The 70,002-nt window shown below is 42.9% G+C and overlaps 7 protein-coding genes across 7 annotated transcripts in view; 3 read left to right on the forward strand and 4 right to left on the reverse strand.

Annotated features, from left to right (window-relative positions):
* LOC311000588 (estrogen receptor beta-like) overlaps positions 1–7,575 on the reverse strand; it is a gene marked incomplete at both ends in the record, with an annotated part of 9,564 nt that extends 1,989 nt beyond the window's left edge. Inside the window, 4 exons of the mRNA XM_083991326.1 lie at positions 2,486–2,806; positions 3,758–3,874; positions 7,124–7,305; positions 7,475–7,575. Coding sequence (XP_083847452.1) covers positions 2,486–2,806; positions 3,758–3,874; positions 7,124–7,305; positions 7,475–7,575 — 721 coding nt within the window. The remainder of the gene's footprint in view (positions 1–2,485; positions 2,807–3,757; positions 3,875–7,123; positions 7,306–7,474) is intronic.
* Positions 7,576–13,203: 5,628 nt separating this feature from the next.
* imp3 (IMP U3 small nucleolar ribonucleoprotein 3) lies at positions 13,204–16,042 on the forward strand. Its single transcript, XM_083991413.1, has 7 exons — positions 13,204–13,434; positions 13,974–14,081; positions 14,938–15,012; positions 15,098–15,177; positions 15,332–15,383; positions 15,493–15,565; positions 15,760–16,042. Exons 1-7 carry the CDS (start codon positions 13,298–13,300, stop codon positions 15,784–15,786), a joined length of 552 nt encoding a protein of 183 aa, XP_083847539.1. The 5' UTR covers positions 13,204–13,297; the 3' UTR covers positions 15,787–16,042.
* A 649-nt stretch (positions 16,043–16,691) lies between these two features.
* On the reverse strand, positions 16,692–19,145 carry sec22ba (SEC22 homolog B, vesicle trafficking protein a). The gene is made up of 5 exons (XM_083991409.1): positions 18,946–19,145; positions 17,649–17,758; positions 17,320–17,480; positions 17,064–17,210; positions 16,692–16,970 (listed from the first exon to the last, which is right to left on the reverse strand). The coding sequence occupies exons 1-5, from the start codon at positions 19,018–19,020 to the stop codon at positions 16,816–16,818; spliced, it is 648 nt and encodes a 215-aa protein (XP_083847535.1). The 5' UTR covers positions 19,021–19,145; the 3' UTR covers positions 16,692–16,815.
* A 112-nt stretch (positions 19,146–19,257) lies between these two features.
* On the forward strand, positions 19,258–27,299 carry LOC311000667 (uncharacterized protein C1orf21 homolog). Its single transcript, XM_083991415.1, has 6 exons — positions 19,258–19,571; positions 20,708–20,852; positions 22,172–22,251; positions 22,656–22,726; positions 22,874–22,937; positions 26,355–27,299. Exons 2-6 carry the CDS (start codon positions 20,762–20,764, stop codon positions 26,391–26,393), a joined length of 345 nt encoding a protein of 114 aa, XP_083847541.1. The 5' UTR covers positions 19,258–19,571; positions 20,708–20,761; the 3' UTR covers positions 26,394–27,299.
* A 1,362-nt stretch (positions 27,300–28,661) lies between these two features.
* Positions 28,662–30,031, reverse strand: tsen15 (TSEN15 tRNA splicing endonuclease subunit). The gene is made up of 4 exons (XM_083991414.1): positions 29,846–30,031; positions 29,687–29,768; positions 29,227–29,362; positions 28,662–29,139 (listed from the first exon to the last, which is right to left on the reverse strand). Exons 1-4 carry the CDS (start codon positions 29,912–29,914, stop codon positions 28,968–28,970), a joined length of 459 nt encoding a protein of 152 aa, XP_083847540.1. The 5' UTR covers positions 29,915–30,031; the 3' UTR covers positions 28,662–28,967.
* Positions 30,032–30,852: 821 nt separating this feature from the next.
* LOC311000589 (procollagen galactosyltransferase 2-like) lies at positions 30,853–36,902 on the forward strand (the record flags this gene model as incomplete). Its single annotated transcript, XM_083991327.1, has 12 exons — positions 30,853–30,977; positions 31,116–31,226; positions 31,339–31,456; positions 31,559–31,693; positions 31,775–31,979; positions 33,314–33,433; positions 33,698–33,771; positions 33,865–33,971; positions 34,835–34,967; positions 35,078–35,205; positions 35,305–35,511; positions 36,623–36,902. Exons 2-12 carry the CDS (start codon positions 31,153–31,155, stop codon positions 36,900–36,902), a joined length of 1,581 nt encoding a protein of 526 aa, XP_083847453.1. The 5' UTR covers positions 30,853–30,977; positions 31,116–31,152.
* A 2,484-nt stretch (positions 36,903–39,386) lies between these two features.
* On the reverse strand, positions 39,387–44,900 carry LOC311001200 (Krueppel-like factor 9). Its single transcript, XM_083992220.1, has 2 exons — positions 44,119–44,900; positions 39,387–42,311 (listed from the first exon to the last, which is right to left on the reverse strand). The coding sequence occupies exons 1-2, from the start codon at positions 44,630–44,632 to the stop codon at positions 42,067–42,069; spliced, it is 759 nt and encodes a 252-aa protein (XP_083848346.1). The 5' UTR covers positions 44,633–44,900; the 3' UTR covers positions 39,387–42,066.
* Positions 44,901–70,002: the final 25,102 nt, after the last annotated feature.

Here is a 70,002-nt window from a genome sequence, read left to right on the forward strand (position 1 = left end):
GATAAATCTGCAGTATAAAGTTCATGAACCTGAGTAATTTTTCTCCTACACTGAAAAACGTTCATTTTTTCTGAGCGTTTTGTTGTTGGACTTCGTCTTTTTGTCTGGAGATTAGTGATGTACAAAGTGTTTTTCATCATTTCACATCAGACACTTTGAACAAGTGTTAAAGCAGAAGTAAGCGGAATGTTTGTGTTAATAATAAATAATAAGTCTTAAATATATCTTCCGACGGCAATCACTTACATAGAGTGTTTGGTCCGAAACACGGGTCTGTCAGTCACTCTGCTCTGCTGTAAGCCGAGGAGAAAACTTCTTGTATACTTCCTTGTATCTTACAAGCTTTATCCAATGAGGAGAGAGGACGAGGACCAATAGATCCAAGACGAGGGCGGGGGCTGCTAACTAACAAAGTTAGCCAAAATGACCCGATCGCTTACTTCTGCTTTAAGTGTCAGGTTTTATTGGTTTTTATGACTTAATATCCAATAACTGAAATTATATTTATGTAACCTGTTGAAACCAGGTTGATTAGCACCGACCATAGTCGTAATGTTTGTCTGGACCAGCGACGCCGTCTGAATCTGAATCAGCCAGCACGTCGGCTAAACACAGACACAGGCGCTAATTACAGTTCAGCTGCAGTTCATCGTCCACCTCCAGTTTCACAACATTACCTCCAAGTGATGCAGAGACGACAACGTGTCTGGTCCAGATAAAGTCGTTAACAGACCGAGGGAATGTAGCAAATATCCAGGTGCGTCATTAAATCACTTACATTACAGGAGATGTGGAGAGTTCACTGTCCAAACTATAAGATTGGCAGACGAGTACAAGCTGCTCCCATGTGTCTGGATTAGTGTAGAGAAAGTATTTCTATTCTAGTCTATAATAAATGGATGGAGCATGAAAAGGTTAAACACCCCGTATTCCTAAAGATTCTTAGTGCAAAGAGTTGCTCCTAGTGGCCAAATTCTAAGAAAATTCTTAGAATCATGATGTTTTCTTAGAATTTCCCCTAAAAGTTAAGAGTAGATCTTAGTAAAGATAAAAGCTATTCCTAAAGAATCCTAGCTCTTAAGAGAGCTCCTAAGGTGGGATCTGTTAAGAGCAGGGAAGAGGACTTTTAAGTGGCTTAGGAGTTCCCTAAGCAGAGGACAAAATGGTGGACAGAAGAGGCAGGAGAGATATTCTCCAAACTGGATGACAGTGAATTAATTAAACGCTACAGATTGTTCCTGTTCCTCTGTCCAGTTGGGTTTCCTTGTTATTTTCTTCTCCATTGCTGTTCACTGGTTTGTGGTAGATTTCAAAGCCAACCAACACTGCTTCTTATAGGCCGGTCAGCAATCACAGACACTGATGAAAGCTGAGCCATTTTACCCTCGTTAATACCAAATTGAGTTGAAATGTTGAAAGTTGAAAGTGCGAAAATTACCAGCATGGTAGGCTAATTAATATAAGCAAATAAATATAAATTTCACTATGTCAATACTGTGCAAGTTTTCACACATTTTGTAGGATAATTTTAAAGTATAGCTTACTATTCATTTAACAGATATTTTGTTTTATGTGAAATATTTTTTACAATTACACAGTCTTCATAAAATTGGATTCTATGGTTAAATTTATCGATTTGAGGGTCCATCCTTTGCACATTATCACCAAAAGTATATTTTTTATCTAGCTTTTTTTTTTTAAAGGTGTACAGAAATGGCCGTTTGTCCTGTTTGTCGCGCCGAGTTGTCACGAGCTGCAACACGAGTTTACCCGAGTGAGGAAAACGAATTTGATTGGTCGTTATCGAGCGGGCGGGACATTCAAAGCTTGGGGCGAGCCCGAGCTCCGTGTGTGTGTGTCTCAGACGTTTGAATGACGGATGACGGATCCAATATCAGTGGCTGGTGAATCGTGTACAGGCTGACGTATAATCCGTGCGCCTGCATTATCCAATGCGGAAAAAAAAAAACACACTTTCATCCCGGATTTACTCAAAAATAGAATTTTGCACAAAGTTTGGCCTACAACGTCTGAAAGATGAGTTATCACATTAATTTTATGACCCAAAGTGGGCTCAAATTCAATTTTCTTTTCTGTACACCTTTAAGTAGGTTTTTTGGGCGTTTTGGTCTTTAATTGACAGAACAGTTGAGAGAGAGAGACAGGAAATGGGAGGCAGAAAGAAGAGTATAGCCTCAACACATGGGGCGGGTGCTCTACCAACTGAGCTAAACACCGCCCCTTTATCTAACTTTTAGGATCAACCAATCACAGCGTTTGAAATGATGACTCAGGTGTCAACCACACCTCCTCACTAAGATAGGAGTTTCTGTCCACTCCTTGCTCAGAGTTCTCTGAGAGTGTTCTGGAATCACTCCTAAGCTAAGACTCCTTGCTAGGAATTTTTAGGTTAAGTTAGGAGTTCTCTGAGAGGATTCTTAGAATCTTTAGGAATATGGGCCCAGATCTTAATAAGCCAACACACCTGGGATCTCCTTAGTCCACAAGACCATGTGAACCAGCTCCTTGTTGGCCAGGCTGGTGAGCGTCTGGGTCAGCGGGCGGCTCATGTCCGTCCCCAGGCAGATCTCCGGCGGCTCCGCCTCCATCAACCTGTTGATCAGCTGCTCTGAGGACAGCCCGGGTCGCTGCGGCCCGTTCAACAAACCCTCGGCCGCCACTGCTGCTGCTGCCGCTGCCGCTGCTGCTGCCGCCATATTCAAAGCCTTAGCTCTGCTCGGTGACGACAGATGGGTCAGACGCCTCGTCCTCGGGTTCCTGTAGCCTCCCTGCTCCTTAAGCATACCTGAGGTGGAACAGGTAGGAAACCATCATGTCACACTGTCTTGTTTCTAACAGGTGAAACCAAAACCTGATGTGATTTTTATTAAAAAACATTTCTAATATCATAACGCAATTTTCACATTTGAAGAAGTCAAATTAATAGTCAACATATTTATATGAACTCATTTGAATATTCAGTTAATCAAATTATTCTAAGGGATGTTCAAGGCAGAGTTTCCACACCACATCTCCCACATCCTTATTTCTTTTAAAGGGATAGTTCACTCAAAATTGAAATTTCCACTCACCCTCGTGTCAACTAAGGGCTGGGAGAAGTTTCAGAGTCCTCCGTGCCTTCTCTGAGTTACAGCGGAAGCTCCCAGTGTTGCTCTGCCAGAATCTCGCACGATTTGCGGAGCCGTGAACTGGGTGTCAATGCAAATCCTGCGAGATTTGCACAGACACAGGCAAAGCAGTGAACTGAGACACTGGGAGCTTCCGCTACAAACAAGCTTAAAACATAGACTTATTTAATTTTTTTTGGAACAATTTCTCATGTCAGGGCTTCAATACAAGAGGGACATTACAGACGAGCAGTATGGAGGTATTTGGATGTTTTTTTGGTGTGTCTTTTGGAACGATGAATAGTGAGCCCCGTTTGCAACCGTCATATGGACATGCAGTGCTGCACGGAGCCCCGCTGCAACTCAGAGAAGACACGGAGGACTCTGAAACTTCTCCCAGCCCTTAGTCGACATGAGGGTGAGTAGATAATGAGTGAAATTTGAATTTTGAGTGAACTATCCCTTTAAGTAAGTACTCATTAATGAGCAAGAAAACCTGTCAAGAGAGAACAAATAAGTCTAGAGCAGCGTGTCAGTGAAAGGTCATTTGTCTGGTTTCTTGTTTGTTGTGAACAGAAAATGAAAAAGCAGTGACAGTGACTCTAATGAGAGTTTTGAATTACACTGACCACACTTGGTCATGCCGACTTCGTAGCACTTGCGGAGGCGACAGGCCTGGCAGCTCTTCCGCCGGTTCTTGTCTATATTGCATTGATTGGTTGCTGGGCAGATGAAGTCGTTGTGTCCTGATTTGAAACACAGAAGAAGAAGAATAAAAACTGTAGAACCGCAGACTGACCGTTGATCCTGATGGACGACTTCTTGCTGCTGATTTAACTCTGATTTTTACTCTCTGTGCACAAAGGTAGTGGGGTGCAGTTAGTGATGAGGTGCAGCACTGTTAAAATCCCTGCAGGGTTCACTGGGTATTTGTGTCGTCACACGCCACTTTCTGTGTTACACACGCACGCCAAGCCTTACCAGAGTAGCTGCCGGGGTTGGGGAAATCAAAGAAATAAAGGACATGGTATGTAACTTAAAGCAGATATCAGTGGAATGTTTTTGTTAATATAAGTCCTAAATAGTCCTATTTTCCGTCAGCAATCACTTACATGAAGTATTTCAGCCTAAACACGAGTCTCTCCGTCACTCTGCTCTGCTGTAACCCGAGGAGAAAATTTTCCTTGTGGGATACAAGTGTTATCCAATGAGGAGAGAGAACGGCATGAAGGGCTGTGTGTGCAGCCAAGGGATGCGCGTGAATGTGGTGACGTAGCACGAGGACCAATTGATGCCTGACAAGGGCGGGGGCTGCTAACTCATGGTGCGTTCAAAGAAACTCGTACTTTGTGTTTTTCCTTCCTGTGAAGTCATACCAGTTCGATCTGGTACGAGTTCACGGGTCGGAAGTTACGAGTGGCCGTTATAGGGAACTTTCACAGACAACAGGACGGTAAAAACACGAGCTACGGGTTACCTGGAACGCTACCAAGTCGTAGTTGTGACTTGAAGCTGTAACTTACGGTTTCAAAAGCCTGCCTTGAACGCAGCATTAGCCGAAACGGCCGTGAAGCTGATATCTGCTTTAAATACAGTATGTTGATGCAACATCGTTTTCATGCAATTGTGTGCGTAAATGCAACTTTGACTGTGGTGTTTGTTTAGCCACTGCCAGAAGAGATGTGTGTGGAGCGGATACGTTTTGAAGCAAAGAGTTTACGCCCTTGGTAGGCAAAATGAGGTAAATGTTTGTTTGTTTGTTTGTTTATTTGTTTATATGGGTTGACGGCTACAATGAATTGTTTTTATGAATTAAGTGTTGTTAAACCGTATGAATAAGGATGAGGTGCGGGAGTGTGTATTAAATTTATTGTGCAGTATGGTTTTAATATTGGCAATCATGAAATTAAATCCTTTCATGTGTTTTTAGTTTCACGGTGCCAAAGAGGAAATAAAAGTTGTGCACCAGTCGAGCTCCAGCCTATGTGTCATCAATGCCGAGGGACCGTAACAACACCTTCACTCAGAAACACAACCTGCTACACACCTTAAGGTGTTTTACACTTCCGCTGTGTTTTTATTTTTTATTTGATCCATAAGAAGATGTATTTGTAAGATACAGCTCAGTGCAATTATCGAATAGTAGCCTACTTTTGCTTGAAATACCCATCCCTACTAGTAACAACAGGTGGGTGTCAGCCAATCAGAAGAGAGGAGGCGGCTCTAAATCTGTCTTCTAATTGGTCAGCTGATTTCTGAGTGCTCCAATAAAACAGAGCAGATTTCAGGTAAAACACTGAGAGAGTGTGTGAGGGCTGTTCCATTGTCAGATCATCAAGTCAGTGAGTCAGTGAATGAGCAGTGCAGTTTGTGATTATTGATGATGATTTGAGCAGATCTGATCCAGGAACATTTTGTTCTGAGTCCGCCTCCCTCACACACCTTGTGCGTGTTGAAAGTACAGTAAATTATCGGCCCAAGACCGGAGTCAACAACATGTTGTTGTCAAGGTAACGTGTCGTGAGAGTGGGTAAGTGCTGCTCCATTCATGTTTACAGCATCTGGACCCTCACAGACTCTCACACTCTGTCACTTACAGCTGACGTCACTTTAGTCAGTGAGGGTTCAGGGCTCGAGTCTTTAGGGAACGGATTGGAATTGGGCCAAAGTGTTGGTTGGTCGGTCCAGGTGGGCGGGGCTTGGTGACTGCCTTGTTGTGATATCACAAAGATGTGACAGCACTTTTTAAGGCTCAGTTTCTGAATGCAGCCTGTGGTGCATTTCTCTCTGGACTGAGGCTTTGCTAGTTTCACAGTATTAAAGCCTTTGGAAACCTGACTTTAAATAGTAAAAATGCTATATTATATCAAAGTCAAGTGCCTCATTAAGCATCCACAAAAGTCTGAGTGACAATAACTATTCATAACTATTAGAAAACCCAAAGCTTTATGTTGCTTTATACAACATGGGACCTTTAAATGACTTTAAATGGACCTTTAACTCTTTCGCGACCATTGACGAGTAAACTCGTCACAGCCTGCCGAACGTTCACGACCATTGACGAGTAAACTCGTCAAAACCGTTTTTTTACAGATTGCGATAATAGACACTCTGAGGTACCCTGTGTGTGAATATGGTAGTCCTCTGATATGTAAAACTGTTTTAAACTAAAATCAAAACATAATGTTTTTTTATAAACTGTGTGATCTTGGTTTTGTTTGAGTAATCGTTCTCCTTGAATGCTGCTCTGGGGACAGCGTGCAGCGCTGTGCGGCTGTCGGCTACAGTGTTGCAACTTTCTCGCTGAATCTGGCGACTTTCCAAACCCTCTTGGCGACTTTTGACAAAAGCGACCGACGACAAATCTGGCGAGTTTTTCCGGTGCTGTTACAAACGTTTCTGGTTTGGAGACTCGGATCTGAAAGCCCGTTATCTCTGCTGTTTTCACGGTGCAGCGGAGCGGGCGCTCTGCAGCGGGGGCTGTGACCGGCCGCCCCCGCCCCAGAGCACCCACCGCCGGCCAGTCACACAGCAGTGTCACGGAGCTGCTGCGCTGCGGCCAGAGACCCGCACCGCTGCACCGCTGCTCTCCACGCTGCCACACCCCCCAGATTTGCCTACAAATATATTTATTTAGCCGTAGAAATGATTTGGGAGACATGCCACACTGCAGAGTACCGGTAAAATGAGCCGATTGCCACTTGACACAAAAGTGCGTTTTTCTCTGAAACTAGAGCGGGAGCTCCGTTTTTGGAGAAACCCAGCTCTCTTCTTCTACTTCGTACTCACGAACGAAACGGCGGAAAAACTCGCCGTTTTTTCGTGGAGCACGTTGTAAAGTCACTCTTCAACCACGTGAAGACCGTTTGTTTCTAGGTGATGTACAGAGTTCGGTTCGACGTGAGATAAAAGGTAAACAAATTGCCAAAAACATGTGGTCCTGAGCGGATGTGCTGAGGAATTAGTGTGGTCGCGAAAGAGTTAAGTGCTTCATGTCTGTTGTGTCTCACCTTGGTTGTTTCTCTTGAAGAAGGCCTTGCAGCCCTCACATGACCAGACTCCATAGTGGTAGCCTGAGGCGATGTCGTGGCACACGGCACAGTAGTTGAGGTCCGACTTCCCGCCCGACGACACCACACTGTCCTCGCTCTCCTGGGAACGCCTCCTCAAGCTCTTACTAACAGAAAACTTGAGTCATCATCACTTCTTCCTAACACAGACATGTGGAATTAACAGTCTGTTTTTATTAAGACTGAAGCCTAGAGTCCCAATCATCTCAATGAATCAGGAATTAGGCCTACAGATTATTCAGTTTTACTGCAGACACCTGTGTCGTATCGCCCTACCTGGTTGTTGAGACAGTGTGTCTCGGCTCGGGCTGGCCGCGCTGAGAGGACGGGGAAAGGACGCTCGCAGCTCGTTCCCCGTGCAGCCATGACTCCGACATCGTTAAACTGAGATTGGACTCTTGGAGCTGGAGACGAGCGGCAGGCCTGAGCTGCTGGAGGAGAAATAACACTGGTTAAAGCCCTGAAATACTGAATGTGAATTTCAAAACAGAATTTTGTAAAAGACGTGACATTTGAGGTCTCCTTCACACATCACATTCTCTCTCTCTCTTTTTATGCAGTTATTTGAGCACAACCACTTCTTCACCTGTTCTTATCTTTGAAAGAGCAAGTTCTATTTCCTGATCAGGACCATGAGCCACATGCCCAATTCCGATTCTATTTTTCATCCCTACCCCTAGCCCTAGCCCTACCCCTAGCCCTACCCCTACCCCTAGCCCTTAATCCTTAACCCTTGCCCTTGAAACGGAGCTACAAGGAGTAGGGTTGAAAGTCAACCCCTACGAATTGGGACACCACTTCAACAATCACATACGTCATCAGTCGTCTCTGCTGGCTTTCACATAAGCAGACGTGACGAGCTTTTGCCACAAATCCTCTATGCAAAAACACGTTAACTTAATAAAATAAAATAACATTTAATGAAGACTGATCGGTTCATTGTAAAACATTTATTTATTGATGTAAATGTGGTGATTTCTTTATGTAGGCAGAGCCCCCAGGCAGTGCTGCTCCTGTGTCCAAAACACACATGAAGCTTCACTTTTAATTCAAACAAATGAATGCGACTGCCTACATTTCATCAATGAGACCAGCATTTATCTCCTAAAAAGAATGTAACTACCCGGCAAACCGGTAAACCTTTAAAAATCTGCGAGTTAATTAGCGCGTAGCCTACTTGATGTAGCTACTTACATTTACGTTATTTAATTCAACAGCGTTATTTTGCATCGGACTGATGTTTCAGAAACATCTTATTAGAATCTAACTTAAAATTCAAAATCAAAATTCCTTCTCTATATTTAATCACCACCATCTCTCCGTCATATTGTCCACTCCCAGAGCGCAGGAGGAGGAGAGGACGGCGCGGCTGCATGGGATAAAGCATCCGGTCCTATCAGAGTCAATTAAATATCAAAGACTGGGAAAGAGCCACTAATCACAATCGTTACACTCTGTTTATTGTTATCAGTCCTACTTAATGCTGTTCATCACAAAAACCGAGAGAAAATCGGCATAAATAAAAGCGTCATGTTAATTCTGAAGAATATATTTCAGGATGGGATACCACTAACTGACTCAACAAGTTTTATCGATCAGTCTAATTACTGTAAATAGGCCTATATACAGTGGTGAGCCCCCGGAGAATAAGGAGGGAGAGGGTCTTCAGGGACCAACGACTGCCTGGCCCATGATGGTGACTGGTTCATAACTGGTTTCAGATTCACTAGAACTGTTGTCATTGTTGTAACCATGTGCCGAACCGGGTCCAGCATTAGACAGGGCATCGCACCAAAACAACACAGCGTGCGCTCCGTGCCGCTGACGCCGTTAACAGCTGCAGCAACATGTCACGTTGTCACGTTCACACCTGAAGCTAATTCACAACACAGACAGAACAAGGGCACGTCAGGCTCATTTACATGCAGACCGCATTCATGTGGTGGTTTGCACAGGGCCTTTGCTAGGAATTATGGGCCCCCTGAAAGAATACTAAAGTGGGCCCCTGACTTTTCCAATTTTTTTTCTTAGACTAATTATCATTTTTTATTTAGCCTACTTTGTTTTGATGCTAATGCAGCATTGCTATGAGCATAAATCAGGATCTTATGCAGATTTCAAAGGAGGTTAAATCGAAAGCAACTGGACTTAGTTATTTGTCTAGGAAGACGCCTGGCCAATCTATTATGAGCAATTGTTAATATTATTGCAACTTGGAGTGTGCTTAATGATATGATTAAAAAAATCCAGTAAAAGGGATTTTACAGCATATCTGGTAAAACATGACAATTCAGTTATTGAAAATATAGAGGAAATTGCTGATGAGTTTAACAAGTTTCTTGTTAATGTTGGCCCAAATTTGGCTAAAAACATTAATTATAGTATGGATGGTGACAAAAATTTAAGCGGTGTATCTGACAATAAACATTAGATGTTCCTTGGTGGAGTATGTGAAAGTGATGTGTTAGAAGTGGTTAGAAAGTTTAAGAACAAAAAATCTGTTGATTGTAACAACACTGATATGTCACTTGTAAAAGAAGTGATGGATTGTGTCCTTAAGCCATTTACTTATATATGTAACAAATCTGGCATTTTTCCCGACAAAATGAAAATGGCCAAAGTTATTCCGATCTATAAAAATGGGGACAAACATATGGTATCAAATTATAGACCTGTGTCCTTACTACCTCAATTCTCAAAGATTCTTGAGAAATTGTTTGTAAATAGACTTGATAACTTCATTGATAAATATGAGCTACTGAGTGACCATCAGTATGGGTTCAGGAGCAATCCATCAACATCCTTAGCAGTAATGGATTTTGTTGAAAATATAGCTAAAGCAGTAGATAAGAAGCATCACACTGTTGGTGTATTTATTGATTTATGTAAAGCTTTCGACACAATCGATCATTCCTTACTTCTGCAGAAATTGGAACGCTACGGCATAAGAGGTGTCTCACAACAGTGGTTATGTAACAGGTTTCAATATGTGGACATTAATAAGACTAAATCACATTTTAGAAGAGTCACTTGTGGGGTTCCACAAGGCTCGGTAGTTGGGACCTAAGTTATTTATACTTTATTTAAATGATATCTGTACTGTGTCTACTAAGTTGAAATTTGTAATGTTCCAGATTACACTAATGTATATTGTTCAGGGGAGGATTTGAAGGAAGTGCTGAGGACAGTAGAAGTAGAGTTGTTTCAGCTAAAAAAAATGGTTTGATATTAATAAGTTATCATTAAATGAAAAGAAAACAAATGGTGTTTAGCGGTATAGGACCAATTGTGAAGTAAAATTAAAATTAAATCAAGTGGAAATTGATAGAGTATATGTATATGAAACTAAGTTTTTGGGAGTAATTATTGATCATAAATTGTGTTGGAAGCCTCATATAGAATATATCAAGGGGAAAATATCCAAATCCATTGCTATTCTTTATAAAACAAGGGGCATGTTGAATAAGAAATGTCTGCATATTATTCTCTTATATTTCCATATTTGACATACTGCGTTGAAGTTTGGGGAAATGTTTATAAAACAAACATAGACCCTATAATCAAACTTAAAAAAAAGAGTCATTAGAATAATAAACAAGGAGTGCTATTGTGAACCTACCAGCAGCTATTTATAAGATCTAAGGATCTAATGCATTACAATTTTCAGATATTGTGTTTCTAAAGTCAATGGAAATCGTTTTTCGAGTAAAGAACAACAGCCTTCCAGCTTGTATCCTTCAGTTATTTAAATTAAGAAAAGGAAACTATAATTTAAGAGGGTTATTGATTTTTGAAATGTATAAAGTGAGAACTAATATAAAATACAAAAGTGTTTCAGTCTTAGGAGTTAAAATGTGGAATAAGCTCAGTGATGAGTTGAAGACATGTAGTTCTTTGTTGAGTTTTAAGTGAAAATAAATGTAAAGTTGAAATGTAAAATATTTTAATCTTATTATTTTGGACTGCTGACATTCTAGGTAATTTAATTTCATAGAGTGTAAAGGATAGGCAAATATAAGCCTTGGGCTTCAGCCTATTCCCTTTTCGGTCACTGTATGATATTTTCTTTGTGTGTGTGTGTGTGTGTGTGTGTGTGAAAGGGAGAGAGAGAAAGTAGATAAAAGCTGCTAGCTGTTAGTTACCGTAGCTCAGGCGTCGGTCTCCCTCAGGTAAAAGCTTTATTCCTCAAATGAAGCTCATGAAGTCTCTCCGGTACAGTTGTGTTCACCCTGTCATGTTGGATGGGCCAGTTGTACAAGTGGGTGGGCCCAGGCCCGTTAGGCCCACCCCTAACACCGCACCTGATGTACATGATCAAGAGGCAGACATGACTAATGTGCGATAGGTGGAGCTGTCGTTGATGGTGATTTTATTTTGTTTTGGAGGAATGTTCTGTTTGGGCTCCCTGACCTGAAAAAAAACAAGGAAAAAGCTAACATAACCTTTATTATCAACCTTATTATTTTAATGGCAAAATTTCATACTCACAAATGTAAGTTCATTAAAAAAAAACCTTCCTTTACTGCTTTTAACGGTGCAGCTCAAGCAATACATAACCTCCATCAAATTTTCAAACAACCAGAAAGCGATTAAGCGATTATTATAAATTCCCCCTGGCGTATATTATAAATGTGCTTTATTAATTGTATTTTACCATGAAAAACTGTTGTTGTATTGTGAAACAAAGTTTTGAAAAAAAAAAAAAAAGAAAGATAGGTGGTGCTGTCTCCTCTCAGCCTGAGATCCATACTTCACCTACCTGTCTGTAGGGGGCAGCATCACTTCTGTACTTCACCTACCTGTCTGTATAGTAGGGAGGTTAAGCCCAAAAAATAGGCCTTTGACTTCAAGTCATGATGCAAAGGTCCCCTTTGGCATGGAAGTACTTTAGGGTCATACAAATAAATCTGTCCTAAGACACAAGTGAGATCACACTTTATATCCAAAATAAACATGTTTTTAAAATGCCTTTTTTTAATTGAGAAAACGCATGTTAAAAGCACATTACATTTAGAATGTCCATAAAAACTCAGGTAGATCCCCTGATGCCTTCAGCTCCTGGATGTTATCTACAGCTTCTGAGACAACATGGAGCTGCTTGTGTGACAGGATTTGGGGTTTTATTAATGTAAAAACATTAATAAAACTATACTGATACTGATTTATTGAACATCAGAAAGAGTGCAACAAATATAGCCTACAAGTAGTTAAATAAAAAGATGTAATTCATATCACAGTAGTGTCAGGAAAGACCAATTAGCCAAATATTGTGTTGGTCAAAATATAGGCCTACCTATAACTAGTTACTGCTTGTGTATGTTGATTTAAAAAAGTTGAATTTACATGTATGACCCATTCTGGGTCATATTAGAAGTAAACTTAAAGTCAAAGGAAAAATGTTTTTACTGTTCTCAAATGTTAAAATGGGTCACATGACCCTGTACATTAATTAAAGCTTATATAACCTGATACTGAATACATTTTACATTGTGCTCCTAAAGTAAACTAACAAATTTTAGTGTAGAGTGCTCTTAATAAGCAATGTTCAGCTTTTATATACATAGGGAAGTTTAGGTTTGCAGCTCCCACATAAAGCATATGATTAGTCCACCAGATTAAAAGCATTAGATCCCTGTTCATCATTCAAATTGAGAAACAATCCTGAAATATTGCAATCATGTCACAAATAAGCTGTAGATAACATCCAGGAGCTGACGTCATTGTAGTTTATATGGACATTCTAAATGGAATGTTCTTTTAGCATGCGTTTTCTCAATTAAAAAAAGGCATTTTAAAAACGTGTTTATTTCGGATACAAAGTGTGATCTCACTTGTGTCTTAGGATAGATTTATTTGTATGACCCTAAGGTACTTCCATGCCAAAGGGGACCTTTGCATCATGACTTGAAGTCAAAAGTCGCTTAACCTCCCTACTATAGGGGGCAGCATCACTTCTATCATCTCACACTACAGCGGAAAAAGCGACCGCGGAAGAAGAAGCACACGTGTTTCCTGTTGCTCCCTCGCCTCAGCCTCAGCCTGCCGGTGAAGGAAACAGTCCTGTAAATACGTCGGGTTTCACCAGCAAAGAGCGTGACAATGGTTCGTAAATTAAAGCATCATGAGCAGAAGCTGCTGAAGAAAGTGGACTTCATCAACTGGGAGGTGGACAACAACCTGCATGAGGTCAAAGTGTTACGGAAATATCGCATCGAGAAGAGGGAGGACTACACCAAGTGAGTGTCTGTTAGCTGCCAAACAATTTCCCCTGTGCTTTGGACATGTATTGTTTGGCTTCACTGACAATCCATCTTCTAAAGAAAAACAATAGGCCTACTATATCATCAATCTTATTATACAATTAGCCAAATGGCACATTCATAAATGTCGTTACACTAATCAAAAAACACTTTTTCTTATTTTTGAAAATGAAGCCAAACAATACATTAAGTCTATTAAAAAATCCATCAACATGAAAGCTATAAAAACTTTGAATGTATGTACACTTTACAATGTTTTTGTATGAAAGCTTGTCTCTGCATTGTATTGTCTGTATTGTAACCCCCTGGCGATGTTCTGTTGGTGTATTGAATTGTATTGCACCATGATGACTTAATAAAGTTTCTAAAAAAAAAAAAAAAAAAAGCTGCCAAACAATGCTTTAAATGTTGAATGAATGCAGGAAAACAAGTGACTAATGAATTGATACGTAAACACAACGACACGGATACAGTGACACAGTGTTGATGGAGTTGTTTTTCCTCCGGTGTCTCAGGTACAACAAGCTGAGTCGTAACATCAGAGATCTGGCCCAGAAAGTCAGAGACCTGGACGAGAAGGATGGTTTCAGAGCTCAGAGTACACACAGGCTGCTGGAGAAACTGTGAGTGTCACACTGCTCATATCCTGATGGACTCACTGACACACACACACACACACACACACACACACACACACACACACACACACACAGACACGACATAACCACTGAAGTTTGTAGCTTGAACATCTGTCAACACCTGCACTGTTTTAAAGGGATAGTAGCATTTTTTTTTAAAGTGTGGTTGTATGATCTACAAATAGCCCCTAAGTACTTTAATTGCAGTAGAAGACTCTCTGCACTCCTCCCGTTAGCAACGCCAGCCCATAATAGCCCTGCCCAGAGATTTACAACATACAGTGTTGTGAATGGACCCAAAGAAACGGCCTATTTTCACGGCCTAAAAGAGGTTTTACCTGAAAAAAAAATACACAGTTCCATTGTTCGCTATAATATCATTTTTTCCAGCCCCTCAAAGTGCAGTTTTTATGTTTTTATTTGGACCTAACCAACTCACGTATCCCTCCGCCCAGGGTTAGCGCCCGCCGATCAGCATTTGGTTAGTTCCAAATAAAAACTGCATTTTTCCTGCACTTTGAGGGCCTGGAAAAAATTATATTATAGCGAACAATGGAACTGTGTATTTTTTTTTCAGGTAAAACCTCTTTTAGGCCGTGAAAATAGGCCGTTTCTTTGGGTCTGTTCACAACACTGTATGTTGTAAATCTCTGGGCAGGGCTATTATGGGCTGGCGTTGCTAACGGGAGGAGTGCAGAGAGTCTTCTACTGCAATTAAAGTACTTAGGGGCTATTTGTAGATCATACAACCCCACTTTTAAAAAAAATGCTACTATCCCTTTAATGACCGTCCAGTTTTCTTTATAAAGTTGTGATGATTTCTGTTTTCTCCTCGCGTCAGATACAGCATCGGCCTCCTACCCACCAAACAGGACCTCTCCCTCACAGAGAAAGTCACAGCTTCTGCCTTCTGCAGGTGAATAACATCAGTCAGTTCACAGCTGTCAACGTCCACCAGCTGTTTTCCTTCCCTCTCTCATGAAGCTGTGTGTCTCCTGCAGGAGGAGGCTGCCCAGCATCATGCTCAACCTCCGCATGGCTCAGAACCTGAAGACGGCCATCACATTCATTGAACAAGGACGTATCCTTCTGACATTGTGGTGTACTCTTTTTCCTAGGTTATCTATTTTTTTATTGTTTTGTCAAGCTGTATCCTTTAGTACATTTGAATAACTTTTTCCTAAGTCCAGAGGTAGAATTTGTTTTGCAGTTAGTTGACCTTGACTTGGTCTCAGATGTGCGTGTCGGACCAGACATCATCACAGACCCAGCTTTTCTAGTCACAAGGTTGGTTTTCACATTTTCTTTGGACCTGTCAGTCAAAATCATAAAAATATCACAGACAAGTCATCAAATGTTGACACTATAACTGTTTTTTATTGTTTTGTTTTTTTAGAAATATGGAAGATTTCGTGACTTGGGTGGATTCCTCCAAGATCAAACAGCATGTCATGAACTATAATGATGAGGTAAGTGACTTTCTCAGAATCTGATTACACAGATTTTCATGCGGTTTGTTCTTCTTTTTTTTTTTTTAAGGAAAATGACCACTTCTACTTTGATCCTGAGTCATAAAACACACACATTAAAGTTACATTCATGATTATTATGGGGATAAAGCTTTTTTTATTTATTTTGTAAATAATCACTGTTTCTTTTGCAGAGAGACGACTTTGATATGGTGGCATAGGCCCGGTGGCTGACGTCCATTCGTCACACAGGAAGACAGCAAAGGGCAGAAAGACCTCCGTTCTTCTACCTGTGGCACGGATAACTCATCAATTCAGAGTGAAGCTCCCCTCAGCCTGGGAATTGCGGGGAGAAAATAAGTGTTCCCGTCCATTCAGGAGCCATGACTTATTAGAGCAAGGACAAATTAAGTGCACAGCGTTCACTCATTTTTGACATTCTTCATCCAATTATCTTACGTGTGTCTAATTCTGGAAGTGACACGATTCATAGGTGCCTTTTAATTTTATCTTCCGACTCTTTACTCTGAACTTGCTCAGCCTGCGTTGGCACAAAAGTTCAGCATCTCACTTCTATTCCTCTTAATGTTTGCCAGCAGAGCCACTCCCAACATCGACCGTTATCACACTGGTTGTTCAGCGCAGCCTCCAGGGTTGTGTAGGTTTGTCTGTTCTTTGAATGAACATGAGTTGTGTGTGTGCGTGTGTATGAGAGAGAGACCAGGGTAATGTTTTTTTAAAATGCTGTTCATATGTCATACATACAGATGTAAAGTAGAAACAGACAATTTGATAAATATTTAATCATTTCATTAAGACTTTGTTTCAGTGTAAACTTTGAACAATAAACATTTTTTAAGTCACAATATTAAGACTTTTCACCAAACCCACTCTGCATGTTTTTTTTGTTTTTTTTTCAAATGCGGTAACCCTACAGAGCTGTGTAAACATCGGTTTGTCACCACCCTCTCTTAATACTCCAGTCAACAGAGTTACTTGAACTCACCATAAAGCATTTTCTTCAACACACAGAAGTTCCATTACAGATCAATGGCTCAGTTTATACTGAATGTATAGCATCAGTCTAAGCTGGGAGGAAAAAATGAAAAGCAAAGACCATTTACCCCCGACATGGACAGACTGTATATGACCCCTTTAAGGCACCCTGGTCTATACAGTATAGTGGTAATTTAACTGGATCTGTTTAAATGCTTGGTTATCAGAGAGATGTGTCCTGGTTTCAGAGTCCATCAGAGCCACCAGAAGCGCACATAGATGATGAGAGTGAGGAAGAACACCGACACCGCTGCTACCTTGGCGTACGTGGAGCGAGTGTTAAGGTATTTTGCATCGCTGCGGTACTTCTTAGACAAGGAAGTTAGGTTGCTGGCTTTTGTGTCTAGAGCTGCAAGGGAAAGGCAAACATTAAGATAATGTGTTAATAATGTGATAATGTTTAATTAATGTTCCTGTGTCAACAAATAGTTCCTGTACCTACCAGAGAGAGCTTCTCCTCTTTGCAGAACTTCCTCAATATTTGCCACCATGATTCTCTGGACGTCCTGAAGCTCGTTGTTAATACTCCCCAGGTTCCTCCTGCCTCTGCTGTCGACATAGGTCTTCTTTGTTTTCTGGATGTATGTGTCTGGAACAATATGTTGTACGAAACAGTCAAGGCTTTTGTTCTTTCTGCAGATACACTGACTGTACTACAAAGGGATCACACACACACACACACACACACACAGTCTTACCGAACTCGATGAAAGAGTACGGCCTCGTCACTCTGGGCACTTTTCTGCCATACTGGTCGTAGAACTCATTGTGGAGGTGTTCGAGGTAGGCAAAAGCCATCTTTTTGGGAAACGAAGCCTCACACAGGCACAGGTAGCATATACCCTGAGCTATTAAATAACTTCACACAAAAAGAGACACACGAAATCAGAGGTTATTTATAAAGACTTTACAACATGGTGATGCATGACGTGGCAGACAAAATTGTGCAATAATACAGAGGGAACTCTTCATTAAAGTCGGCTTTCCCCTCTGATAACACCAAACAACAGTACTTGTGATAACTTACTGAAAGTTCACATCCCCGGCCTCCAGGGTGCAGCGGTCCGGGCTCTGAGCGTTCAGTTTGCGGCACAGCTGCTTGGCTTGGCTCTGGTACTGCTGGAGGTCTCTTCCTGACTGGCAAAGGTAAGCAAGTCACAGTCAGGACTACGGGGCTTAGGGTTCACAATCGGGGGAATCGATATCATATTGTATCGCAATATTTTGCATAGCAATATTATATCTATGTACAAGCGCCAAGTATCGATCATTCTGAACATAATTTGCAGCTGAAAAAACTAATAAACTGCAATATATGGCAGCATATTGCAATATTGTTGAAAATCGCAATAATATCTTATCGAGACACACAAGTATCGTGATAATATCGTATCTCAGGGCCTCTGGTGATTCCCACCCCTAGTCAGGACCAACATGTGTTCAACTGTACCCCAGCTACAGAGTAATGTATCAAGACCTGTAAAGAATACAAACGATCCAAGTGTAATTATCTCTTTGTTTTGGATGGAAATTAACAGTTTAGCTTAAAGTAATGTTTTCGTTTATTAGCAGATGAAGCCAGGGCCGTTGTATAGGGGAGAAAGGTGATGATAATTCTAGGGGCCCAGCGCCCAGTGGGGCCCATAAAAAACCCCAGTAGTCTAATCTTTATATGACCGATACTTTTAATATGATGTGTCTTATTTTAAGTATAATGAGATTTGTTTTGACTAGAAATTACATTTTGACTAGAAATAAGACAAATATTCTTGCTAAGATACTTGAGTTTTTGCAGTGTAATGCTGCATTAGCATCAAAACAAAGAAGGCTAAATAAAAAACGATAATACATATGGTAGTCTAAGAAAAAAAAAAGGAAAAGTTAGGGGGAGGGGCCCACTTTAGTATTCTTTAAGGGGGCCCAGAATTCCTAGCAACGGCCCTGGATGAAGCTAACGTTACATTGGTTACCTTGAAGACTTTCGTCTACTACTAAAATATACAATATGTAATTGAAATGTACATACATAATAAGCATCATTTTAAGTATAGGCCTAATAATACGTTAATTGATTCCCACAACACTACGTTAACGTTACTTCGTGTACAGAAACGTTAGTTGTTGACTAAGTTAAACTTAAAAAATGAAGCTTTAGTTATTTAGCAAATTACGTTGTGATAAACTTCAGGATAAAAAATAAAACATCCATGATGGGCAGGTCTGTGTTCACCTCCGTACATAAGTCAGCCATTGTCAAATAACACAGTTTTACATGTAGTTTGGTGTGTTTGGTGTGTGAGGGAGCAGCTGTGTCTCATTCATACCTGCTCCTCCTCTTGGATGGACGCGGACAGCGGCAGACCGTCCGCCACACGGGCAATGATGGTCAGCAGGATCATGGTGCCGGAGGTCGGTGTCCGGAGGAGCCTTCAGTCGTCTTTTAAGTCGGAGGAAATGAACTATCGACAACTTCGTGTGTTTTCTTTGCTGTCAACTCTGATGATGCAGAAGGAATGAGCTGGACGGAAGCTCCTGGTGCGTCGCTGAAAAGGGTCCGACTGGGAACTGATGAAAAAAAGCACCTCCGTAGTCAATTTTCCGCTGCATAAAGAGGAGGGACGAGCGTAAAAAAACCCCCGTAGAAACACAACCGGTTGTTTAGTGGTCTGTGAACAAGAGTAATATATTTTTTTAAATATATATCAATATTTGTTTGAGTCACTCCGGTCTTTTGTCACTTTAACACAGCACCGGGCCATGAGCTCCAGCAGTCCGACCAGACAGCTGGCAGACGGACTGACTGCACCTCCACTGCTGATGATGCCCGAGCTGAGCCGAGAGCTGCAGATGCTGCTGTCTCTGCTGCGACTCCTCCGTCTGGAGTAAAAGCCTCCCTGAACTCACACCCCAGAGGAAGGAAGGAGCTCCGAGCCATGGATAAATCACAAAGGTAAATTCGCCGCCTTTTTCTCGACAGTGGCGTTTATTTCGCAGCCTTTTGTTTGTTTATTTGGCTCCGTCTGTGTGACAATCGTCTCGGCGTTTTCCTGCTGGCCGTGCAGCTAGTGGCTGCTCTTTCCGCATCTTTGTGTAATATCAGCGTAATACCAGTATCGATATCCCTCTTCCTCCCACTGTTGTGAAATGAGGCGATGTTGAGCATTTTGCAGCTTTTAGGGGAGGGATGCATTCACCTCTTGCATCGCTTGTTTATTATTTGCTTGCCTCCAGTTGAATGAGGTAGCCCAGTGATGCAGCTGCAGCTCATAGCTACCTATAATGAAAAAAAAAAGTAGCTACACATGAAATATAATAGTGAGGAGGGTGGTGGTGAGTGAGGAGCAGCTGACTCTGCAGCTGGACTCAGCTGTGCGTTAAGGATCAACCAGACCATATGGGGATCAATCACTCAGAGTCTCCCAGAGCACAACACTGAGTCTGCAATCAAGTAATGTGCTGCTCCACCGTGCTGTTATGTGAGCCATATTGCTGCTGCGGGTCCTGCGGGCGGGCAGCACGGTGGAGACGGTGGAGCACTTGTGCGCAGCCACGGTTTTAATCCTCTGAGCGCCGCTGAAAACCCCCTTCATTCACTAATAAAATGCCCCGGCGGCTTGGCACAGTGGCATCGCCAGCAGCTTGAAAGGCCTTATTGTTGCGGTGCAGCTGGCACCGCCGTGCGCACCTTCTGATTGGTGTTTTCTCAGACCGGCGTGTGCGTGACTCATAACCCGGCGACTCCGTCTGCTTTTATTGTCTTATTCAGGAATCGATTGAGATGAGATGAGCCCGTGTGTTTTAATTCAAGGGTGGGGCGCTTCATGACTAATTGATTATGAAAAACGAGTGGTTCACAAGCCGGAGGTCCAGGGGATTTCTTCCTCTGCGTGAGAGGACGGGCTGAGTTCTTCCTCCTCCTCCTCCTCCTCCTGGAGGATGAGAGACCACACCGTCCTCCTCTGATGCTCCTCAGATGATTTCCCCAGAGACCAAACCTTTATCAGGGAGATCTGCTCTGCTCTTCATCCACACAAAAAACTCCCCGTCTCTAACTTCACATTGTTGCTCTGTCGTACCTGTCCTCAGGTGTGCCTGTGGTGCCCAGGAGTGAGGAGGAGAGCAGCTGAGGAGGAGGAGGAGATGGGCTGCACCTCCGCCAAGCAGGTGTCTGCCGTGCCCAACGGTGAGGAGAGCCAGAATAAAGCCCACAGCAACGGGGACCTCCTGTCTGGTCAGTCTGATAACTGAACTCCTTAAACTCACAGTCTGCAGCTCCTGCATTTTTACACAACAGGTCACATTTAAAAACCAACAAGAAGTTAAGATAAGGATAAAAGCAACTGCCAAATGAGTAAATGCAATATGCCTATAAAGTCAAATAATAATATTAATAAACAGTGTATTTTTTATAATTTTTGTCAAGAATTTTAAAAAATATTGAACCTTCGACTCATGTGTTGCTAGATCATGACACAGTGTTTCATCACAGGCAGGTGCACAGGAAAGGTCAAACAGTTCAGAGGCTGTAGTCATGTGAAAATAATCACATAACAGAATATAACTTCATATAAGTTTAAGTTTAATACAGTTTCTCACAACATTTTTTTGTTTTGTCTAGGGCAGAAAAGTAATGAGTCCTAAGTAAATATGTTGCATTTTTTTGACTCAGAATTGCTGATTAACGTCTTCAATATTAACATTAAACAACTAAAGATGTTATAGGTAAATGCATTATTTTCTAATTGAATACAACAAATAAAATAAAGGATGCTCACAACATACTGTAACTTTATCTCTCTTCCTATCTCCGACAATTGTGAGCAAGTTTACTGTGTCGCAGTTCATTTTTTTGAGCCGTTTAGCATCTGAAGACAGTTAAAAGGTGTGAATGAAACAGTGTTGATGGAACCGTCAGCAGTAATGATGGTGTGTTTGACCTCTGGTCTGACAGACCATTAGTTAGTGCTTTGTTAAAGGAAGTTGTGCATGAATCAGTTCCTCAGACACTGTAACACCGTCATCAGACAAATGGAGCAAAAACAAGTGGAGACTAATCAGACCTGTTTGTGCTTTTATAAGAACAGGTTGTTTCCAAAGCACGTCCGCTGCAGTAGTCATATTACACAATATCAGTGTGATGTGTTACAACTGTATGTGTCCATCAGGCAATCATTACTATGCATCGTATCAGTGTTTTCATTTCCTCTTTGGATATGTGGGAGTGAGATGGAGGAGGGGGAGGGGGGTGTGTGCATGTGTGAGAGAAAAGATGGAGAGGCAGAGCAAAGAGGAGAATCAGACTGACAGCTCATGTGTTTGCCGCTTGCCAACCATTGTTAAGAGGGGATTTAGTCTGGAGCGTGAGAATCCAAGCACATAATTACTTTGCCAAGTACTGAACTGTGAGAACTATTAACCCGGAGGATTGTGCTGATCAGAGTGGCTGTGAGTGGGTCGTCCTCTGCGTGCCTGCCCGCCGGCCTGTGCTGCTGCGTATTAATAAGAGGAGATGTGCTCCTCTCTGCTTCTCTGTCTCCCACTCTGTCACAGATGAGTACAAGATGAAAGGAGTGGAGAAAGTCAAGTACATCAGTGGAGAAGAGGGAGGAGTGGACGGCCAGGACAGCACAGTGTGTGATCTGATTGTATTCTCTTTTTTTTAATTGCAATTAATAGGACGTCTACTGTCTTTAACAATGGTTTCTGTTAGTTAAAATAAAAAAGCCTGTTTGTAATCAAACTAAGCCATGACATAAATTTCATGTTCAACACGTCTGATCAGATGTTTGAGCACAACACGGCATACATTTGCATATTAATGAGCAAAAACAGAACAATAATGCTAGAGGATAATGGAGCTTCTATTAATACCAGACATGTGTTACATAAAGTGGAGTGCTTTTACATAGAAATATTTTCCAATAAATCATTTTGTCAAATTTGTTCAGCTCAGATAGACAGCTGTGTTTAAAAATACCACAGTTAGAAAATGATGCAAGTCAACTTCTTGTTTTCCTTGTGTGGTGTCCTGCAGGAGAAAAGTGCGCTCCTGGGTAAAGGTCAACACATGGATGAAACAGGATCAAATGGAAATGAGAAGATACTGTAAGTGTCACCAACTGATGTTGTCTGTTTGTGTGTTGTCTAGATGTCATTAACATACATTTGCATGTTGTGTGTCAGTATCTCTTCACGGTGTCTCAAGTGACATAAGCGAGGCTCTGAGCAGCTGTGCCTTGTTTCCCCCTGCAGGAGCATCCACTCCTCAGAGAGTCAGCAGGAATTCTTCAGGATGCTGGATGAGAAAATTGCAAAGGTGAGGAGAGAGACGAGCCGTCACCGGAGCATCCCTTTCTTTTTTTGGGGATTTTGTGTTCCTCCAAAAAGCCTCTAAATGCTAAGTGACATAATGGAGGTTAATCCCAACACTGCAGCAAAGCTGAAGCAAGCGAGGACACAGCAGATGACATAACAATACCACAAAAGAGCCTCAATCTGTCACGTCCAGTGAATTCCACGAGTGTCATCTTTCCAAGTAGTGGAGCTGAAAACTCACCAAAACAAGTGTTATGTGCATGTCCAGAGTCAGGTTTAGCTTACTCTTCTTATACACGCACATATACATGCGTATAGAAAGTGTTTAGACACTTCAAATTTGTATTACATTGACGTAAGAATGACTGAATTCAGAGGCTGGGATATGATTTGGAAACACACACCTGTTTATGTGAAACAACACACTGATGATGGAAGAGACCACCTTTAAAGGCCCCATGGCATGAAAAATGTGATTTTGGTTATGTTTTCGTGCTTGGGGAGGTCTCCGGGCCACGTATATACTGCCCCATGCATCAAATTGGTCATAAACGGAGAGACACACACCGCCCATTTGTAGGAACATTCTCTTTGAGACGAGCAGATAGCACTTCCTCCTTTCTGTGATGTCACACACAAGGTAACTCCGCCCACCGTGACCAGTTGTTTTTTTTCAATTTGTATGAATGCAGCTTAGGTTTCAGTTACTTGCCTGTGATTGGCCCGACCACATGCAACTCTAAAACAGTCAGCCAATCAGAGGAGAGGTTCTCATTCTCTCTTCTGATTGGCCAAATGACCTGTGCCTGTTAGAACTCCAGAAAGAGGCAACAGAAAGGGGCAATATAAACGATATTAAGCAGATCACAGGTACTCAAAACCAATGATACATTTTGTTAGGGATATCAGCAGGTAAATAAACCCAGAGAAAAGTGCACAGCATGGAGCCTTTAAGTATAATGCGTGGTCATGTCCAGTCCCTGTCACTGAATCCAGGTGGACTCCACTGTAGATGAAGAAATATCTCCGATATGACACTGAGCCTTCAACCACATAGCCTCGTAAACCTCCCGGAAATGCATTTCATTTCATTTCACAGGGAGGGTCTGGCCTCATTCATGGCCTGAAACCCTCAGAATGCCGAGCCAATCAGCGTCGCCGCTCAGATTTCTGTGATTGACACAGCACGTTGGCCAATCAGGGACCGACGTCACTACACTGCGCGACTCTTACCACAGCAAACATGGCGGAGCTATCTAGCAGTAGCAGCCTAAAAGCAGCAATAAGGGAAGTTCTTATTGAAATACCATCCATTACAGCAATTAAACAAGAGCAAGAGTCGGCGCTTGTTGAGTTTCTTGAAGGAAAAGACGTTTTTGCTGTTCTTCCAACTGGATTCGGCAAAAGTTTGATAATACCAACTTGCTGATTGGCTGAATGGGGTTGTCTGTCAATGCTACTACTCCGGCCCAGCTCCCGCCCACCCCATATACGCTTATGGGGGGAATGAGGCCAGACTCTCCCTGTGAAATGAAATGAAATGCATTTCCGGGAGAGGCTGGTTTACGAGGCTACAATCATCATAGTAAAATGTCTGAATAGTTACAGTATGTCAGTGTTATATCTAGTTTTACTCTTTATGCCTCCACAGTGGCAACAGGTCTGGGGAATTTAAGTAGTCCCATTATCATCAATGTGATATCTCAATAATGCCTTGAGGGAATTTCTTCAATCTGGTACAAACATTCATGTAAACTGATTCAATTGTGTTTGCTCAAAGGTGACAGTGAACTCACAAACTTGTTTTTGGCCGTAACTCAAGGATTCCTACTTTTTGATTGTGTTACAATTTGACACAATCATTTAATTAGATAAAATGATAAAGTGATGAGAAGCTTATCCAAAAGGTCAAAGGTTAACATCAGTGTGACATCACAATGTTCTACAACCACGCTTGAGGCCTTTATTCAACACTGGAGCTCAGTGGTGGTGCATTGAAACCATACTTCCTGTTTACATGGCTAGTTGGTGAGGGCATACACTTTGTCATTAGGGTTGGTGGATTTGAATGTGGATTACCGTGGTCGAATGAATTTGAACAATTTGAACACAAAGCTGCAGTATAATGTGAAGAGGTGTTTTCACTGAATTCGCTGTGTGAGCCTGGCTGACATATTCCTTCACTTCGTAGAGACCAGACAGTGTGGAGTCGATCCCACATACACCATCCTGCTGCCGGAAATACACACACACTAAATGTGTATTAATCTGCTGCTAAAAATAGTCCCCAACAAATGCTCTGTTTCCTCCTGGTTGAATGATGATTACTAAAAACTACGGTGACCAGCTGATATGGGATTTTTTTTAGATGAATATGCTGATCTATTTTTAAAGGTTTATGTTGTCAGAGGGAAAACCTTTGCAGGAAGAACAGAGACAAAGGCAGTCTAATGCGTTTGTAATGGGATTTGCTTGATATGAAATAATGCCTGTGCCCTTCAACAGCTCCCGTTTACATTCAGTTTCAGTCAATATAATGTACCTTAGGAAGCAATGTTTAAATGACAGAGACTCTTTATTAAAATTAGGGGGAAAAGAGTACATGCATTTATTTTGGTTCTTTAAAGGGATAGTTCAACATTCAAATTGCCATAATCGCTGTAGTCATAGCAGTAGGTTCGTTACCTTTATTTGTCAATGCAAGCTATTTTTAGAACGGCGGAGCAGAGCAGCGAGCTGCTCAGAGCTAAGCTACGGAGGCTAAGGGAATTTCTTGGTTTCCCTCATCAAACTCATTAAATACACAATGCAAAAACTTCAAAACGCTGTCGTGGACAAGTTGTGACCTGCACATTCACCACGCTATGAGATAATAACAGAACGTTACGAGACAGAGTTGTTTTCGAGGCAAATTCATGCAAAACCGCTGATGGGCGTTGCGTTCAGGGACAGTTTTTCAGCAATCAGGTCAGGTCACAACTTGTCCACGAAAGCATTTTGGAGTTGTTGGATTGTGTATTTAATGAGTTTGATGACGGAAACCCAAGAAATTCCATAGCCTCCGTAGCGTAGCTCTGAGCAGCTCGCCACTCCGCTCCGCCGTTCTAAAAATAGCTTGCACCGACAATTAAAGGTAACGAACCTACTGCTATGACTATAGCGATTATGGCAATAGGCCAATTTGCCAAAATGTTGAACTATCCCTTTAAGTTAAATGTTATTGTCCTCTGTGTCTGTATGATGCATCGTACAGAGGGACCCAGTTTATTTCATTCATTATTGATCAGGACATTTACATGTGATATTTAATGCAATTACCTGTTTTCTTTGTAAAGTTTTCATTAATACTGTGGTGCTTTATCCCCAGGAGTAAGGACTACGCAGCAAACGTTAACATGTCTGTGTTGTGTGTACCCAGGGCCGGGACTACTGCTCAGAGGAGGAGGACATGACATAGCACTGTTGTCGTGTATCCGTCTGTCTCAGAATGAGAGGAACTGTCATTGCAGTGTTATGAATGGACCGTACTATGTGATACCATGTCCGGGGTGGAACTGCGTTTTGTTCTCACCGTCCCCTGTACACACCTGAGAAGAATGGATTACAGAGTCGAATCAAGCACCTTTTTACCGTCCTGCTCACTACCTGCTCGTCCGATCAACCCCCCAAGAAAGACTGAAACCAAAATCAAAGAGGGTTCTGTATGTTTAAAGTTCTCAAAGCTCTCCAAAAAGAGAGAGACAACGTTGAGGTTTACTTTCTATATGAAGCCATTGAAATGTTGGGATCTTAAGGAATTCTTGTTTTTCTTTCCCTGCTTGGATAACTCCTGAAAGGTCAAACATGGAAGTCATTGAGATTTCCTGTAGACATTCAAAACAGGGACCGTTTCCAACAAGCGGGGAATGACCAGCGCTGTTGTTGTGGACGCTGAGTCACAGTGAGAACAATGTCTCTGTCTGCATCATTTTTGAGTATTTCATCCTTGAATGCCTCCCTGAAACGTCAACAGGTTGGGAACTTCCTTCATTCCAAGACACAGTATGAACCTCTTTTCTACAGCACGTCGGCCAGTGCAGTGCGTTTCGTCTGTCCATGTCTGTTTCTGTTTCGACGTAGAGTATTTATGTTGAATAAGGCTCAGGGTTGAAGTGTTGTAATCTTTGTCCCATGCAGTCAAGTCCTTCCACATCATTAAGACACTGCTGCACCATTTAAGAAGACACACATGCACTCACACAGCGGGGTCACTGTCGCGCCCCCGCCTCAGCGTCCGCTCCACATCAACCCCCGCGGCGCCGAGCGGACACTGCTACATCACACACACTAGTCCCAGTTATGTACTTCGCTCACCAGTGTTACGTTGTCGTGTTCAGTTTCTATGTTGAATTTTTGTTTTTCTAGAAAAATAAAAAGTGTTTTCGGTAACTTCTCCACACAGCCGGCACTGTTTCAGTTGTTTGAAAAAGAACCAGCAGCACGAGTGAAGCCAGTACAACCTGTGACACAAATCACTTTGTCAACAATGTGCCGAGTGTAGCTCCGACAGGTGTGGTCTTATTGAAAATAAATACCACGTTACTGTAATGATGAACAGTAAGGCTACTTGAGTTCGAGGATAGATCCTCCTGGTCGCTCTTAAGAGGTACTTTTCTTCTTCTTCTACATTGTTGCTCTTTTCCACATTTACAGAACCTACAGGCTGTGAAACAACCCACTGAAATAGATTAATTGCCATAAAACCTGTAAAATCTGCTGCAAAACCTGTAGAAATAAAGTAGAAGTAAATGACTCCCCCCCCCCCCTACTGCACGCTGTTTAAAGCTTTATCTGGTATTTAAAAAGCTCTCTGTTTGTATCGTCGTTCGAAGAGTTCAAACATGGACTAAGGACAGGACAGTATGAGACCATCAGTGTTGTAATGGAGAATTCCCTGCCTCAGCTTTATAACCAGGTTCAAACTGAGCGCTGTAACAGCACAACACGACTGACAGCGTCTGAAGTTGGCTGTGATTGTTTTTCCTTCTCCTGTGTCAAATACAATGTAAAATAAAATAAACTAATTTAACTAAAAAGAACTAAAAGCTTCAAAGTAATGAGAAATTCTGAGCAATGTAGTTAGTCAGAAGTTTCCAAATGATACTCCAATAAATGTACTTTGTTAACTGTCCACACCTGATTAATGGTAGTAAATGTACAAACTTGTACTTAAAGTTCATTAGTGGATCCAGTTTATTACTGTGGGTGATATTCATCAGATGTTTTTAGCTTTTACAAAACTGAATTAACTGGTCTGTTTGTCAGCTGTTGAGGTAACATGTATGTGCAGCACAGAAAAGCTGAATATACTGTTATGTATGTCAGGTGACTTTACAAAAACGGTTGTTGTTAGACGTTTGTCCACCAGGGAGAGCTGATGAGTTTATTTTCCAACTGTAGAATGTGATGGAGGGCACTTCTATGGTATAACTAACCTACACAAAGTTCAGTAACTCAGTGCGTTAAAACATTCCTAACAAAGAAATTAACATATAAAATTTACCCTGTTGTCACTCGTTACTCACCTCAAGTTGCCTTCTCTCTGTTAGCTGTATTTGTAGTTAATCTCCTTGAATTGCTGTAGTTTCCTGCAGTCAGTTTGATAATTGCCCTTTCAAAATAAGGCACTTCTGTTTTTAAAGGAAATTCACAGTGGCCAATGAGTAAACTCAAAGAATCTCCATCAAAACGTTCACATCATTTTATATAATATAAATATAAAACATCAAGATCTGTGTCAGCATCAGTCCAGTAACACTTAGACTCTGCTCAAACCTCCCAAAACCTGCAGCCAAAGAGTCACAAGATAAACCTCAGTCACAATGAGAGATTTTCTTGAATGTCATTGGATCTCACTGACTGGATGAAGTCAGTGATTCCTCACAGAGAGGAAATCACAGTCTGGACTTCAACGCCACCTGCAGCACCGGAGGGTCCAGCTTCACCTGCCTCCATATGGATCTGTTGTTCCTCTTCTTCTCCCTCCAGCTGCTCACCGCTGCTGACGCCTCTTCCGATGCTGCCGGCGCCCCATGTCCTGAAAGGGGCCTAAAGGGGGGTCAGGGGTCACCAGCCCATCAGTCATCCTCTGGTAGACCAGGGTGGAGTCGGTCGCCACCGCGCACAGCAGCATGGGAAAACCTCTGTCCAGCACCTGTCGTATGCTGCGCAGCAGAGACGAGGGTTACTTACGATAACACAAAGTTGTGAGGAAACAGGAAGATGGTGTTTGATGGAAGAAGTGTCATTACCTGCTGTGGCTCAGAGATCTGTGAACAGGCAGAGGAAGGACGGTCTGGGTGGGCGCACCTTCCTTCTCCCGCCCCTCCAACAAAACCAGCTGCAGTTCAGGACTCTTCACACAGGAGACCTCTTTCCACTGACGCACTGTGGACAGCAAGACACAGTGTCCAAGTCAGACTAGAAGCACAGTGGTATCAGTGACTTTGATTCTTTCTTTTATATAGCCTACAATAAGTCAAGTAAATGTGAAATTTAGCTTTTATGGAAGTTCTGTCTTGAAATTTACATAAATCACACACATAGTGCAAAACTATTGTTAAAGCTTTTAAACAGAATTTGCAGTATCACGTTTGCAAAAAGTAAAACTGCTGACTTTAATGGCTGAATATAGTAGAAACCTCCACTTCAGTAACCCTCTGCCTCTAGCTTTACAGTCTATAACAGTAACTTCAACATTGTCACACTCACCCTCAGACAGGTCCATATACGCCAGGAAGGCCGCGTGCAATTGGGCGCTGTCCTCAACCTCCAGACCCTTCATTTGCTGATACTAGTGCAGTAGTACAGAAAGTGTGGTTAGCGCATGACTTCGGACGGGGGCCCTGAACGCAGCACGGAGACACTCACCGCTGGATGCTGCAGGATCCAGTTGTGAGGCGGAGGTTTGTGTGACGCGGCCGCTCGGTCCTCTGACATGTTACCTGCTGCTCAACGTAAAAAGAAAAAAGAAAAACCCTGCTAAACATAAACACAGGTGAAGCACCGACTCAGTGACCGCAGTCTGACGTCAGACACACGGAGGCTGGCGAAGCATGTGTGAGCTGTGTTTTCAGGCTTTGCCGGCGTGTCACAGTGAAAACTGTCCGGGTGGAAAAGTACATTCTTGAGTTCCGCGCAGCCGCAGATTCAACTTGGTGGAAAATAAAAAAATAAAATAAGCGATACTTTGTGATTAATTCATTATAAATACATGAAACATTTTTTAATCTTATATTGTTTTTAGTTAGTTAGTTAGTTAGTTAGACTTTATTATCCCCCTGGTGGGCAATTTTCCAGCAAAACACACAAAATAGGATACAAACAGGGAAAAAACAAAAACCTTAAAACTGTAAAGTGGTCAGACCAGGGCACATATTCACATACAATTTTTGAATCCTCTAAAACAAAAAGATCATGTGGAATGTGCGAAAGCTTGATAACTACTTAATGGACTTTTTTAGGTCAGACTGGTAAGTCAACATCAGATGTCATGTGTGTGTGTGTGTGTGTGTGTGTGTGTGTGTGTGTGTGTGTGTGTGTGTGTGTGTGTGTGTGTGTGTGTGTGTGTGTGTGTGTGTGTGTGTGTGTGTGTGTGTGTGGGCCAAGGCACTGAAACTAACCCCAAGTCCCTCGCCCCCCCCCCTCTCTCTCTCTCTCAGTGTGTGTGTGTGTGTGTGTGTAAGTTTTGTCATGTGTGTGTGAGACCGTCTCTTCCTCAGCTGCACCGGTCTGAGGCTGCAGAGACATAAAGGTGCCCTGCTGGAAATATGCCTTTTGACTTAGTGGGATTCAGGTTGTTTATTGTGATTGCAGCAGGACAGCTGTTCCTGCACAGCAGCACAGAGGAGCTGCCAGACGACCACCTCTCCAAACCAGAGTCCTCGCTGCTCAGACCCACTGTGCTCATCGCCATCCTTGCACGTAACGCCCAGCACAGCCTCCCTCACTTCCTGGGATGCATTGACAGACTGGACTATCCTAAGGACCGAATTGCCATCTGGTAAAGTACATTTTTTATTAACTACACTGATCAGTTCATATAGAATTGATAGTATAGTATCTTTCTGGAAAGAGTAGAACAACATTTGCCAGCATTATAGTTTAGCAAAGAAAGAAGAACCCCTCTCTGTGATCTCAGGGCAGCGTCTGACCACAATGTGGACAACAGCACAGCCATGCTGCAGGAGTGGCTGAGGGGAGTGCAGCACCTGTACCACTCGGTGGAGTGGAGGCCCGTGGAACAGCCAAGGTGAACCCCGGCTGAACCAGCACCTGACCATCCTGATACTGTTCCTCATCACTTTAATGAAGCAGAAGCAAAGCTGACCTCCTCCTTGTATCCCTTCCTCTCTTTCTCTCAGCTCTTATGCAGATGAGCAGGGTCCAAAGCACTGGTCTGACTCTCGCTTCACCCATGTGTTGAAGTTGAGGCAGGCGGCGCTCAGAGCTGCCAGACGACTTTGGACCGACTACATATTGGTGAGACAGTAAAAGACATTAAAACTGATTTAATCTGTCCACTGTCACAGTGTGTGGCATGTCGTCATCTATACCTGTTAATGCTGTTTCTCTGACCCTCAGTTTGTGGACAGCGACAACTTGCTGACAAACCGCCAGGTGCTGTCTGATATGATAGCAGAGAATCTGACTGTAGTGGCGCCCATGTTGGAATCAAAAAGTCTTTATTCCAACTTCTGGTGTGGCATCACTCCCCAGGTATTAACAGACAATAAAGACACGATAAGTCCTAAAACTGTGTTAATGATTGATTTACATCTTATGATAAAACCCACACAGGGCTACTACAGACGGACCCCAGAGTACATCCCCATCTGTAAGTGGAAGAAGCAGGGTTGCTTTGCAGTCCCCATGGTGCACTCCACCTACCTGCTGGACCTGAGGCGGAGAGCCAGCCGGGCGTTGGCCTTCTACCCTCCTCACCCCCTGTACACCTACCACTTGGACGACATCATGGCTTTTGCTTTCTCTGCAAGACAGGCAGGTCAGACCTTTGTCGAAACGTCTCTTTAATTTAAGATTCAACTCACAAGATTGTTTTCCTGCATGGTCGATGGTGAAGTGTTGGTTGTCATCAGTGTCAAACAGTGTTAGGGATCATCTAAATGTGAATGACTCACATTGAAAATCACTTTTGAGTTAAACCAGTCGGACATAAAGTGTTCAGAGAGTTAACCACACTCCCTCCACCTGATGTCTGTCTTTGGTGGTTAACTGACAGAAACCAGACTTAAAATATGATAAAATAATACAGAGAATACACCCAACGGTGCATCAGCGTTTATTTCAATACGCCTACATTATGGAAAATAAACAGGATCATGGTTTAAAGGTATAGTTCAACATTTTGGCAAATTGACCCATTGCCATAATCCCTATAGTCTTAGTAGTAGGTTACCTTTAATTGTCGGTGCAAGCTATTTTTAGAACGGCGGAGCAGAGCCGTGAGCTGCTCAAAGCTACGCTACGGACGCTAATGGGATTTCTTGGTTTCCCTCATCAAACTCATCAAATACACAATCCAACAACTCCAAAACGCTCTGGTGGACAAGTTGTGACCTGCACATTCACCACGCTATGAGATAATAATAGAACGTTACAAGACGGAGTTGTTATCGAGGCAAATGCAGAGACTGCTTGCATGAATTTACCTTGAAAACAACTCCGTCTCGTAACATTCTGTTATTATCTCATAGCGTGGTGAATGTGCAGGTCACAACTTTGGAGTTGTTGGATTGTGTATTTGATGAGTTTGATTAGGGGAACAAGAAATCCCAATAGCCTCCGTAGCTCTGAGCAGCTTGCGGCTTGCCGGCTCCGCCGTTCTCAAAATAGCTTGCACTGACAATTGAAGGTAACAAACCTACTCCTAAAACTACAGGGATTATGGTAATGGGCCAATTTGCCAAAATGTTGAACTATCCCTTTAAAACATAATCATTATTGATGTAGTTGTAGTTACAAAAATATTGTGTCTATACTGTTAATTCTATGCATTGTTAAAACCTTCACTATGACAGTTAACATCTTTATTAAGTAAAGCCTTAATGTTAGATCACTGAAGTCATTGTACTGTGCCATGATAAAATGTAGTCAAATTTTTTTTTATAAAGACAGAGCTATACTGTAGACATTATAATGATTGATGTGCACTGAAATATTTGCTCTTATGTCCTTAATCGTAGAATGATAATTTCCCATTACCTCATGTGGATCAAACATTTTCAACCAATGATATTTTAACAGTTAGTGTTGAAAAGTCAAATGACGGGAAGTTTTTTGCTCTAATACCTGATTTGTTTTGTTTTTCCTCCGCAGGGGTCCAGATGTTCGTGTGCAACAGGGACCATTATGGATATTTACCAGTGCCCCTGAAGCAGGACCAGACCCTGGAGGAGGAGGACGAGAGTTTTAGCCACACACTGACAGAAGCTCTCAGTAAGACACTGACTCTGTTTTATGGGTATACTGCTGTTGACTCTGAGCTTTGAGAGGAGCCTTCAGTTCCTCCATCTTCAGTCTCTGCTCTCTGGTTCCTCAGTGTGTCTCTGAGCATATTTGGTCTTTTTTGCTCTCACAGTCCTGATACATGTCTCAGTCCTCTGTTAAAGCCCCACTGCCTCTCATTTCATCTCCTGACAACACTGACAATTTATCAATGTGAAATGTGAATGAAATGTGTGTGTGGACTTTTCCTTCCAGTTGACTACATCATGGAGCCTTCCCAGTATGTGCACCCTGTTACTAAAGAACAAGGAAAGATGGGATTTGATGAGGTGCGGATGCATTTTCAGTAGCAGTGAACAAATGTTTTCCAGATGTGGAGTGCTGTCTGAGAGAACAGTCGCTTTATTCTGCTCCACCTCCAGATCTTCCTGATCAATCTGAAGCGCCGCTCAGACCGACGGGAGAGGATGTTAAGCTCTCTGGCCGCCCTCGGCATCAACGCCACATTGACAGAGGCCGTGGATGGCAAGTATGACATACAGCAGCAGTCCAAACAGCAGAATGTGCAGTATTATTACATTATTGCTGATATAGCCTAAATGTGTTGTTCGTATTGCAGCTGTGCAACAGATTGCGCTCATTTTACCATCTAGTTTCATGTATCAACTTGCATTGTGTTTGGTTTTCTATGTAGAATTAACTAATGTCCAGTACTGTAACTAAATGCAGCTTTGTGCTAATTTACCTGAGCATATTCCATCTTTTATGTTTCAGACAAAAATGTTTACTGCGCCATATTTGTTTTATAGCAGGATTTCCTGGTTGATTTTCAGAAAACTCCTAAATGTGAAAGTCGGTTTGTACAAACAAATGAGCCACTGTTTAGCTACAGTAGATGTAATATATAATCAAACCAAATAACAGTATGCTGTACATTATTGCACCTGTAATACATTTGAATACTGCAGTGTTTACAGGTGTGAGTTTTTTTTGGTTGTTTTTTTACATGAGGAGATATGTCGATATGTTTGTAACATTTTGCTATTATACTTTCATATGATTTTGAATGCACAGGACTATTATTTATTACAGATTAAACTGACATACCAAAGTAGACTGTGTGTGACAAACATTTGTAATTAAGTAGTTATTTAGTTTGTGTCAGAGCCATTGTACTGTTTCTATGTAATCAATGTGAATTTGGATGTTAATTGTCTGTTTTGGAAAAAAAGAAAACTCTTTGAATTCAAGTATCTCTAATGATAGGGTGTCTCTACCTTTAGGATGCAGGGGCTGATGATGAAAATGAGAAACAAGGCTCCAGATGTCAGGAAACATTTGCCTTGTTTTACTCTGACAATGAGGTAATTACATTTGCTCTATTGTCCACAGAGCACTGAACTCCTCTCAGCTACAGGCCATGGGTATAGACATGCTGCCCGGATACAAAGACCCATACTCAGAGCGCGTGCTGACTCGAGGGGAGATCGGCTGCTTCCTCAGTCACTACAACATCTGGAAGCAGGTACAGTTCAGCACAATGTACAATGTGCAACGCACTGGAGCTGCTGGAGCTTATTGGACTCAGGGACTGTCTGTTCGTGGTAATCATGGCAGTTGTGTGTTGCCCCCTAGGTGGTGAGGGAGGAACTGCAGCAGGTGCTGGTGCTGGAGGACGATGTGAGGTTTGAGTCCATGTTTCGCAGCAGGCTGGTGGCCATTATGGGCAATGTGAAGAAGGTGGGACTGGACTGGGACCTGATGTGAGTGAATCATTGATCATGGCATAATTAACATTATCAAAACACCCCCCAACTCACTCACTCACTCACTCACTCACTCACTTACCTGTGTCCCTGAAGTTATGTGGGTCGAAAGCGGCTGCAGGTGAAGGAGCCGGAGCACTGGGTGAAGGGAGTCAGCAACCTGGTGCACCCAGGTTACTCCTACTGGACCCTGGGTTACGTCATGTCCCTGCAGGGGGCCACCAAGCTCCTGCAGGCAAAGCCCCTGCACAAGATGCTGCCTGTTGATGAGTTCTTACCCGTCATGTTCAACCAGCACCCCAAGTGAGTCCCATCTGCTATTTAAATATTCAAATATCAACCAAAAAAAAAAGCTTCTTTAGGTTCACTCAATTAAAGCAGAAGTAAGCGGAATGTTTGTGTTAATATAAGTCTTAAATAGTTATATCTTCCGACAGCAATCACTTATATAGAGTGTTTGGTCCGAAACACAGGTCTGTCAGTCACTCTGCTCTGCTGTAAGCCGAGGAGAAAACTTCTTGTATACTTCCTCGTATCCTACAAGTTTTATCCAATGAGGGGAGAGAACGGCATGAAGGGCTGTGTGTGCAGCCAAGGGATGCGCGTGAATGTGGTGACGTAGGGACGAGGACCAATAGATCCATGACGAGGGCGGGGGCTGCTAACTCCATCGGCTGACAAAAAGTTAGCCAAAACGACCGGATCGCTTACTTCTGCTTTAACTGTTCGCTTGGAGGTGTGATAATTATACAGATGTTCCTACTTCTCCGTCAAGTGACCAACCACCACCAGGGCCGTTGTGTAGGGGAGAAAGGTAATGATAATTCTAGGGGCCCAGTAGGGCCCACAAAAAACCCCAGTAGTCTAATCTTTGTATGACTGATTTATTCTGCATAAGACCCTGACTAATACTCATAGTAATGCTGCATTAGCATCAAAACAAAGTAGGCTAAATAAAAAATGATAATACATACGTAGTCTAAGAAAAAAAAGTGGAAAAGTTAGGGGCCCACTTTAGTATTCTTTAAGGGGGCCCAGAATTCCTAGCAACGGCCCTGACCACCACACTACATTATTACCATCTTCAAGTGTTACAGACGTACATAATGCAAGAAATATAATATAGAGGCAAGTGACCAACCATACAGAGCTACAAACATACCACATTTTATGGCAGTTGACAACTACACACAATTTCTTTGGCTCCTCCATAGGGTCATACGCTCCTGTGAACACCTGTGAGCACCTGAGTCATATTCTGGCTGTGCAGGGGAATTCTTTATTAATGTTATTCAAATATTAACCTTTGAATAACAGTTTCTGAGAGGTTTTAGTATTCGGTCTAAAATGAAGTGAAACTGCCTTGTTCGTCTTTTTTTCTTCTTCTAACACTCACACTTCCTTGTTCCCTCAGAGACGAGTACATGCAGCACTTTGAGCAGAGGGACCTGAGAGCCTTTTCAGCGGAGCCTCTGTTGCTCTTCCCCACTCACTACACAGGTGAGCCAGGCTACTTCAGCGACACGGAGACGTCCACCATCTGGGACGACGAGGCAGTGGAGACGGACTGGGACAGGGAGGCGGCCAAACACAGGCAGGAGCGGGGAACTGAGGAATTTGGACGCGTGGCTCCTAATTCTGCTCGTGGTGACGTCCCTCCTGTCTCTACTAGTGGGCCGAGAGATGAACTCTGAGGAGGATGTATGGCACAGCGGTTGCACAATGTAGGCTGTTTAAACATCCTGGGGGCAACCTCTGTGCATTGTGTATAGTTTATTTAAAGATGTGACACTTATGGTGACTCTGGTCCCAGGTTTTCTCACTGTTGCATAACATTTCTATCACGAGAATATTCTTTAAGATCCAAATTAAGGCCTATATCATCAGTATATTGGACTTTACTGACACATGGCCATGGCTTTCAGGGTCTAAGTTGGGATCTGGCCGTGCATTCACCAAGACCAACGGTGAAGTGTCTGTTCAGATGTTCTTCTCATACAGTTGTTCAAAATTTAAGAAAGAAAAGCCCAGACATTCATCTGTTTTTTTAACTGCATATGTGCATAACATCTAGTTCAGTAGTCTGTTGCTACATCCATGACAACGACAAAAAAATATATAAAAATCTCTTGTTATATGTTTTAATGACATGTCATTTGGATTTCTATGGACTGTAACTCTATCTGCTGTACCCCAACAAAAAACTTTTTGTTTGAACAAGATTTTTTTTCCAATTATTGGTGAAATAATCTGGTTTATTTTTTATTTTTTTTAGAACATGAACGCTCTCATGTAAAAATCTAATCAGAAACACATCTTACATAAAAATGATCTTGTTATCAAGCACCAACATGGGTCAACATGTTTAACTTCAGCAGTGGCAACATCATGTGTCCACATTATTTTCCCCAATAACTCAATTCTGTTATTTAGTCCAACACCACAAAAATAAAAAAGATGAACACAGCCATCAACTTAGGAATTTTTATTTTTAAAAAAAGCACTGGTATTTTCATGTCAAGCAAACAATGGAACTATTTAATATTAGTACTGTTCCATATCACAAAGTGAGTTATGAAAAGAATAATTAAACCACACAAATGATACGCTTTTTTTTGGTAATAAATTAATCAGCATAACAAAAGAAATAAAACATGCTTGTACTTCGGTGTTGCACAGGATATATTGAAATTCCAATGCTCAAAATTTAAGACACCTGAGAATATAAATATCAAAACAGCTTGTTGCAGCAATTATTTAGTTCCACAGTTCCTCCTATTCACCTTAACTAAAGCTTTGATAAGAGGATTTAAAAAATTACATTAATGTAAAAATTAGGCATCAATTTAAAAAACATCCGTTTCTGTACAATGTGCATATCTGAATTAGTGTGGTGACAAGAGAAATTATCGCTTTTTTCGTTTTTTTTTTTTTCTTCTTTTCTTCTCAGCAAGGCAGCGCAGCAAAAATTAAATCCAAAGTGGATAATGCTCATCTGTCATCAAGCCACATTCAGTGATATGAACAAATAGATTTGGACTGAGCTCTTTCAATCGATATCTGCAGTGAAGTGACAGTCTACAGGTATATTTTTTACATTTTAATAACGCTTTTCATCCTCTGCCCCGGCCAGCAGTGAGTCTTTCCCTTGGTGACCAAAACAGCTGCTGAGCTTTAACGACAGGGACTGTTGGTTCAGGATTTATCCAGTAGATTCGTTTACCACTGTCTATTAACAACAGAAGTTCACTGAGGCAGGGGAAAAGGAAATTCTGTTGCTACACAGGTAGTAGTGATGTTGCATATACAGTCAATAGAAGGACAAGGCTACATAACAGACCATCTAGCTGATTTAAAAACTGAAACCCAAGGCTCAATGGCTTTATAGGAATTTCTGAAAGACAGGTTGGATGGATGCTGTACAGATACCACCAAGGAAAGAAAAAAATCTGTGAGGTATGTTCTTCTTGTGATAGTATAGCTTTGAGGTCCCGGGCAGAGTCCGAGTGAAAAGACACTTCCATCTGTGAGAGGAGATGGAAGGATATATTTCCATTTGACAACGTAGAAAACAGGTATTTGTGTGTGTTTTGTTGAACAGTCCATGCGTCCGAGGTCACTGCCAGCAGTGACCGAAAACTGTCGAGAGATCGAACCTCTGAGGAAATGTGTACAAAATTCCAAAAGCGTTGCGTTCACTACGATGAGTACAGCTCCAGTTAAAATGAACAGATCAACAGTGAAATGGTATACGAAGATGGTTTGATGTAATGAAGGAGGAAGACATGTGTGAAGATGTTCTCTGATCTTAGTGTGGAGGAAACAAAGTCAACAGATCCGGGAGCTACAAATGACGCGTGTCCCATCGAGAAAAATTAAAAAACAAATTCATTTCCGAAAAATTCTAATTCAACAAATTCCACGACGAGGAGATGGCCTGGATGACTACGCAAACCCTAAAAACTAAAAAACAAAAGTAAAAACAAACTACCCAGTTCTTTTATCACGCTTTCTAAAGCACTTGGACAAAAAGGCAGTTTTACAAACCATTGGTTATTAACACATTAGCAAAGTTCCACAGTGCTTGCTTGAAGAAGCATAGTAACAGTGCAAGCCATTACACTATTCAGCCAAATACACCTGTAAGAAAAAAGTGCCATATTGCATAATGAGTTTTCTGTAATGGGCCCACTGGCGGGCAAATATACCTATACAATGATCCAACTGTAAACATGGTGCAAAGTAGTTATGACATAGTTTAAGGCTTTCAGAGTTTCCTGAAGATTTGTTGTTCACTGAGATAAAGGAATATGTACATGAGTAGGACAAACAGTGTGGAAACATTAAAAAAGGAAAATTATTAAAAAAAAAAAAAAAAAAAGATTCAAACTCCCTAGAATCAGTCCTGGACACTGCATGTACTCAGATAGATTTTTAAATATCTACTTTACATGAGGTTTGCTTGATTCTTTTAAACCTGAAAATTATTTTTGTGATATTTCCTAAAATCAGGAGGACCGTTGAATCATTTTGACGGGGAACATTTAGGTTCCAGCTTGCTCAAATGACCTTAACGGATCCTCTTTTTTTTTTTTCTTCTTCTTCTTCTTCAGCATAGCACCCAACCCTTGTAAGAGCGGCCATTTTAATTTATCAAACACACATGTATAATAATGTCATAGCTGCATCCCATTGAGAAGTGTCTTGAGAAGTATGCTGGTTCACTGGCACACCTGCATAGAACAGAGCCGTCGTCATCGTTAAGGTAATTACTTCGCTGCTTTGACAAGTTAAAATGTCCGCCACAACAGAGGTCCACTGGCGCTAGCTGTCTTAAATGGGGACAGACGGACTAACCATCTTTTTATACCAATTTTGATTCCTACACAAGGAGTTATGTTGGGAATCTTTTTTTTTTCTTCCCGTCACTAGGTAAGACCTGGTTTATCAGCTCTGAAACTCAAACCATGTCAAAAAACATCTGGCACGCCTGATCCTGAATAATATCTCCAGCTGCCTGGCTCCACACCCTGGGTGAGTGAGTGGGGTAAATGCTTTTACTTTGAAGACAGCAGGCTGAATATCAAGATCCTCTCATGTCATCTCTTTCCCTCTGAATATTTTTTTGATATTATCACATACACACTATTCCCAGTTCTGTCGCTAACAAAAATGTAAATAATAATAAAAAAAGAAAAACATACACACACCGACACTCACAGGCAATGCCATCCTATCAAGCGTATACTGTTACCCCTAATATAAGGACTACAATTCATCACATGTATTAATTCTGCTGCTAGTAGCTTTACCATGTTTCTACATTAAAAGCTTAAAGCTTATATACATTTGCATCAGTATTAGACATAATACTACTGTGTATTATGTGTCTGCATTTCATGAATGATTTACTGATCAAGACTCAAGGATGGCGTGCAAACAGCTCTTCTACAGTGAATTTTGATCCACTTTCTGGCAAAAATTAATATTGATCTATTGTTAAATTCAATATAAAAAAAAATAGACAAATATCACTTCAATGATGATTACTATAGCAATTGAAAAAAAAAAATCAAGGAATGTGTTACCACTAAAACTTTGAATATGGACTTGGCAAAGCTAAAAACAAAAAGCTAAAAAAGCTTCTAGTCACTGCCTCGCTACCTAACATCACAATATTGTGCTACTCATGGTAAATAAATGGTGCTGAAGAGCACAACAATATCATCAAAGTAACCACAAAAAAAATAAAATAAAAAAACAGGAGTTTTGGCTGATGATGAATGTGCAGATTTGTACAGAAAAGGTGAAGAATCCCTGCAATTTGTGAGAGTGTTTGAGAAGAGGTTATGTTTAGGGTTGGGTTCATTTCATCGACTGAAATCTGCTTCATGATTCCCATTCTTATCGAATCCTGATTCAAAGAGAAAACCAAAATATGTTGAAATCAAAAACCACAATTATTTTCACAAGGTTTCACAAGGACTAAAAGAAACATCTCATGATTTTTATTTTACGTTAAAAAACAAAAATATATTCTGTTAGCCGTGCTAAATTTGAATGGTTTTACATTTTACTATTTTCTGAGGCATTAAAGACTAATAATGTCGTATTATATTGTAATGAGCCTGACAGCTGTATGGCAATTATGGCTTTTTAGAACTTTTGTGTCAGTCTGATGAAGTACCTTGATTTGTCTGGCATTTAATTCAGACGCCAAACCAAAACCTGACATTTCCATCTGGTCATTTGAGCGATAAAAAGTGTCACCCTTCACTCTGTATTAATGGTTATTAAAATGCACTGCATTCTTTTACCATGTGTCATCCTACTTGATGGACCTTCATCCCTCGCATGTATTTTCATACAGTGGTGACATTTCATTGTATTATTACTGTCTTTAGTGAAGCGAAGCTTAGCTCCAGTCTGCCACATTGTAAACATCATACACGTGCATTGACACACGTGTAATCTGTGATGCCCTTGGAAGTGCAGTAAGTCCAGACTTTTTGTTTTTGAGGAAACGATAAGTGGAATCGAAAAGCACATTCCTTGACAAATCCAGCGTTCTTACAGATTTGAAACATTCTCGATACCCAACCCTAGTAATGTTGAGCAGGTGGATAGTGGTCACATGACTCATCTGTGTGGATGGGGAGATGAGGCTACTTCCCCCTCACATCCAGCTGTGTGTGTTCGCTTTGTGTATGCGTGTGTATGTGCACATATTTGAGTACAACACAACAATGATCAATCCTTATCAGTGGATCTGATTGTAGCTGGTTAACTTGAAACCACCGCCATCTCCCGTGCTCCTGCCGACCCCCAGTGCACAGGAAAGCCCCATCCCGGGCCGTCCTAGTGGAGCATAGCAGGGCTGGAAGCAGCGGATGTGCCCTTGTTGCGTCCTAACATGGAAGGCTGGAAGTCGGGATGGCGACGGGCGTGCTTGATCAGGTGGTCGCTACGCATGAAGCGCTTGTCGCACAGTGGGCACATGAAGCGTTTCTCTCCCGTGTGGGTGCGGGTGTGGCGTGCGAGCTCATCGGAGCGGGCAAACTTCTTCTCACAGTCAGGCCAGGTGCATGGGAAGGGTCGCTCGCCTGAAGCATGGGCACAGAAGCAGAGCAAAAATCACCATTGTGAATATGCAAATATGTTTATTTATTCTGCTATTTGTAGTTTCCTCCTTTTTTTTCTTTTTTAACTTATTTATTTAGAAAAAAATCATCTACCTCTTTATCTTCTAAGTCATACAATGTTTAATTTTTCAATTTCTTCATCAGGAGTTTGTTTGTTTGTAACCAAAGAATTTCCGTCCAGGCATCAATAAAGTTATTCTGATTAGGCAATAGGCACCATGTCATTGACCACTTGGAATATAAATTTGAGTCACAGTACACATCATTTGAGTTATAAGATAAGTTTATAAACCTATGATGAGATCTTCAGACAGCTTGTTTTATCTGTCTGACAGTGCTGAATTAAAAATATTCACATTACACAAATAAAAACGGAAAAAAGTGCAATTGAAGTCTATGTAGCAGGTGGGAAGCTGAGTCCATGCATCCAATAACAGCAAAACAAGTTATTTAACTGTTCTTGCATTGATGCAATTAATTGTTTTTATTGTTAGCATATTGTAGCCTGTTTTGTTTTATATTGAGAGCAGAGTGGATTTTGTTTGGTCATTCATTTCATCATTATAAAAAGCAGTGGATGGAAATCTGTGACTGTATCCCAAGGGGAACTAGTTTTGAATCACCACATCAAACACCAGGACTGACCTTTTGTGGAATATTAAAATAATAATAAAAAAATTCTCCAGATTAGTCCACCTAAGCTACTAGTAGCCTTAATCTCTTGCAGGCAACACGAGTCAAGCCGCAATAAGCGAGTAGGATGCTCGGTGCCATTTTCAAGATCACAAAGCCAGGCCACGTTGTTGTTGCAGAAACTGTGAGGGCGTTCCCACCAACCACAGCTCCTCTGAGCCGCTTCCTGCCCCTAATCCGTTTGCGCCTGCTCAGTGACCCCGAACACACCGACTCCCCTCGTTTAGCGGAAAAAGAAAAAGAAAAGAAACCCCCATCGCCTCAAACTTAGGGAGCCTCGTTATCACTCTGACGGGTTGGTCTGTCTCCCACTAAGAGCCCGTTTTAAGCACCGTGGCGTACACGGTTGAGATATGGGTGCATGAAACGGATTGTGAAGCGAGTCGGAACAAAATAGTCAGCCATGTTGCCTCAGCAAAAACACCGAAAAACTAATGAAAAGGTGTAGAGTATCAGACGCGGGGCTGGCGCATCCATTATCGGACGCGCCTCCCTCCGTGGCTCTTCCCTCGCACTTTCTTACAGTATCACGTTATAAAGACGAGTGGGAGGTCGTGGTCGTGGCCCACGCCAAGAGGATGTGCTGTCCACAGAGAGACCGAGGAGCCAGACACCGAACACTTGCTGCTGCTGCTGCAGGAGAGCAGTGTCCGACAATGAACTCTCTAACCCTCGACGTTAAGGTTTCGTCTTACGTTCATTTCATATGCAAATCCAGTGGAGAGGAAGACCTTCGTCACCGGTTTTAACGTCCTGCCCAGTTCTTTTGTTAGTTTACTTCTTTGTCAGAGTCTCTGGAGGGGAGTTTTTCTGACCTTCCCTCTTTGTTTGGCCACGTTATTGAAACAAAGTCGGGCATAAATAAGGGGGGGGGGGGGGGGCTGCCATCACCATGCTGATATAAACTAATCGCATTAAGCACAAAAGAGCCCGACCTGATATAGTAATGGTCATAACAATATGGTGTCACCAGTGGAGCTGGAGTTAGGGACAAAGTTTACATCCAGGGGTTAAAACACACATGTTGTGAGCTGCTGCTGCTGCTCAAGTATCGAAACTGTTGTTGTCTCCGTACCTGTGTGTGTCCGGATGTGTGCCTTCAGGTGGGACGATTTCCCGTAAACTCTGTCACATCCGTCAAAAGTGCACTGATGTCGCTTCACCGGGGACCGCGGGGCCCCCACGCCTCCTCCTCCTCCTCCTCCCCCCCTCAGCTGCTGCTGTCCGGGCACCGGGGTGGCGGAGGGGGTCATGGTAGGAGTGGTGGGGTCGGACAACGTGGTGTAGCCGCTCTCGCCACCACATGACGAGTTGCTGCTCTCCGAGTAGGCCGACATGGGGCGGAACTTACCATGCAGGTCGGTGAGGATGCCGGCCACCGCCATCATGTTGGCCCCCTCCAGCCGCAGCGTCTCCCGCACCTCCCGGTCCTCGCTGGAGCCGTCGGGCTCCCCGGGGGGCAGGCCCACGGTGGCCACCGGCTGGCTGGCGGGGGCAACGACCGGGGTGGGTCTGTGCAGCACAGGACCGCTGGATATCGACACCAGACACTCGGCCGCGAAATAATCAGACGAAGCAGTCAACGACATCGTTATCAGCTTTGTTTTGTTGCCTTAAGATAGAAAAAAAAAACGAAGAGGAAAAAAAAAACCGCCAGGAGGGGCTCACGGTGGTCTGATCCCGACCTCGCTCTCATCAAACTCGTCGAGCGAACCGTTCCGAGCCGAGCCGTGAAACCGCCATACAGCGTGTCAGTAGTTTGGAAATGACGAAATAAATCAAGGGAAAGGCACAGAAAATGATAATAATGTGCTAAAACTGTGCCAGTATCTCCTGCCCAACGTGCGTGCGCCTCTCCGTCCGACGGTTCATTGTGTCTGAGCCTCAGAGAAGCCGGTCAAACCTACGCCCCCCCAAGGATGCGTTCAGAGTCTCCCGTGGAAAACAACACGGAGGTGTTTATGCAAATAAAAGTACGTTAAGGCCATACTACTACTTTAATTATCACCACCATAACTGCAGTGTAGATTGAATAAGTGGTACTTTTAATTTACATAACTAAATTAAGCCACACATTACAGCGTCCAACACAAATGTGGAGAATCTGTCGTCTACGGGCGCTATTTCAGCGTATTTCATAGAGGAATCGTAAATCACAAGAATTAATGTCTCATGTTTTTGTATAGTAGAATATTTCTTGCCACAATCAAATAAATAAACCAAACTTGAATGATTATGTGGCGACCTGAGTGTATGGATGACGGCGTTTCTCAAAGGGAGCTCGTAAGTACAACTGAATGCACGGACTTTGAACGCACCATCTCCAGCAGCACGCACTGACTGACGTCGGAAGCTCGGGCGTGGACCGACAGAGGCGGCGGGTGCATCGTGGAAAGTAGGTGGCAGGCAGCTTGGGTAATGATGGGGGGAAGGAGACTGGGATGAAAGGCTTGCTGGATAATTTAGCTTGAGCTCAGTCAGAGACTGCAGAACGTGGCTGAGCGGCAGAGGGCCTTCCAGTTCACCATGTGGACCAAAATAGTTGTGTAAATAACCGTGATAAGTAACTCCACCAAATCTCTACTTTTCCATTTGTTTTTATCCAGAAGACACACACACACACACACACTAGATGTCGTTCTTCTCTGCCTGTGCTTACTTCTCCCAGCTGCAGTTGTTTGTCTTCTGAAACATCTTAATCAGCTTTTAAGAGATTAGAACCCATATTGGTTGTGTGGTTTATATGGTCAAATTGATTGAGATTGACTGTTGTGGAAGAAGGAGTGGGCCACAATAGCTAAACCACTTTGGTAATTATTTCAGGCTTTGCTTTGTTTTACTTTTTGTTTTTTGTTTTTTTTTATTGTTGCTATATTCCACTGTCCACTCCTCTATATTGCACCCTGTCCTCTGGTCTAATTAGCCTCACTCTAGATATCACACTACCTGCCCATCAACTCTAAATAGTTTAACTGTGCTTCAATAAACTGACTTTTTTTCTCCAAACGAGACTCATGTCTTATGTCTGTCCAACTCAATGGGAGTATAAGAAAACCTCATTTCTTATGAGGCCCGGAGCAGTGTCAAATGATTGGTTCAGTGGATGTTTGTAGCTCCAGTCTGAAAGGTATTTCCTGATTGGTTGCTGTGAGGAGTATGGGTCACTGTGGAAGCCCACGTACAAGTGTGGTCATTCAGTGGCTGTGAACAGTGCTCGGTTTTCATCTCTTACATGTGGAGGCTCAGAGGCAGCCAGACCTGCAGTGACTTGGGGTTGCTATGGCTGTGTCCTTATTATGGCTTCATTATCTATATGTTACACTGATTTTCCTCCTGCTACACGGTGAGTCTTGTGTTTCTTGATATAAAATATGTGAATTTTTGTTGTGCAATTTATACTGGGTCAACCGGTGTCACAGTGACATGACTGCGGGTGTTGTAGGTGTGTAGAAGTTTGACCAGATTTATTTTTTAAATGTCACATTAATTTGTTTGGTCACTCTGATATTTTTGTATCTGGCTCTCTGTGCAGTAGGTGACTGCTTTCAGGTGGAACCAAATCTCTGTGATTCAAGTTGTGCTGGTGAGAATTTACTCTAATAATGCATATTGAATCTGATGAATTCTCATTGAATTCTCATTGACGATTACATCCATAATATGTTTTGTTTCCTGTGTAACAAGTGAAATTTACACATTCAAAGAACAGGAATTTCTTCAATTCTTTTTCTTTTGCTTTCTTTTTTCATTGTATTATTTCATCTCTACAGGGTTTCCTACTGATTTGTCCTTTCAGCGAGGGGTGAGGTATACTTACAGGTATAGCACAACAATCACCACCACCCTTCATGGCTCTAATGCTGGCAGGAATGGACTGGCTTTGGACTGTGTGGTCGATATCGATGTGGTCTCCAAGTGTCACCTAATGATGCAGGTCAGAGTTGTTTAGACTGTGTGTAAAATACTGCAAAAGTCTGTGGTGATATGGTTTAATGTACATGTTTGTCCAACAGATTAGGAATCCGCAGATAAAACGGCTTTCCCCTCAGAAGGAACACTCGGTGCAGCGCTTAAAAAGCCTGAGGTGATACAAAGTAGATTTTAATGCCATAACATGTGTATTAAGCGTAATTTACCATTTTTCTAGCCAGTTATTCGCACATGTGCATGTGGTCTCTGTCTGCAGAGAAAACCCAGATCATTTTGGAATGCTACAACTGTTTTTCCTATGAATGTGATACTCTTTTAGGACGCTCCACTTGTCTGTGTTGTCGGGTCTCAGGGGGGGCTCATCTGGTGTTTTTGTTTCCCAGGGAGTCACTGGAGAGAACGCGCCTCAAGTTCTCCCTCCAGGGGGGAAAGGTCACGGCCCTCTGTCTCCAGGAGGGGGAGCAGGTGTGGGCCCTCAACATTAAAAGGGCCCTACTGAGCATGCTCCAGACCTCCCGCACAGCAGCTAAACAGGAAATAGAGAAGGAGGTGAGGGTTGATGAGGGTCATGGTCTATGTAATACATGTGCAATTTAAAAGAGATTCTGCATAAGCCATGAAGAAAAACCAGTCTTACTGCATATTTCAGATAGAGATATATTTTCAGATAGATAGATAAAAGACCTACCAGAATGTTGTGGATTGGTGTTGTCCACGATGACTTCTTATAATGCCAGTTGGACAAATAACACTACTACTGTTATTATTGATAATAACATCTCTATGCCATAATCTGGTGTATTATCTGACTTTCTTTCAATGCCTTTCTATCAGACAGATGTGTATGGAACGTGCACCAGCAGATATGAGAGACGAGGACCAGTGCTGCTGAAGACCAGGGATTTAAAACAGTGCCAAGAGTCCAGGATGGAAAACTTCTGGCCTCATTCAATAGCTTTAACTGAGGATACAGTAAGTTTACTCTTCTGTCTGTTCAAAAATATTTCTGAATGTGTCATTGAGGTCTTAGACTTTTTCTGCATTTTAGCAATGGCTTGGTGCATACGCTCAACAATTAGAAAGATACAGGCACAGGTTAGATTGCAGGCCCTCCATAGCTGGGGCCTCTTTCCTCCTTCTGTTTTCTGAGTTCAAGAAAAGTGGAAGTTGAAAAAGGGTGATGATGACGCTGGTTGTCACTTGAGATTTCTGTACCACTGAGTAAGAGGAAATCCCTTTCAGGCAAGACTATTATAAAGATAACATCATCTGTTTTCATCGTTTGCTTCTTGTGTGTTTCTGTAAGTCACTGCAGTCAGAACTACACTGTGTACAGCGGCATGGATCTACAGTGATGGAGGAGGTGAACTGTACTGAAGACGTTTCCATGGTAACGTGGTCCAGGCCTGCAGGGTCGGTGAGGACCCGAACGATGTCTACCCTGCTCCTGCTCCGAGCACAGCCGGGGAATCCTTCGGGAGCAGGTCAGCGACGACTACTTTGCAGTCTGCTCTATGAAACCAATGCTGTTAGTCTGAACTGTGTGAGGTATTTTGGATCCTGATCCTGTTCTCCCCTCACTTCCTCTGCAGATTCTTTAAGTCATGGCGTGCTAACTGGTTTGCAGTTTGAGGAGGAGAGAGCTGCACGTCCAGGGAAGTCGAGAGCATTGGCACTGCAGCAAGCCAGTCACACTGTCAGGATGTTATGTAGCCTCACCTCAGACCCACAACTGGTAGGCCTCAGATGCAACAGGTTCTTAAGAGGCTTTTAACTGTATTCATCTGTTAAGTAAAACTCATTGTGGGTGTCACTTTACCTGATTTATGCTTTAGTTGTGACTGCTCCGTCAGCAATGAATATGAATCATTTTAAGTATCCTGTACCCTGCCAGACCACTGTTAGCTTGTTTGTGTTTGTAAGTTGTGGTTTGACTTCCCCTGAGGCGTTGCTGTGTGTATGAGCCAATGATTTTAATGTCTCTCACACACAGAAGGTTAGTCAAACCCAATCTGGCAACCTTCAACATAGTCTATTTACTTGGGAGCTGTTTAAAAGAGGCCTTCAGAGCCTGAGGCTGACACACTCTGTGATATAATTGCTGTTTGGGGATCAGGTGATCAATGAGATGAAAGCATGTATGTTCACAGTTATGTTGGAGGATGTCCATATATATGCATGTGCATTTCATCTGCTCCTAGGTCTCACAAGGGTTCCTTGAACTGGCTTTCCAGCTGAGACATCTCACTCTCTCTCAGCTCAAGATGCTCTGGCAAGAAGCTTCTTTCAAGTGCCGCAATGACTGGTCAGTAGTGCCTTATCATGGAATATCTTCTGGATAGTCATATTCCCAACATGGCTATGCCAGTTGTACATTTCACACACTCTGTGTTAGAGATATGTAAGAAAACATCTTAGCTAACAGTAATGCTGAGAGTATACTCTTCTTTGTGTATTATAATGAGAAAGATACACAGCCCCCGGACCGAGTCAACAAGTAAACAAAGGACAGTCTGTGTGGGACAGTAGCAACTTAATGAGAGACCGCTCTGAGACCCAGATGACCCAGCATGCCACAGGATAATGTCTCCTTCTCACTCCATAGTATCATCTACTGAATATAACAACACCTTCGAGCACATCTTGACTCGCCAAACACAGGTGTAATAACCTAAAGTTGCCCATGCTGCAGTTAGCAGCGACAGTCACTATTGCAGTACTAATGCAGTGCACTCTAGTTCACTGCCTTGGTTTAAGATGACATAGAACATTTTGAGAAAATTGAAAACAGTCTCATATCTGTATATCTTATGTTAGCTGCTAGTGTAGCATTAGCGTAGCAGCTAACTGGAATGTTAGGCCTCTTTGTTTTTTTGCTTGACCTGTTCAAAAAGTGAACTGTAAAATGCTCCATGTTGGTGTGTGGTGGACAGTGCACCCAGGAAAGCATACGTAGGCTACATGTAAAACCACAACATATCAGTCTTACATCTCTGTTTGGATCGAACAAACAAGACACAACATGGTAACTCAAACTTTAGCTCTAGTTTTAGCTGATAGTGAACAGATTTTCCACAATTTGGTGTGACATTTTGAAAAAGCAAATGAAAACAGCCACATCTTCCAAACATAGCGGAGTAACTTTTCACAATAACAATTCAAAGACTTTGTTGCAAGTTTTAAATACGTCTCAAGAGATAGACAAAGAGATAGACCCATATCATATCAAACATATCCGTTTTAGTTTGTTAGAATCGTTGACATTTCCGCTGTCAGAGTGGTTTACAGTGGCCATACTGTTGCACACCTACTACAAAGAACATGTACAACTGTCTCATATGGCTTTGCTTTACATTAACCTTTTCCAACGTATTGCATGACCCATGTTATAGCCATACAATACACCAGAGACTGATGCTGATGTTGATTGACTGTTTGGACAGGCAGCCATTGTTAGATGCATTACCAGCATGCGGGTCTGAAAATTGCATCATATTACTGACTGATCTAATGAGGACCAAGGAGCTGGAGGAGGAGCAGGCTCACTCTTTCCTCACCACCATAGCCCTCATCCCTCATCCATCCTCACAGATCATCGGCTCCATCAATGTAGGAACCTCTGACTGATGTTAACGATGACCTAAATCTCTCACTAAAGCCATATCCTGTGCTCACTCATGACATATAGTCATCCAATTTGTTTTATAGAAGTATCTTATAGATATCCGATGAAACAGTGTGTGTTTACTGCATTGCTTCTCTTTGCGTAGGCCCTACTGGACGTCCCAGAGGTGCGGTCAAAGGCCTTGTTGGCTGGATCATCTTTAGTCTATCAGCTGTGCCGGAGGTCTCAAACCCCCTGCAGTGAACTTCCTCCCGTACAGACCTTCATGCAGACACTAGAGGAAACTCTGAGGGAAGGCTGCGAGGGAGAGGAACCCACCCGAGTGAGAGAAGTAAAGTGCTGACAATGAATCTGGCTAAATCATGGGTGTTTCATAAAAAAACAAAAACGGACATAAATAAAGCTCAGTTTGACTTTTTTATGTCTCCTGGCAGGTCTTTTATGCACTAAAATCAGTGGGGAACACTGGCCTGTCTGCTTTGGCCTTTACACCTCTGCTAAATCGCTGTGTGCTCAGTCACGCAGCGGCACTTGAGCTCAGACTCGCTGCCATCCAAGCCTTCAGACGCTTCTCCTGCTCAGCTGATGTGAGTTAATTTTCTTCTTTTCATATTCTAGTCAGATGTGAAGTAATTGTCAAGTGCTGTCCAGATGCCCCAAACATGTAAATTAACTCTTCGTAACTATTCCTAGTAAGAGGTAACATAAATGGCATAACGTAATTGATTCATGATGAGGTTGAGGTGGAGGTGAAAGGGTGACTGAGAGTCTGACATCAGTGACTGACAGCAGTTTCCTTCCCTTAGAGGTCTGTGCTGTTGCAGCTGTACCGCTCCTCCCAGGAGGATCCCGAGGTCAGAATCGCTGCATACCAGCAGCTCATGCGCTGCCCCGACCAGAGCGTATTCCAAGTGGTGAAGGCAACGCTGAGGAACGAGACCTCCAGCCAAGGTCTGATTAAAAATGCTCATAGAGAAGATGTCCATAAAAATCCCCCAGCAGTTGCAGCTACAGACTAGCTGGACAAATAAAAGGGTATACTCAGTGTTTACCAAATCTAAAAAGAAAAAAAACCCTGTCTTTTTAACCCATCTTTACTTGAAATGTTATTATATTGTTATATTCTTAGTAATAAGCAATGATCTATTAGTTACATGTTTGATTTAGATTTGTGGCATTATAAAAATAATTTTGAGATATTAATACATAATATTATAGGTCTCTGAAATTGACTGAATGGATATTATTGAATGGAAAATATGGATTCATAATAATTAATAATTTATTTTTAGATATTTCCTGTCTTGTCCATTTTGTCTTTGTTCTGTTTAACATTCTGTGTTTCTGTTTTTCTAGTGGGCTCATTTGTGTGGAGCCACCTGACTAATGTCCTGAGGAGCGAGGACCCCATGAAGCAGACCCTAATCGAGTCACTACCTGATGATATAATCAGCAGAGACTTCGAAGCAGAATTTTTAAAATACTCTTCCTATTCAGACAACACTGTTGCCTCAGGTAGTGATGCATTCACATCCCTACAGTAGCTTCAGATTAACAAAGTAGCGATAAGGACTGATGTCTTAATTCTCCATAAATACAAAAACTGGACACTAAAATCCATATGCACAGCAAATTAACTAAGGAAAAGGAATCATTTGTAATACCACCAATTATTCATGTTTATTTTCTTTCAGGCATGGGCATCACAAATTTGGAAACATCTTTGATTTTCTCTCCAACATCGTTTCTACCGAGATCCGCCACTGCCAACCTCACAGTGTATTTCAACGGCAGAGCCACCAACCTGGTGGAGGTGAGTTCTTTCAACTGTTATTACCAGTCGAGTCTCTTTGGAAATATAAAAAAAAAAAAAAAAGTTTAACACGTGTTGTGTTTCTCAACTCAGGTGGACTTACATGTTGAAAACGCTGAACCGTTCTTGAAGAGCATTTTTGGCCAGAGCTTCGACGGAGAGTCCACTGAACCCAATCAAAAACACGAGAGGAGAAGCAGCACAAGGAAAACTGATGACCGCAACAGAGGAGAGAAAGAAAAGTGTTTATCCAGCACCAACAGTTTTCTGAAGCAGGCCAGGGCCATGGTGAGGTCGCTGTGATAGTTGTGAGACAGTCGTCTCCTCTGGGCTGTTATCTAAGGGGGGACGTGAGGGCAGTGGGATTAGTAAGCTTGGTCATGTGGGATAAGACCAAACAAAGACCAGTTGTATGCCAGGTGGGGGGTTTGCAGTGCAACTGTAACCACTTACTTTGCAGTTTCAGGTACCTTAACTAACTGCATTCAAAAAAATACATAGTTACACTATAAAGACTTAGATGGATATACTTATTATTATCTATTTGGTTGACTAGTAAAAATAAGAGTACAACAAATAATTCACATTACAGTTTTCCAGAGCACAAAGAAATGCTTCCAAATTGCTTGCAAAGCGGTCAAAGTAACAATCTTACATTTCCATCAAATGCTTATTCTTTTTGAAAAATAACTTAAGTTTAGTTTCATGAAAATAGCTGATTAATTTTCTTTTTTTTTCTGTTTAGACAATCAACATTTTAACAAACAGCACACCATATTCCACCAATTAATGTTATAGCTAGTGCATTTACTACTACTTCAATATATAAAAGTATACAGTATAGAATGTAGAAGCAGAAAAATATGAGCACTTGCACATCACAGGGATGGTTTTTCAATTAAAGAAAGTAATTTTGTGATAATTATTTAGCATCATTTGTCTGTTCCAGTTGTTTGGGGGAAGGAAAGCGGAGGAGAACAGGCCCAAGTGTTGGGCCGGTGTGAAGGTGTTTGGAAATGAGCTCAATGTGTTTACATGTGAGGATCTGCACAACCGAATCAACCAGCTGTCACTGAGCATGGCGGGGCTGGCTGTCAAACTGCTCAAGGTATAAAGCTGTCTGTTGTCGCAGTCTCTGTCTATTCTGTCTTATATTCATATACTCACATGCTGCTCCCACCCCCCCCAACCCCCACTCCCCTCTTTGTCCTCCAGGGTCACGAGGTTCAGCTGAACCACAGAGCTGTGCTGATGACAGAGGAGCTGCTTCTACCATCACTGTCTGGTCTGCCTGTCAAGCTGGGCATCAACATGACCTCCCTCATTTCACTGCATCTGAAGGGCAACATCAACTACAGAGACACTTCTCACTTCTCTCTGACCGGACACATCAAACCCAAGTATTTTCATAACTGCATGTAACAGGGAGGTTTCACTAGCATTTGGTACCAGACTGTGTGTAACTGGTGTCTTTGTGTTCAGCGCCTATGTGAGCCTGTCAGCCAGGATGGGGGTGGACGGGGCCCTTGGTCAGGCTGCGGTGGACTGGGTCTCGGAGCTGAGGAGCTCCACCAGTCTGGACGGGAGCGTTCAGCTGCAGGAGGGGCGGGATGTCAGGGTCACACTAAACACACCCGAAGATGTTATGGACATCATCTCTCTCAGGTAGGTGTGGGTATTGAAATCAACATATCAACGGTTGTAGTTAACATCTAACATCTACAAATTATTTAGATTAACTATGATTTAAATGGGATTGAGATTTTCATGCCTTTTCCAGTATAAAAAGCAGCTCCAGGTGCTGAATAAGGAAAGTGTCAAAGTGTGCAGGGCACAGAATAAATACACACACAGCCTGTAATTAAAAGCTGAGCCTCAAAACAGCTGCCAGGAACTTTGTGAATTCACAACTAAACACTGCAATATTTGTATTTGATCACTAAGAAAACAGTCAGGGAAGGGACTCAGAGCGTCTCTTCTGATTGGCTGACTGACACAGTGTTACTGGAGCTCCAGAGAGAAGCATAAAAGAGAAAATGTAAAACTACTTGATGAGATGAACATAAAGTGCCAACTGTGTGAGCTTTAACTGAAGAGGAACCCTGAGAGAGGATTAAGACTGTTTATAAGTCATTCTCCCTCTCTCTGCCTCCCCATTTCCTGTCTCTCTCAACTGTTCTATCAAATAAAAGGCATGTAAAGCCAAAAAAAAAAAAAAGCAGTGTCTCGTGTTTATGGCCACATAGAGAGTGTATGATCTTTGTGTTCACCAGCTCCAGAGTGTTTCAGCTCAGTGGAGACCACAGAGAGGAGATCAAGGGACCAAAGAGTCGAATGCAGACGACCACCTGCACACCAAAGACATGTAAGTCCTCATGTACCAATGATTAACAGACATCTGTAAGAGTTTCTTCCTTCTTTAATATTTTATATCTATGATATATGAAACAACATTATTTGCTGGTAGTGTAATTTTTAATATTGCTATTGTAGGAGCTGTCATCTATCAATCGGTTATGGATTTGGAAACTTTTCTTTTTTTTTATAATATTATCTTTTGTAAGTCTTAGTTTCTTTATATTATTTGATTATCTAGTTAGTTTGGAAGACAAATAGGTGCCACAGAGCTAGGTAGGGTCTTTACCTAACACTGATCAGTGTGTCTCTGCAGGGTCAAAGATGGTTGGCTGGCAGCTCTGCTCCAATACATCACATCCACTATCTGGTGAAGGGATCTCACTGCCCCCTTCCAGACCCGTCCACCTTTCCCTCAGGCTGCTGAAGCTGGACAGAGGACTCCACTACTACCTGCTGGAGGCTGCCTACTCACTGCTTCCTCAGGTGCAAGGAAACATGAAGAGCTACCAGTGAATGTCCATAGAGCTATTAGATGGTTATTTCTTTACACTGGGAGGCATCTGTGTATTTCATTTGTGGGATCTCAGTTCCTCAAGGCTTAAGAAACCATAATGTTGCATCTGTGTTGCTAACAGCTGAGGTTGTCTCAACTTGTGTTTCAGAAGGGCACCTGGCTTCCCAGAGAGGCGTCCATCCACCTGCTCCTGGCCACCCCTCAGTCCTCCATCCCCAGGGACATGTCTCTGGACCTGGCCTACAGCCCCCACAGGCTGCTGCTGCGGATCACGCACCCTCTGAAAACCATCCACATACAAGGTTTAGTTTGTCTCACAGGAACAACAGCAACACCACCTCCTGTTGCTCTGTTCTGAATTTCTCATTTCATGCTTTGTTTACTCTCAGGGCAACTTGAACAAGAGAAGAACATAAAGTCAGGGAAGCTGGACCTGACGATTGATGGTGATCAGTATTATATTCTGGTGAGTACTGATGTTTTCTGCACCAGACTTTCAATAGGTGGAATTATATTAAAATAATTTCCCACTTATAGAAATGCTAATTGTGTTTCCCACTACAGGGCTTGGTGGACACTCACACCCTCCTGTCAGAGCAGAGGACACGCTACCACCTTGAAGCCAAGATGGCTGCTGATGGACATCCCATGATCCTCTCTGCTAATGTTACTCGCGGGCTGGGCAGGAAAACCAGTTTCTCTGCAACTGTGAAGAATGTGTTCAGAGAAACAGCATCATTGTCAGGTATCTAATTATATTAAAGTTTTAAAGATGAACTATGCAAGATTTGCACCTTAATTAAACAGCTTTGGAGTAAATGTGGGTAAAATGACTTGTTACGGGGAGAATGGAGGCTCTCTGCCTTCCATCTAGGGTCTCTTGGCCGAAAACCAACCTTGTAAGATCAGCACCTGCGACCCAGTGTCCCAGATATCAAGCGTAGCGTTAGTTCTGGCAGGCCACGATGTCAAGCTCTAAATCAGCATCAACAGCGTAGCTGATCAGCTAATGGCTCAGCTGACTCCCTGTGGCCGCTGCCTATTGGGAAATTGCATTCAGAGCGTGCTATTTAAACTGCTCTAGCCCGACGTCACCTCCCTTGCTGCTTCCTCTGCTGGCTTCTTTGCAACCCACCTCCACCCCAGCTCCTCCCGTCATCTGTTATGAATCCTATCATTGTACCTTGTTGGCTCCTCTGCTCTATCTGGGTTTTCTGCTGTTATCCATAATAAAGCTAAAAATATGCTTGGGGGGGAACTGTGGGGGGAGCTCTGTAGAGAAATTAAAGCGACCAAAACGGTGAAAAAGCGACCAACTTGCGTAGTTCCCCTTTAAAATGACTTATAAACAAATACTATTAACATTTGACTTGTGATAGCGCCATACATGTGTGGTGTTCAGAATGACAGTGTGTGTATAGACATGTAAGGGGTGCATGTGTTCAGTGGCCCTGGAGCGCAGGCGGGACAGCAGCAGCAGGCAGTACTCTGTGGAGGCGGAGCTGCTGTTACCTGGCGTGGTCGGCAGCAGGATGCTGGGACTGATGGAACAGAGGGGCTCACTGTGGAGCTCCGCGCTCAGGCTCAAGTACGGTCTGGGAGGTGAGTAAATGAAAAGCATCGCAGGGAGCAACAGAGCAGTCCACCCAAAACACAAACAAAAGAAGGAAAAGTCCTCTCGCTCACAATGCTGCTGTATTCATCCTCACTGTTACACTGACATTTGCTAAGGGCGAGACTCTGCTCTCTCTGGCACAGTGATGCATGTGGAATAGCTCTGTACTTTCTACCATGATATTCCCAACATCTGTCTAGATCCAGAGACTGTTTATAGCATAGACTTCTTAACACAATCATTAGATTGGTGTGAATAACATAGATCTGTTTGGAGAGCTCTTCACACGCCACAAAACAAATACATCTGATGAACTGAACAGACTGACTGCACTTTAGATGGGAGGAAAACATGGATATTGAGCTTTAAGGTGAACACTTCCTTCAGGTGACTGTGAGGTGACATTTCTCCAGTCAAAGCATAAGAAGAGAAACTTTACTTTTCCTTTTACACATAAATGCAATCTTATTTCAAATTTGCAAATGATCTTCAGTCTAAATAATCCATATCATCAGACTACAGCAAAATTGTGCAGCTCTATTGTAGAGCACCTCATCTGCTCTAGTTGAAACCCTGAGGTTCACCTTACTGAAGTGGTGGTGACTACACACACACAGCTTATATCCACTTCTTTTACATGTTTTCCACAAGCACACAAGGCAAGCATCATATTTTTTGTCCCATCTACAGGTGACGCCCGGCACCTTCGTCAGGAGTGCTACGCGTCTCAGAGACTGAAGAGTGAGAGGGACTCAAACCTCACCTACATCATGAGAGCCGATCATGAATTCTATTGCTCCAACACTGCTCCGATCAACCACAAGGTAACGAGAGACATGAACACACTGTGTGACAAAGAGATGTGTAGAATATGGCATGCGGTTATTAGATTCACTTATTTGGTTCTGTCATCCTGTACATTTATGCTGCTGATGTCCAGGAGGTGAAACAGGTAACTAAGCAGCGGTAATAGGGATGTTGTTACTATGACTGTATGCTCTTCTCAGATTCAGCTCAGACATGAGGAAAGTCCCAGCCACATCAAGTCATCCCTGGACATGAGCTATGGTAAACACTGGGATGAGATCAACAACAAACGCACTCTCCTCCTGAGCCAGTCCTTCAAAAACCAGTCCACACAAAACAACACCAGCTACACACTGGAGGTAAAAAGAAACTCAACTCCATTTTCTAAGCAAAATGCTTTTTTTTTTCATTTTCTATAGTTAAATCAAATATTTCTTCTTATATTATTACAGTTCAGTCTTCAGGTACCAGAGAAAAATGTAAACTACAGGACTCAGCTTCTGCACTCTCACCTGAGGCAGCTCGGCTCTGAGAGCAGCACTCACTTAAAAATCATCTACAACAACCTGATGCCACTGGTGGCCGGATTACACTGGAAAAGTCCCCCAACAGACTCTCTGCAGAAGAAATGGGAGGGTAAAAACTTTTTTTCTTTGACCCGTTTGTTATCTTAAAGGCGCCATATGTAAGAATGTGGCCAAAAACGGTTACTGCAGTCAAATTCAAAACACAGCGATCTGGTTTTTTCTCCCAGCCGTAGCGGCAGCTCAGTGGAAGCAGACCGGAGGCTGCTAGGTGGCGCAACATGTCAACACGTAAATTCAAAACATAAACATGATTTGCAGTCTGCAAAAAAAGATTTTTAATGCGAATACTCTGGCTGTACTATTGTTGTTGGTGAGTTCATCATGTTATATGAACATTATTCCCGAGTCTCTGTGACATATTAGGAGGATTTTACGGCCAGTTGCTTTAGATTTCTTACATATTGTACCTTTAAGTCCATACTTTTTTTTTTTTTTTTTTTTTACCATTTCTTCCTTCTTGATGATTCAGGCACCTTTAACATGGACACGCCGTGGCTCTACGTCTACACGGCCCACAAGCTGAGCCGCCTCCAGCGCCACACGCTCCAGCTCACATCGGAGCTGACGGCCAGCAAGTGGCTGAACGCCCGTAACCTCGTCCTGGAGGGTTTCTACAGGGACAGGGGCAGAGAGAGGGAGGCACGCCTGGAGCTCTACACACCAGCTGTCACCTACCTCCAAGTGAGTAGTGACGATGCTGCTCTGCATCTGAACATTCATGCATCTGTTTTTAGTATTTGACTCAGGGAAACTGCAGCTTGTCTGCACAGTGGGACTGTGTGTGTGTGTGTGTGTGTGTGTGTGTGTGTGTGTGTGTGTGTGTGTGTGTGTGTGTGTGTGTGTGTGTGTGTGTGTGTGTGTGTGTGTGTGTGTGTGTGTGTGTGTGTGTGCATCTGCTCTATAAAACCATCAAAATGGTGACAGAGCTTTAAGTGGAAATGTATGTAAGTATATGATATACTATTCGGTGAAGTACCGGATGTTTAAAGGGATAGTTCAACATTTTGGCAAATTGGCCCATTGCCATAATCCCTATAGTCATAGCAGTAGGTTCGTTACCTTTAATTGTCGGTGCAAGCTATTTTTAGAACGGCGGAGCAGAGCCGTGAGCTGCTCAGAGCTACGCTACGGAGGCTCATGGGATTTCTTGGTTTCTCTCATAAAGCTCATCAAATACACAATCCAACAACTCCAAAACGCTCTGGCAACAGCAACGCCCATCAGCGGTTTTGCACGAATTTGCCTTGAAAACGTCTCTGTCTCGTAACATTACATTATTATCTCATAGCGTGGTGAATGTGCAGGTCACAACTTATCCACAAAAGCGTTTTGGAGTTGTTGGATTGTGTATTTGATGAGGGAAACCAAGAAATCCCATTAGCCTCCGTAGCGTAGCTCTGAGCAGCTCGCGGCTCGGCTCCACCGTTCTAAAAACAGCTTACACCGACAATTAAAGGTAACGAACCTACTGCTATGACTATAGGGATTATGGCAATGGGCCAATTTTCCCAAATGTTGAACTATCCCTTTAAACTCCACTTTAAATTGAAATTATTATCAGGTCTTAGATAAGAAATATGTACCAATACATTTTTATGATGTTTGTATATTATACACACTTTCTCCTCCTTTCCTCCACAGGCAGCAGGGTGGGGTGTGGTGATGAAGCGAGGTGTGAAGGCCTCCTGCTCATTGAGCTCGTTGTGGACTCCTCCCCTGAGAGGAGATGTCTCTCTGGAGGCCTCTAAACTCAGCCACACCCTGCAGATGGCCTCTGCCTATGGCAAACACAACATCAGCCTCTCTGCTGCCATGAACAGTGTAGACAAGGTGGGTGAGGACATAGATGAGTATGCAAAGTTGTCATTTATTTCTCCATTATGTCTGATGTTTTTGACCATTCATTGATTTGTCGAAGAATTTGAAGAAGAGGCAAGCGACAGTGAAGATGAGTATCTCAAGGCCCAAGAGTCCGCCCACAGAGCTGGAGTTTGAGGGGGCAGTGGAGGAGCTGAGGAAGGACAAGAAGATGTATCAGAAAACAGCAGTGCTCCATCTCAGGTCTGTGTCCCGGTTTGATGAAATCTTGATTTTTATGTCATGCCACACGAACGGCAGCAGGAACATTGCTGACTTTTGAAACGAACCGTCTCACGCAGACAGCCCTTCCAGACCTTTCCTCAGACTCTCCTCCTCAGGGAAACTTTCACCATTGACCTCCTCAACGACCTCTATATCCTTGAGTCCAAAGCTGGTCTCCATGGTAACAGGGAGGTCATCCACACCCTCACTCTGGGCTACCAACCACCCAGCCCTTTTGTAAGTTGAGCTCAGGCTGATTTATGAACTCAAGGCATTATGCCTAAGGAGAAACCCGGGGGGGTGCAGTGATTTATTAAGGTATTCAGTGATATTTATACGACTCTCTTTATATTCAGGTTTGCTCCGCACTGGTCCATCCTTTCAGCTCGGAGACTATTCCATCTGACTCAGAGATCTGTGTGACCATTACCAGCAACCAGGTAAACTGCAGGTCTTCATGATTCCCACTAGGGCTGGGACGATATGTTTTACTCCCGATTCGATTCTTCTACGATTTTTTGGATGCCGATTCGATGTCAATTGCGATTCTGCGATATTGTCGATTTTCTCGGTTTTTAGTCTGCATTTTTAACACCAGTGAAACAGTTGAATGATTATGATTGTCTACAGACTATTCCAGGAACCATATTTCCCCCAAAAATACACATCACATGTAAGTCAGTATTCAGCAGCAAAGTACTGTATGTTTACTCTCTTCTCAAAAGCCTGGACTGCATAAAATAGGCAAAAAATAAAAGAGTCTAGAAAAAACAGGCTTCTGAAACCTTTCTGACAAAATGAGATATAGACTGAGGTAAACTGCTACATTTTAACATTTATCTGCACACAAACACTGTAGGAGCCTATAAATTAACATACTCCAAAAACAACCTAAAAATCACTTCTGATGTAACATCTCATGCATGAATTGTCTAAAATCAAAGCACTGAGGTATTAGATGTTGCTAAGTGCTACATCCTTTTTTTTTCTTCAGACCCAGAGGGATGTACGAGGAAGGTTACGGGTCGGCAGCAAGGAGAAACTGACTTTCTTTGGACAAGTTCAGTTGAGTCCCTTGCATTCACGTCAACAAACAATAAACGTTCGAGCCAACTTTACTCATCAGCTCCAGGTACACAATCCTCTCCACAGTGTCTTATTTACAACACAGCACCACCCACACATGATCCGTATGCTGTATATAGGAGTAATAAGTGATGTAAGTCCACCTCCAACCGTGTACAGTATGGTTTACAGTAAAAGAGGCCAAACGTCTGACCAGTTCAAATGTTATTGCTGTCACAGCTGCAGCTCCCCTCCTCTGCTCTAATGGAGGGAAATGTACGTTGGGACCCCAAAAACAACACTGACTTTGATTATCAGGCCAGGGGGAAACTGAGAGTGGAGAGACAGGAGTGCCAAGTGAGTAAAGCCAACTCTGCATTTCAGTTATTGCATTTGCAAGTTTTCATTTGCAAGTTTGTTGTACTGAGGTGTTTTTCTCTTTTAGCTTTCTGTTCAGCTCAATGGGACTTCAGGCAGAGTGGGACTGTACTCATCAGTCAGTCATCCCTTCAAATCAAAGATCCCCAAAACCCTTGAGGTGGACTGCTTTTGTGTTTTATCAAATTATATTAGTCTGATAAAGTTTTTGATAAAGTCTTTATCTTCTTTTTTAAAGAATCACTTCACTATTTTTTTCACATTAAGGTGAAGGCCACTGGCGACGTTTCTTTAGTGGCTGGTCAAGGAAGCAGCTCGGTACGTGTGAGGGCTGATGGGAAGGACAGGGTGAGGCTGGACGCCCACATGTCTCAGTCCCTGCAGAGGGAGCACAGAGCTGTGGGACTGAGGATGAACCTGTCCCAGAGTTTGCTGCCTACGGCCACTGACCTGCATGTAAACATGGCGTCCAACATGACCTCAGACAGGTATCCTGTAGCTTAACACCTTCGCTGTGAGTGACTATGTTATAATATGACAAACAATGCTGACCGTCTCTTTTTTTTTTGTCTGTGTTCTGTTGAACTCTTCGTCCTCCAGTGTTTCTTTACATGGCTCGTACACACAGGGGAATGAGCGCCTGCTAGCCCAGGTCAAAGGATCTCTAAAAAACACTCCTGGTCTCCAGCTGGCTGTGTCAGGAGACCTGAGGCACTCCATGGCCGGCCTCGCTCTCCTTCCTCCAGCCCTGGGGCTGGATGGGACGCTGGGACAGTCTGACACCCTCATCGAAGGTACAAATGCTCACAGCAATTTGAAGTAGCAGTTCAGCATTATGGGAAACACCTATTAACTCTATGGCAGAGAATTTTGATACAGTCACATTAAATATCAGAAATATGAATATGTATGGCCAGCAAATCTGTATGTCTCTCATGTAATGCTGTTTGTGTGTGTGTGTGTGTGTGTGTGTGTGTGTGTGTGTGTGTGTGTGTGTGTGTGTGTGTGTGTGTGTGTGTGTGTGTGTGTGTGTGTGTGTGTGTGTGTGTGTGTGTGTGTGTGTGTGTGTGTGCTGCAGGACAGCTGAGAGTAAGAGTACAGGAGACCTTGTACAGTGTGGAGCTGAGACATCAGGAGGAGCCTGGAGAAGCTCTGGACAGTGAAGATGAAGAGGGCATGACGGGAAGAAAGTCTCATGATTGGCTCTTTGTTCGACTGGGGGAGGAGAATTTTTTCGTGAACGTGAGCCGGCGACTGGAGAACAAAGGGAGGGGTGAAGTCTACACTCAGCTCTCTCACTCTTTCCACCTGCTTAATGCCACAGGTAATCATTTCATCATACATGCATTGTATTAGATGTATTTCTACTCCCTCCTTGTCTCTCAGTGTCTTTGTCCTCTGGATGCAGGCGTACCTGCCAACAGTAGCGCTCAGGCGACGTGGGCCCAGGACGGCAGTCGACTGTCACTCCTGGCACAGCTGCAGGCTGGACCTGAACACCTGAAGGCTGAATATAATGGTGGCAAGTCGGACCATCTAATCCCACGATGGGAACACTTCTTGGGGCTGCAGCATCAAGTCAGAGCCCTGATGGAGAGAGGTGTATCAAGCTCCATACAAGCCAAAGCACACTACCAGGTAAAGGACTGACATGACAGTATGATATCCCCAGTAACTTCCCGTCTTATAAGGTATCTCAGTTTCTTATATGGATTCTCATCTTTATTTGGCCTTTAAATATTTCATGTTTGTTCCCTCCGTTAGTTAGAGACAGAGGGCCTTGATACAGCTTTGGTCTTCCACATGGATGATGAGAGAATGGCTGACATCGTCTTCAACATTGGATCAAAAAACAGCACAGTTATTTTGTTAGTGTCTCTGTGGCAACAAATGAAACTGCTCCAGGGACTAATGCCCAACTCTTTACAGGTAGGTTTTACATCATTTATACAGTGAACACTGACAGTGTGAAGATTCAATGAGACATTATTTATCTTTATTCATAATCTTGACATAATTGTTGCACATCGTAGAAATTGTGTAACATAACAAATAGTCCAAATTGAGGATAAAGACAGCCCAAGTATTGGTCCCTGAGGGACACCACACCTTAACATTTACACTGTGACACCTCAAAAGAAAAAACAAATCTTCCAAGAACTATCATTACCTGTAGGATCTGAACCTCATTTCCTTTTTCTTTTTTTTAAAGAAATATGTTTATTCACTATCTTACACATTGTATTTTTTTGTACAAAAGAAGCTTTATAGATGCTGGTAGGTGCATTTCGTTGTCTCTGGATAGGGATAGACTAGTTGGTTACCCTTGTTTTGAGTCTTTGCTATGCTAAGCTAAGCTAATCAGCTGATGGCTGATAGTCATATTTAATGTATGAATATGATACAGATATTTTCCTAACTCCCAGATATAAAGAGAATTATTGTATTTCCCAAGAAGTCAATATATTTATTAATATACGCAATATCTTGTCATGATTAGTAGCATCAAGTCAAGCGCTTAGAATAAAACAGAAAAACAATTTCATTATTAAACCTATTGTTTTATAATAAGGGTTCAGGCCAGCATGTTGTTGTATCATAATATTATATGTGGCTGGTTTAAAGTTCAGTGTTTCCTCCTCTTCTCCTCCTTCAGTTTCTCCTTTAAAAAACAAACTTTACCAACAGGGGGTTTTGTTTACACAGATGAACTGCACAGGGGACGCCACCGCGGACCGACTCTCAGCCCAGTGCTATGGAAATGTGGCAGGTCGCCCTGTGGAGGTACGAGCCTTTCGCTCCTATAGACCACACAACAGGCTCTGCTATGGCCTGTCGCTCACTCACTCCAAGCTCAGTGCTCAAGCTAAAGGTTGTTACAGCTCCAATGGTCAGAGGGAGCTTAGCGCCAACCTCACTCACTCTTCTGTGCCACTGCTGTCGTATTTGGGCGTACCCACCAAATCTGGTCTCAGGCTCCTGCTCCGACCGGGGCCGCGGAGGTGGGCCCTGGGCGTCGGATCGGTGGTCGGCCCTTGGAGAACAGACTTGAATGTGGGACTGAGGTTGGAGAGGCCTGGGCTGTACGGCTGGCACGGACTGCTTGAGTATGGGACCCGCGGTGTTGCACACAAAGCTGAGGTGACGGGTAGGATGCGTTTGGAGAGCTGGTGTCACATCTGGGCAGATTTCAATATAACATGGGACTCAGTGAGCACCAGTCTGCTGGTGTCTGCTCGGTGTAAAGGGGTGGGGAGGCTGGTGTGGGTGCAGGTAGGGGGTGTTGAGGGGGGAGCAGCACATAAAACATCTTTAACTGTACACGGACAAGCAGGGAGAGATGGACTCAGAGGGTTTCTGGGTTTAGAGAACCAGCAGGACTCCTTCCAGTGCCTCTTGTCTGCACTGCTCAAAGAACAAAAGGCTGAAATCAGCTGGAGCCTCCAGCATCACTGGGCCTCTCTTACCTCCATCGTCCCAAACAGAGTGGACCTGCGGGGGTCGGGGCAGCTACACGATACCTCTCTCTCCGGAAGAGCTCGCCTGTCTTTCGACACCCGCTTGGCTCAGATGGATGCGACTGCCTCCTGGAAGCCCTCCAGCTCCTTCAGGGTCGTACTGCAGCAAAACGTGGCCTCCACTGTTTTACCAGGGGGACTCACCATTAGCATGTCGACCACAGCTAACCAAGCCCAGTTTCAGGTGGAAAGCGATGAGTGCTCAATGCGTCTTCTGACAAGTCAACACAGGGGAGGAGAGGACAGGAAGACCAGCTGGAGTGTTTTTGTTCAGCAGCGATGTGTCTTATTGAAGGTTAGAGAGGAAACAAGGAAATGTGTCAGGAAACTTGTTTCCCAGCTGAAGGAAAGCAAAAGAAACATCCTCACCTTTGAGATGACTCTTGTCTTTCCATTACTCAGTTAACTGGTTACGCCAATACTGTATGACAACAATAGTAACAAGACCATAGTTGAAACGAGTGCCAGCCTCTGAATGATTTAGCTACACTAGCAGTGTCCTTGTGTCCACTGCTTTTATCCAGTGTGACATAATGGATGGCCATTACATTTAATGCAGACCAGGACAAAATTTTGATGAATTTGGTTTGATTTGTCTTTGATTCTATAAAACAACACTGCAAAAACTCAAAATCTTTCCAAGAATATTAGTCTAATTTCTTGTCAAAATGTCTTGTTTCTAGTCAAAACTAATCTCTCTCTCTTAAAAAATTAACTTGTTTTTAGATAATTTTCAATTGTTTAAAACAAATCTTTACTTAAAATAAGTACAAGAATCTGCCAGTGAAAGCAAGTTTTTTGTGCTTGTAATAAGAAAGAAAAACTTGCCCCACTATCAAAAACAAGCTACTTTTTTTTGTCTTATTTTAAGTATACCGGTAATGAGATTTGTTTTGACTAGAAATGACATTTTGACTAGAAATAAGACAAATATTCTTGGTAAGATTTTGAGTTTTTGGAGTGAATGGTGATTTAGCTGAGAATTTAGACTAGTTTTAGGTTTGGTCAGTACATGATGTAAAATCTACTGGAGCTGTCTGTCGTTTCAGTAATGGTCTCTACACCTCTGATAATGCACATGTGTCTGTTTTTATAACCATAAGTATTAGATCATTTTTAGCAGCACATCTTATTGGTGAAGTTGGTGAAGGATAATCCCATTTCTCATGTTTCTTTTTCCATTATTTCCCCTGCAGACTCTGCTGCCGCCACAGAACTCGGTCAACGTCTCCATCAGCCGTTCTGGCTGCTCCACGGATCTCAGTGCCGTGCTCCAGGTTGCGGGGGAGCAGAGAGGCAGTCTTACTCTGTACCTAACTTGCGCCCAAGGTCTTAGTCTGAAAACATCTGTCCAGCACTCCATAGAGGAGTTACAGATGCTGGGAATTCCCTCCCATGGGGCTCTAATCCTGAATGTCACGACTGCACATCTGCCTGGTGCGGAGGTTGGCCTGGAGCTGGGACCCTGTTATTTCAGGGGTAAATGGGGGGAGGCCAAAGAAACAGAAGGAGACCAGTCATTTTATGCTGTCAATGTGAGCAACTACTGTCCTGCTCTCCAGGTAAGAAAGCCAATAAGTTCTGTGTAACGCTGTTCATGGAAACCTGAATAAACAAACATGTTTAAGGTGTAAATATTGCTGTTACTTCTAACTGCGACACTGCAATTTCCTCCATGATTCACCCATGTCCATGTCAACACAACCGCCTTTGAAATACAGTTTCCAGCCTGTTAGAAGGTCAAGTCACAGCTCATTTATCACCAGCACCAGGACAAAAATAATACCATAGATGATACAGCTGCTATGTCAAATCTTTATCTCCCTTGTTTCACTTTCTGCCGCTAAAGTAACACTTGGCTGAATCAGCCTCCCAACAGCTGAGGACATTTATGTTATTCCCCAAAAAATCCACATTGTTATTCACATTGAGATTTGTGGCGTTGATATAGCTACTATCAATACCTATATGTAGAATGACATGCTCAAACACCTCTGTCGTCCACAGGGAACAGTCCTCCCCCTGACCCTGGACATTCAGGGTCTCCTGTCAGTCTCTCCCTGCCAGCTCTCAGTGGCGTCCTCTTTGAGGGCAGACAACCAGGACCTCACCCTGGACCTGGTACAGTCCTGCAGGCCTCGGCACGTCTCCGGGACCCTCGCTCACTCCTTCCCTGGGCTGAGGAGTCGAGGTCTGCCACAGGTGATGTCCATAGAGGCTGCTGCTCCTGGAGGCCCAGAGCAGAGTGGGAGTCTGTTCATCAGAGCTGGGACATGTCACATCAGAGCCGACAGACTCACAAAGGCCAAAGGAAGAACACAGTGGCTCTGGGCTGTGGAGTCGCAGTGTCCAATGTTACAGGTAGATGATGGTTATCCAAGAAAATCCAAATTAAAAGTAACTGTTCTTGGTTGTAGATACATCAAGGTGTTTAATTTCTTCATCGTACCTGACTGGTGAGAAGAGCCAGGTATTTATCCTCTGTGGGGTCGTTATGAAGGCCATTGATTCTGCCTAGTCCTCACTAGTCAGACACAACTCAAGAAGCCAACAACAACAACAACAGCAAGTGACTATAACCAAATCCAGTTGCAATTCATTTATCTTGGACTAGACCTATGCTAAAATCTCAACATACTACAGTTAAAAATAATTATAACATTGAGAGCCAAAAGACCATTTTCATCATGGGATAAAGCATCATTAGATAGGACACCAACTGCTGCACAGGGTGTTAGCAGCACTGATGTTTTTCTACTTATTGTACATGCACAAAGTCATTTTACTATAATGTGATAAGACAAAATGATCAACACTATATACAGGACAAATATGCTAAATTATTCCCAAAACACATATAAAATCACTAGTTTTACCTCAATAGATCTAGGTCTGTTGTGTCAGCGTATTCGGTGTACATATTGCATTATACATAAACCTTGTTACAGGTAACTCCAGATGTTACTGTGGACCTAACCTTCTAGTTGTCTAATGTTTCTGCTTCATGTATTTATTTGCTTCCACTTTCAGTCAAAATGACAACAGTCTCCTTATCCACTCTAGTCTCATCTGAACGGGTCAGTATGGCAGGACGCTGAGGGGACCTGGACGGCCACATTGGACACTGATCTGGAGGGCAAAGGGGGTTTCCTCAGGCTTAATGCAAGGGCCTGGCCAGAGCTCAGTGTAGACGGCGAGCTCAGTCACAGCCTCCCTGCCCTCAGGGGTTTACCTGAACGCAGCAGACTAAGAGTGAGCAGCAGGGCCGGAAAACAACGATACGACACAGAAGCCCTCGTTCAGATGGACGGATGTGCCGTCAGCGCCTCTGGAGCTGTGATGTCACAGTCAGGCCTGCAGGGGTCAGTGGCGTACCACAACAACTGCACGCTGATTCAGGTACAGGGAGCACACTGCACTGTTTTATCACACACACACACTTGCTCATCCAATCTTGAATAATTTCTCTCCACCATCCACTGCGTCTCCAGGCGTGGGGAAGTCCCCACAGGGTGCAGGCCTCCGGGTCGGTGGTTGTCACCTCGACTGTTGCCGAATCTCAGGTCTCCATGGTGATAGATGATTTAGAATTACAGGCTTTATTGGCTCTGAGGAAAACAAAGGTGTGTTTACATATGGTGCAGTTAAAAGAAAAAGAAAAACGTCTCTTTTAAAATGCAATCAATTTCACATTTCAGTGGTTTTTCCTGTGACATAACTCTGTCTTTAATTCCTTGCTGTTGTTGCAGGATAAAAATGAAGCATCACTTCATCTAAACCACTCTGTGCCTGTGTTGAAGAGGCTGGGCCTGCCTGCAAATGCTGCAGTAACACTGAATTCTGGGAGTCACGGCAATGGCTCGCACTTTTACATATTCAACAGCAATGCAGGGAAGCAAAGGGTAAGAGCACTGTTTAGCATACTTAAACAACTCAGGGATGAAAAATTATCTCTCAAACCACTCAAGCTCCAAGTCTGGGACCATAATAATGTAAATGTTACCGTGCCCCGGCTGACAGCTCATCTTTGCTGGCAGGGAAAATATCAGACAGAAGCAAAAAAGTGGAAACCAGATGGCAAAGTGTTTTCAAAATGTGCATGTTTCAATTGTGGATCTGCTGCAGCTGAGTGACACTCTGGATGTCTTACAGCTAACTCAAGAGGTGTTAATGACCAAGACGCCTGAAACAGTGAGAGCGGGGGGTCATTTCAGACACACGGTGAACTATCTGAGGAAGCTGGGCGTCCCTGGGAACAACAGCATTCAGGTGAGAAACTGAAGTAAGTTTCAAGCAGCCAGTTATGGAGATGAGCGCAAAACAGTCTGGTCAGTGACGGCGGACGGTGAGTCCCTCAGATGATTAGTGACTCAGCGGCTGTGTGTGCAGGTAGAGCTCGGTTCTCCTGAGGGAAAGGCCTTCACCTTACGCTCCCAGTCTGGAGGCCAGCAGGCAGGACTGAGCCTCAAGCTGAAATGTTTCCCCATGACCAAAGAGATAAGTGGAAGCATGTGGCACAGCTGGTCATGGCTACAGCACAGAGGACTCCCGCTCAACATAGAGGTAACTAAGTTATGGTTTAAATCACGCAGTATGACCACCACAGATTAATTCTTCATATTATCTGTTTATTCAATTGGAGAGATTATGTCTGAGTTTTATTTTCT

This window comes from Trachurus trachurus (assembly GCF_905171665.1).
Source record: "Trachurus trachurus genome assembly, chromosome: 17".
Lineage (NCBI taxonomy): Eukaryota > Metazoa > Chordata > Actinopteri > Carangiformes > Carangidae > Trachurus > Trachurus trachurus.

What these genes read in the sequence shown, in the direction of transcription:
- sec22ba (XM_083991409.1), bottom strand. Translation starts at nt 19,020, where the DNA reads ATGATCCTGCTGACCATCATTGCCCGTGTGGCGGACGGTCTGCCGCTG. An exon ending in CCATCCAAGAGGAGGAGCAG is followed by an intron (nt 17,759 to 18,945) that starts GTATGAATGAGA and finishes TACCTTTGCCAG; the next exon opens with TCAGGAAGAGACCTCCAGCA. An exon ending in GCCGGGGATGTGAACTTTCA is followed by an intron (nt 17,481 to 17,648) that starts GTAAGTTATCAC and finishes TTTTGTGTGAAG; the next exon opens with TTATTTAATAGCTCAGGGTA.
- LOC311001200 (XM_083992220.1), bottom strand. Translation starts at nt 44,632, where the DNA reads ATGTCGTTGACTGCTTCGTCTGATTATTTCGCGGCCGAGTGTCTGGTG. An exon ending in ACACATCCGGACACACACAG is followed by an intron (nt 42,312 to 44,118) that starts GTACGGAGACAA and finishes CCCATGCTTCAG; the next exon opens with GCGAGCGACCCTTCCCATGC.
- imp3 (XM_083991413.1), top strand. Translation starts at nt 13,298, where the DNA reads ATGGTTCGTAAATTAAAGCATCATGAGCAGAAGCTGCTGAAGAAAGTG. An exon ending in AAGAGGGAGGACTACACCAA is followed by an intron (nt 13,435 to 13,973) that starts GTGAGTGTCTGT and finishes CCGGTGTCTCAG; the next exon opens with GTACAACAAGCTGAGTCGTA. An exon ending in ACAGCTTCTGCCTTCTGCAG is followed by an intron (nt 15,013 to 15,097) that starts GTGAATAACATC and finishes TGTCTCCTGCAG; the next exon opens with GAGGAGGCTGCCCAGCATCA.
- tsen15 (XM_083991414.1), bottom strand. Translation starts at nt 29,914, where the DNA reads ATGTCAGAGGACCGAGCGGCCGCGTCACACAAACCTCCGCCTCACAAC. An exon ending in GTATATGGACCTGTCTGAGG is followed by an intron (nt 29,363 to 29,686) that starts GTGAGTGTGACA and finishes TGCTGTCCACAG; the next exon opens with TGCGTCAGTGGAAAGAGGTC. An exon ending in AGATCTCTGAGCCACAGCAG is followed by an intron (nt 29,140 to 29,226) that starts GTAATGACACTT and finishes TCTGCTGCGCAG; the next exon opens with CATACGACAGGTGCTGGACA.
- LOC311000667 (XM_083991415.1), top strand. Translation starts at nt 20,762, where the DNA reads ATGGGCTGCACCTCCGCCAAGCAGGTGTCTGCCGTGCCCAACGGTGAG. An exon ending in TGGACGGCCAGGACAGCACA is followed by an intron (nt 22,252 to 22,655) that starts GTGTGTGATCTG and finishes GGTGTCCTGCAG; the next exon opens with GAGAAAAGTGCGCTCCTGGG. An exon ending in TGGATGAGAAAATTGCAAAG is followed by an intron (nt 22,938 to 26,354) that starts GTGAGGAGAGAG and finishes GTGTGTACCCAG; the next exon opens with GGCCGGGACTACTGCTCAGA.